This window comes from Uranotaenia lowii, chromosome 1, assembly GCF_029784155.1.
Source record: "Uranotaenia lowii strain MFRU-FL chromosome 1, ASM2978415v1, whole genome shotgun sequence".
NCBI lineage: Eukaryota > Metazoa > Arthropoda > Insecta > Diptera > Culicidae > Uranotaenia > Uranotaenia lowii.
Window position 1 is genome coordinate 57,449,478 of NC_073691.1, and position 65,739 is coordinate 57,515,216.

The following is a 65,739-nucleotide window of genomic DNA, read 5'->3' on the forward strand; positions in this document are numbered from 1 at the left end:
GAAAACTCTTGGCAAGGAGCTAAACTCTACTCAAGATGTTCAACATTTGAAATTTACTCAAAAATCAACAAACATGACCTCGGCAAGGAGCTTTACTCTACTCAAGGTTTGATTTCCTTTTTTTCAATATATCTGTAATATATTTCGAACTCCACTCAAGATATTTCTTTCCATTGTTTTTTCATTCACTATAACGCTCACGTTAGTTCTTAATTCATGTAAATTTACCTGGTGATTTTTTTCAGTGTCATGGAACTGGCAAAACATTCAATTTTTTGAAAATTGAATTAATATATAATTTCGCAACAATTGAAACGAACACACCGTTTTTTCGATACCACTTCTCCTGGCAGGATCGCCAATGTAACATCCGGCACTTCACAATATCACCATAAACTGTTTTCACAATAACTCCGTAAAATACATAGCTCACATTTTTGCTCTTCTTTTACACACTCGACTTGGAGTCCCCTGTTGCAGCTTAGAGGTTACTCAATCCGGGATACCACATTAGCCACATCCAGAACGGAGGCGTTCGGGTTTCGGTTGAAGGCCCCAACTAAGCGGTTGTGATTTTAGCGATGGAACGATGCGAGAGATCCTTGTTCTCGTGATGAATGCGCAAGATTTTATCACGCACGAGCTGTTCTTTTTTTTTGCGAGTTTTGATCACAGGACTTAAAAACTTACATGATGTAAACAATGCACTATGAACTAAATCCACCCAAATTTTCATTAAATTGTACCCAACGGTTTAAAAGTTAAAGTAATTTCATAGTGTGGCAATTTCATCAGAGACACCCTTTAAACATTTTCTGTTTCGATTAACTATTTTCCTTCAATAATAACCAACTTTTATATGATTTCCTCAAAAAGGACGGAACAAATTTGAATTCCTTCTTTTTTAGCCTAAGTTAAAACTTTGCGATGACAAGCAATGGTTCGAACCCATTTCAAAGTAATCATATACATTGGGCTAAATCAGACAAAAGCTTGTATGCAATTATATTGCATACAATCTATTTTTCACAAAACAAAAAAATCAATGGATGATGGATGGAAAGTAAAAAAATTTTCATAATAAATGGTGAATATCAACTCCAAATGCGAGTGATTTTTCCTCAATATTAAAAAATATTAAAAACAGTAATTTCAATATTTTGGGATAACTCAAAGTACCAAACACTAAATCAATAATGTACTTTTTATATTTGAGTTACAAGCTTAAATTGTGCCATGGAGTTGAAGTTCTTCTCCCATTCAGTTAGTTGTTCGGCTGCTAATGCATTTTCCTTCGCGGAAAAAGTGAGCATATAGGAAAGAAGAGCAGAGACAGAAAAAAAGACCAGCGAACGCACTTTCCGTGAATTGCTTCTCCATAGAGCAGCTACTCTTGCGAAAGATTTATGCGTGGATGCTACATAACAAATGGCACTTCTTTTGTTGAAAGTTAGGGGAGGAGCGGGCTATATGCGCCTATTAAGCAGAACACTGATTCAATCAAATATCACATCGGATATGTGTACAAAAACTATATACACGTGTGCAGGTATCTATTTTCTATACAATGGAGTTATTTTTATGTTAAAATTTTCTTCTGTTTCCAAGAAAAAGATTTTATTGTAAGTGTTGTCTAAAATGCCGAACCTCAAACCGTGCGGGCTATATGCGCCTATTTATATTTTGAACAAAATTTCTGTTTTTTGGGCAATATTTCCGTATAATTTTACTGAAACTGCTAGAAAGTAATAATTTCCGTATGACAAAGGTGAAGTTTTATAAAAATCTATGTATATTATAATTTTTTGGAATAAAACAAAAGTTAGGGTTGCCATACTATGGAGGCAGTTCATCCATGAGACAAACTTTATCAAATCTGTTTTTAAATCTTCAATTCTCTCTTAAGATGTTATTCAGAGCTTAGATTTGATGGTTCAGTGGTAAAAATCATTTATTTGTTCTATTTAACCTGTTATTTTAGGATAGAGGCATTTTACAAACATGATGGAGGCATACAAAAACACTCTATTATTCCGCTATATAATCATTATTAAACGTCCACAAAAGCTGAAATATGTTGAATTTCTTAAGTTCATTTGAGTTAGAAACAAAAACCATCCAAGTTTTTGTTTTAAACTTTTTTACATATAATTTTTAAAAGTCGAAATATTACATCAAAATGTACCAAAACCTTGTATGATTTTTTTTATTTTTTTGAGTATGTAAATTCATAAAATTCTTTCTTGCATTATGTTCTAAGCGTATCACCCTCAAAATGCATTGGTCAGATAAGCTGTCTAGTCAGCCATTTCATCAAACAGCCGTAGGGTCATTTAACCCGATAGGCCCATTTAGGAAACCTTTCCCCTACAGCAGAATCCATTAACTACCGGGGGTAAGATGAGATTGCGTTCGCCTTTTCTGCCAAATTTCTTGTGAGTCAGCTTTAGATGAGCCTGAATGTAGGCAAGATGGGCTTTAATTACGTAAAAGCTCTGCTATTGTCATTTGAGCTATTAAGTTGTGCTAGTTTTATTTGTTTCAATTTGTTTCCCATCAAATAGCCAATGCTCGTCTGTTAAAAGATTGAACGATACCTTGGGCCTTTTAAATCAGATTTCGAATTTTGTCTGTATTTTTTTGTTAAATCATGTTGCTATCATCTTGAAACACAAAAAAGTTCTATGAGCCGATAAACATCAGCCCTAGCCTGATTTCAATCATTCGGCATGCGGACCTTGAGGATGAGAGACCGAAACGCAAGCAAATTACATCTGATTCCCGTAGTCAGAGATCATCATTTCCTTCCTAATCTGGGAAATGGGGCTGCAAATTACGACGCACAACGTCGTCGTTTGATTGAAAATCGCAATTGCAATCGTCCCTGCCTTAGGGCGATAATATCTTGGTCATCGCCAATTGGCTTTTGCTTGGGTCCAAACCTGCTGTGTCCGTCATCATGTGAGCAATGTCATAAACATATTGCTGATCCACTCTTTTTTTCTATTTCTGCGATAGCTGATTTGGGCTCCCGTAGGGTACCACTGTAAAAAAAATTACAGTATTCAAGAAAAAAAAGAGCATTGTTCTACATAAGGATTATTTATCGACTGAAATTAAATCGGATGAACAAGCGGAAAACATTGAAAAATGAGTTGTCAAACAAACATGTATACCAAATATTATTATCGGATTATCTATTGTTTATAAAATAAAAAATTGTGTTTGACTTGAGCTTGGTCAATCAGCGGTCAAAATCACGGAAAAATCAATAATAATAAAAACCTGTTTGCGATGGGGTCAATCAGTAGTTCACCTGTAGTTGTTTAAATAAGTTTAGAGTTCGACGACACGGTAGCGATCATTCATTGAATGTTGGATTTCGTGCTATGTTTTGCAGTCGGAGTTATCCGTATAAAGTTTAACTGAAAAGCGGTTAGCGTGTAGAAAACCGTCAGATTTTATACTGATTTTACAGATCGCACAAATTTCGCAATGGATTAATTTAAGGGCCTTCTGAATTATTCTACCGATAGAGGGAAAAAGCAATGCCATCTGTCGCATTTTCAAGCAATCTCATTGCTGCTAACAGATGGCGGTACAATAAAAAGTCAGATTTTTGGGTTGGTCGTATTGGAATTATGTATATAGTTAGCAAAATATAAAAATCTTAAAATGAAAATTTTTGTCGTTATGGTCATTACGGGCTAGTTAATTAAATTATAAGCACTAAGATTCTATTATTCCAAATTAACAATTTATAACATAAACACATAAGATGGGCTATCTTTTTTTACCCTACATATCCTCACGGTAAAATGGCATATTATTAGTTTTTCGAGTAGGAACAAATGAAGTATGCATTTGCTAAATCGATAAAAAGCAACCGCTCATATGAGGAAATCCTCCAGATACAACTGAAATAAAAAACAAGATTTTGCAAAACCTTTCAAATATCAAAAACTTACTGAAAAAATGCACTACTTTTGATATTCAATGACCAATAATCGAATAATTAGTATAAGTTTTTAAAGAAATAGTGCTTGATTTTTTAATAGGTATTTCTAAAATGTTCAGAAATCTTAAATACGTTTTTCTCGATTAGACCCAACTGCTGGTTTCGCTCATATGAAATGTTACGCAGGTCGTTTTCTTTGACATGAGGTTTGACAGCTCTACACGCTGGTGGCGACATCTCTCTGTAAAATAGCTTCATCCATCGATCCATTATGAGTGCGCAGTCCAATTTTTTGCGATGCGAATGGTATTATTTCCTATAATAGATTGTTCACCGTACACAACTCCTTTTTTTAACTTCTCTTATACGATTTGTTACATTTTAACGACAACATAATTGAATTCGACCAGCATATAAAGTATCAAAGACGCATTTATCGCATCAAAAATCTTCGTCATGCCAAATTCGTTAATTCTCAGGCTATGGAAAAATATGTTTTCAATAATGTAGATTCCCAAGTAACCAAAAGTCACATAGCTACTTAATCTTGTACGTTTTAAGTTCACATTTCGCTGAGTAAAAGGTACTCGAGAGAAATAAAATCCGTTTTCCTTAAGTGCTTCATTTGGACTTCTGAACGAACATAAAAAGTCTAAACAAGTAGCATATAACATATTTGTGCGTTCTAAGTACCTTAAAAAGTCCGCATATCCACTCGGCTTATCGTGCTTCGTTACGAACTTCTTGCGAACTATTTGATTCCATGCGGAACTTCTTACGAACTTTTTGGTTCCTTGCGGAACTTCTTATGAACTTTTTGGTTCTATGCGGAACTTCAATGCGATTGAGTTGTGTCAAAATTTTCAAATGGTTTGTTTACATTCTCTTAAAAAAAATTTCGGAAGCATTCTCAATTTGTGAACAAAAATGGATTATTTACAAAAAATAAGAAAGAATGGTTTGTTTTATTACCGTCGCCGGCTATTGGAACAAAATGGAATGAGAAAAGAAAATAATATTATGAGAATATTTTACTAATTAAAAGTCAAATTTCAGCACCAGCTTTCCTTGAACCAGAGTTGTCAAACACAAACTCTTTAGTTTTGGAACATTCTTAATTGGTAACAGTTCGATCTATCATGCTCATAAGTTTTCCCAAAAAAGTTCCATTATCCCTACTTCGATGGTGAATTGGGCAAAAATGGGTGGAGGAAGAAACATAAATAAAGTAAAAAATAATCGGGAAATGCATATTTATCAGCGATTGTATATTATTAGGTTATAAATTTAAATTACATATGAATATTCACTATCAGACTACATTTCATAGTTTTTAAGATTTCGCATAAGTAGAAACATAGTAATTCCGATTCTTCTTGTTTCCCTTTTCAATGAAAGTAACTCTCACAGCAACATTAACGACACATCCAGCACCTAGTACATTCCAACAAACATCAAAGGCAGATTATTTCGACGGGAAGTTCATCGATGGACACTTAGGAAATGTGGGTCGATTGAGCTCATTATTATTCCAACGTTGAATGCGAGGATTTGCCGTAAAAATCGATAATATTCTTAAATTTTGTTTTCTTTGGTTTCAGCCAATCTAAAATGTACATGAAATGTGTTTTAATTTAGAAAAAATATTAAAAAACTAGAAACAAATTACAACTTCGTCATGTAGAATCTATTCCTGCAGTTTTTTAAAATAGGATTGTATTGTAACATAAATTGCAGCGGCTTGTTCACGGCCCACATATTTAGGTATATTCCTTTTCTGAACTGCAAATAAACATTATACAATGAGATACATATGTTACAAAAAAGAATTCAGTTCGTGCACTTACGTTCAAATTCAAATGTGGATACGACTTACACGGATATTATCAATTCATGGTGAGCAAAATTGAGGCAAGGATAATTTATTTCGTACGGCAGTCCTCGTTTCACAATTTCTGTTTATACTTTTTGAAGCTGATTGTTTACTATTTTTCATCCCGCCTACTTTTAAAAGGATAACCCGTAAATTATTTCAAATAGATGTTTTAAATACAATTGAATCAGAAAACAGCCATGGTTCAAAGGTAACGTGCTCAGCTTTCATTCCACAGGTTCAGGTTCAAATCTCCATGCAGGAAAATTTTTCAAGTAAGTTTAAAATTGTTGAAAATAGAAACAAATATAAATAGTAAAAAAGATTAAAGCAGATCCGAATTTAAAGTAAAAAAGTAACGCTTTATTTTTGCAAGATTTTTTTTTTCAAAGTTTCATTTGAAGCTGAGTAGCCTTCTACTCAGCTTTGTTTATGGAACTTGAAAGTATCAATAAGAACTTAAATTTTCAGCTGAGTAGAACGCTATAAAGCTTTCAATCAGGGCTGAGTAAGCTTCTAAGAGACCATTCTATGGAACTTTCGGTTACTTGGGATTGTTTTTTGTTTTGTCTGGGATTTTAACGCTCGTAATTAATTCAATCTCAATGAATACTAAGAATAATAATATTTCATTCCGATGACTTCATGTTTTGTCCTCTCTTGCAAAATAATGATTTGAAGATTGATTCAAGAATTTACTTCTTAACTTTTCAATGAAATTAGTGAGTAAGAGTGAATTTTTTAACTGTGTTTACTGCTCCGGCTAGCCTACCGCACGGAAGGCTACCGTCGCGCGATTAGAAATTTTCCCAGTAACCGCAATACATACTTTACCGTCTCACCTGTGCATTCTTAAAAAAAATAACCGTTTCGAATATAAGTTGAAAAAATCACAAACTAAAGTTGAGAAATTAAATAACTGGTTTCAGATACAGCATTCGAAAGAAAATGTAAGATTTGAACAAACCATGAAGAATTCGGATTCAGAATTCAGATTCAGAATTCAGAATTCAGATTCAGAATTCAGATTCAGCACTTAGATTCAGAATTCAGATTCAGAATTCAGATTCAGAATTCAGATTCAAAATTCAGATTCAGAATTCAGATTCAGAATTCAGACTCAGAATTCAGATTCAGAATTCAGATTCAGAATTCAGATTCAGAATTCAGATTCAGAATTCAGATTCAGAATTCAGATTCAGATTCAGAATTCAGATTCAGAATTCAGATTCAGAATTTAGATTCAGAATTCAGATTCAGAATTCAGAATTCAGATTCAGAATTCAGATTCAGAATTCAGATTCAGAATTCAGATTCAGAATTCAGATTCAGAATTCAGATTCAGAATTCATATTCAGAATTCAGATTCAGAATTCAGATTCAGAATTCAGATTCAGAATTCAGATTCAGAATTCAGATTCAGAATTCAGATTCAGAATTCAGATTCAGAATTCAGATTCAGATTCAGAATTCAGATTCAGAATTAAGATTCAGATTCAGAATTCAGATTCAGAATTCAGATTCAGAATTCAGATTCAGAATTCAGATTCAGAATTCAGATTCAGAATTCAGATTCAGAATTCAGATTCAGAATTCAGATTCAGAATTCAGATTCAGAATTCAGATTCAGAATTCAGATTCAGAATTCAGATTCAAAATTCAGATTCAGAACTCAGATTCAGAATTCAGATTCAGAATTCAGATTCAGAATTCAGATTCAGAATTCAGATTCAGAATTCAAATTCAGAATTAAGATTCAGAATTCAGATAAAGAAATCAGATTCAGAATTCAGATTCAGAATTCAGATACAGAATTCAGATTCAGAATTCAGATTCAGAATTCAGATTCAGAATTCAGATTCAGAATTCAGATTCAGAATTCAGATTCAGAATTCAGATTCAGAATTCAGATTCAGAATTCAGATTCAGAATTCAGATTCAGAATTCAGATTCAGAATTCAGATTCAGAATTCAGATTCAGAATTCAGATTCAGAATTCAGATTCAGAATTCAGATTCAGAATTCAGATTCAGAATTCAGATTCAGAATTCAGATTCAGAATTCAGATTCAGAATTCAGATTCAGAATTCAGATTCAGAATTCAGATTCAGAATTCAGATTCAGAATTCAGATTCAGAATTCAGATTCAGAATTCAGATTCAGAATTCAGATTCAGAATTCAGATTCAGAATTAAGATTCAGAATTCAGATTCAGAATTCATATTCAGAATTCAGATTCAGAATTCAGATTCAGAATTCAGATTCAGAATTCAGATTCAGAATTCAGATTCAGAATTCAGATTCAGAATTCAGATTCAGAATTCAGATTTAGAATTCAGATTCAGAATTCAGATTCAGAATTCAGATTCAGAATTCAGATTCAGAATTCAAATTCAGAATTCAGATTCAGAATTCAGATTCAGAATTCAGATTCAGAATTCAGATTCAGAATTCAGATTCAGAATTCAGATTCAGAATTCAGATTCAGAATTCAGATTCAGAAATCAGATTCAGAATTCAGATTCAGAATTCAGATTCTGAATTCAGATTCAGAATTCAGATTCAGAATTCGGATTCAGAATTCAGATTCAGAATTCAGATTCAGAATTCAGATTCAGAATTCAGATTCAGAATTCAGATTCAGAATTCAGATTCAGAATTCAGATTCAGAATTCAGATTCAGAACTCAGATTCAGAATTCAGATTCAGAATTCAGATTCAGAATTCAGATTCAGAATTCAGATTCAGAATTCAGATTCAGAATTCAGATTCAGAATTCAGAATTCAGATTCAGAATTCAGATTCAGCACTTAGATTCAGAATTCAGATTCAGAATTCAGATTCAAAATTCAGATTCAGAATTCAGATTCAGAATTCAGATTCAGAATTCAGATTCAGAATTCAGATTCAGAATTCAGATTCAGAATTCAGATTCAGAATTCAGATTCAGAATTCAGATTCAGAATTCAGATTCAGAATTCAGATTCAGAATTCAGATTCAGAATTCAGATTCAGAATTCAGATTCAGAATTCAGATTCAGAATTCAGATTCAGAATTCAGATTCAGAAATCAGATTCAGAATTCAGATTCAGAATTCAGATTCTGAATTCAGATTCAGAATTCAGATTCAGAATTCGGATTCAGAATTCAGATTCAGAATTCAGATTCAGAATTCAGATTCAGAATTCAGATTCAGAATTCAGATTCAGAATTCAGATTCAGAATTCAGATTCAGAATTCAGATTCAGAATTCAGATTCAGAACTCAGATTCAGAATTCAGATTCAGAATTCAGATTCAGAATTCAGATTCAGAATTCAGATTCAGAATTCAGATTCAGAATTCAGATTCAGAATTCAGATTCAGAATTCAGATTCAGAATTCAGATTCAGAATTCAGATTCAGAATTCAGATTCAGAATTCAGATTCAGAATTCAGAATTCAGATTCAGAATTCAGATTCAGCACTTAGATTCAGAATTCAGATTCAGAATTCAGATTCAAAATTCAGATTCAGAATTCAGATTCAGAATTCAGATTCAGAATTCAGATTAAGAATTCAGATTCAGAATTCAGATTCAGAATTCAGATTCAGAATTCAGATTCAGAATTCAGATTCAGAATTCAGATTCAGAATTCAGATTCAGAATTCAGATTCAGAATTCAGATTCAGAATTCAGATTCAGAATTCAGATTCAGAATTCAGATTCAGAATTCAGATTCAGAATTCAGATTCAGAATTCAGATTCAGAATTCAGATTCAGAATTCAGATTCAGAATTCAGATTCAGAATTCAGATTCAGAATTCAGATTCAGAATTCAGATTCAGAATTCAGATTCAGAATTCAGATTCAGAATTCAGATTCAGAATTCAGATTCAGAATTCAGATTCAGAATTCAGATTCAGAATTCAGATTCAGAATTCAGATTCAGAATTCAGATTCAGAATTCAGATTCAGAATTCAGATTCAGAATTCAGATTCAAAATTCAGATTCAGAACTCAGATTCAGAATTCAGATTCAGAATTCAGATTCAGAATTCAGATTCAGAATTCAAATTTAGAATTAAGATTCAGAATTCAGATAAAGAAATCAGATAAAGAAATCAGATTCAGAATTCAGATTCAGAATTCAGATACAGAATTCAGATTCAGAATTCAGATTCAGAATTCAGATTCAGAATTCAGATTCAGAATTCAGATTCAGAATTCAGATTCAGAATTCAGATTCAGAATTCAGATTCAGAATTCAGATTCAGAATTCAGATTCAGAATTCAGATTCAGAATTCAGATTCAGAATTCAGATTCAGAATTCAGATTCAGAATTCAGATTCAGAATTCAGATTCAGAATTCAGATTCAGAATTCAGATTCAGAATTCAGATTCAGAATTCAGATTCAGAATTCAGATTCAGAATTCAGATTCAGAATTCAGATTCTGAATTCAGATTCAGAATTCAGATTCAGAATTCGGATTCAGAATTCAGATTCAGAATTCAGATTCAGAATTCAGATTCAGAATTCAGATTCAGAATTCAGATTCAGAATTCAGATTCAGAATTCAGATTCAGAATTCAGATTCAGAATTCAGATTCAGAATTCAGATTCAGAATTCAGATTCAGAACTCAGATTCAGAATTCAGATTCAGAATTCAGATTCAGAATTCAGATTCAGAATTCAGATTCAGAATTCAGATTCAAAATTCAGAATTCAGATTCAGAATTCAGATTCAGCACTTAGATTCAGAATTCAGATTCAGAATTCAGATTCAAAATTCAGATTCAGAATTCAGATTCAGAATTCAGATTCAGAATTCAGATTCAGAATTCAGATTCAGAATTCAGATTCAGAATTCAGATTCAGAATTCAGATTCAGAATTCAGATTCAGAATTCAGATTCAGAATTCAGATTCAGAATTCAGATTCAGAATTCAGATTCAGAATTCAGATTCAAAATTCAGATTCAGAACTCAGATTCAGAATTCAGATTCAGAATTCAGATTCAGAATTCAGATTCAGAATTCAAATTCAGAATTAAGATTCAGAATTCAGATAAAGAAATCAGATTCAGAATTCAGATTCAGAATTCAGATACAGAATTCAGATTCAGAATTCAGATTCAGAATTCAGATTCAGAATTCAGATTCAGAATTCAGATTCAGAATTCAGATTCAGAATTCAGATTCAGAATTCAGATTCAGAATTCAGATTCAGAATTCAGATTCAGAATTCAGATTCAGAATTCAGATTCAGAATTCAGATTCAGAATTCAGATTCAGAATTCAGATTCAGAATTCAGATTCAGAATTCAGATTCAGAATTCAGATTCAGAATTCAGATTCAGAATTCAGATTCAGAATTCAGATTCAGAATTCAGATTCAGAATTCAGATTCAGAATTCAGATTCAGAATTCAGATTCAGAATTCAGATTCAGAATTCAGATTCTGAATTCAGATTCAGAATTCAGATTCAGAATTCGGATTCAGAATTCAGATTCAGAATTCAGATTCAGAATTCAGATTCAGAATTCAGATTCAGAATTCAGATTCAGAATTCAGATTCAGAATTCAGATTCAGAATTCAGATTCAGAACTTAGATTCAGAATTCAGATTCAGAATTCAGTTTCAGAATTCAGATTCAGAATTCAGATTCAGAATTCAGATTCAGAATTCAGAATTCAGATTCAGAATTCAGATTCAGCACTTAGATTCAGAATTCAGATTCAGAATTCAGATTCAAAATTCAGATTCAGAATTCAGATTCAGAATTCAGATTCAGAATTCAGATTCAGAATTCAGATTCAGAATTCAGATTCAGAATTCAGATTCAGAATTCAGATTCAGAATTCAGATTCAGAATTCAGATTCAGAATTCAGATTCAGAATTCAGATTCAGAATTCAGATTCAGAAATCAGATTCAGAATTCAGATTCAGAATTCAGATTCTGAATTCAGATTCAGAATTCAGATTCAGAATTCGGATTCAGAATTCAGATTCAGAATTCAGATTCAGAATTCAGATTCAGAATTCAGATTCAGAATTCAGATTCAGAATTCAGATTCAGAATTCAGATTCAGAATTCAGATTCAGAATTCAGATTCAGAACTCAGATTCAGAATTCAGATTCAGAATTCAGATTCAGAATTCAGATTCAGAATTCAGATTCAGAATTCAGATTCAGAATTCAGATTCAGAATTCAGATTCAGAATTTAGATTCAGAATTCAGAATTCAGATTCAGAATTCAGATTCAGCACTTAGATTCAGAATTCAGATTCAGAATTCAGATTCAAAATTCAGATTCAGAATTCAGATTCAGAATTCAGATTCAGAATTCAGATTCAGAATTCAGATTCAGAATTCAGATTCAGAATTCAGATTCAGAATTCAGATTCAGAATTCAGATTCAGAATTCAGATTCAGAATTCAGATTCAGAATTCAGATTCAGAATTCAGATTCAGAATTCAGATTCAGAATTCAGATTCAGAATTCAGATTCAGAATTCAGATTCAGAATTCAGATTCAGAATTCAGATTCAGAATTCAGATTCAGAATTCAGATTCAGAATTCAGATTCAGAATTCAGATTCAGAATTCAGATTCAGAATTCAGATTCAGAATTCAGATTCAGAATTCAGATTCAGAATTCAGATTCAGAATTCAGATTCAGAATTCAGATTCAGAATTCAGATTCAGAATTCAGATTCAGAATTCAGATTCAGAATTCAGATTCAGAATTCAGATTCAGAATTCAGATTCAGAATTCAGATTCAGAATTCAGATTCAGAATTCAGATTCAGAATTCAGATTCAGAATTCAGATTCAGAATTCAGATTCAGAATTCAGATTCAGAATTCAGATTCAGAATTCAGATTCAGAATTCAGATTCAGAATTCAGATTCAGAATTCAGATTCAGAATTCAGATTCAGAATTCAGATTCAGAATTCAGATTCAGAATTCAGATTCAGAATTCAGATTCAGAATTCAGATTCAGAATTCAGATTCAGAATTCAGATTCAGAATTCAGATTCAGAATTCAGATTCAGAATTCAGATTCAGAATTCAGATTCAGAATTCAGATTCAGAATTCAGATTCAGAATTCAGATTCAGAATTCAGATTCAGAATTCAGAATTCAGATTCAGAATTCAGATTCAGAATTCAGATTCAGAATTCAGATTCAGAATTCAGATTCAGAATTCAGATTCAGAATTCAGATTCAGAGTTCAGATTCAGAATTCAGATTCAGAATTCAGATTCAAAATTCAGATTCAGAATTCAGATTCAGAATTCAGATTCAGAATTCAGATTCAGAATTCAGATTCAGAATTCAGATTCAGAATTCAGATTCAGAATTCAGATTCAGAATTCGGATTCAGAATTCAGATTCAGAATTCAGATTCAGAATTCAGATTCAGAATTCAGATTCAGAATTCAGATTCAGAATTCAGATTCAGAATTCAGATTCAGAATTCAGATTCAGAATTCAGAATTCAGATTCAGAATTCAGATTCAGAATTCAGATTCAGAATTCAGATTCAGAATTCAGATTCAGAATTCAGATTCAGAATTCAGATTCAGAATTCAGATTCAGAATTCAGATTCAGAATTCAGATTCAGAATTCAGATTCAGAATTCAGATTCAGAATTCAGATTCAGAATTCAGATTCAGAATTCAGATTCAGAATTCAGATTCAGAATTCAGATTCAGAATTCAGATTCAGAATTCAGATTCAGAATTCAGATTCAGAATTCAGATTCAGAATTCAGATTCAGAATTCAGATTCAGAATTCAGATTCAGAATTCAGATTCAGAATTCAGATTCAGAATTCAGATTCAGAATTCAGATTCAGAATTCAGATTCAGAATTCAGATTCAGAATTCAGATTCAGAATTCAGATTCAGAATTCAGATTCAGAATTCAGATTCAGAATTCAGATTCAGAATTCAGATTCAGAATTCAGATTCAGAATTCAGATTCAGAATTCAGATTCAGAATTCAGATTCAGAATTCAGATTCAGAATTCAGATTCAGAATTCAGATTCAGAATTCAGATTCAGAATTCAGATTCAGAATTCAGATTCAGAATTCAGATTCAGAATTCAGATTCAGAATTCAGATTCAGAATTCAGATTCAGAATTCAGATTCAGAATTCAGATTCAGAATTCAGATTCAGAATTCAGATTCAGAATTCAGATTCAGAATTCAGATTCAGAATTCAGATTCAGAATTCAGATTCAGAATTCAGATTCAGAATTCAGATTCAGAATTCAGATTCAGAATTCAGATTCAGAATTCAGATTCAGAATTCAGATTCAGAATTCAGATTCAGAATTCAGATTCAGAATTCAGATTCAGAATTCAGATTCAGAATTCAGATTCAGAATTCAGATTCAGAATTCAGATTCAGAATTCAGATTCAGAATTCAGATTCAGAATTCAGATTCAGAATTCAGATTCAGAATTCAGATTCAGAATTCAGATTCAGAATTCAGATTCAGAATTCAGATTCAGAATTCAGATTCAGAATTCAGATTCAGAATTCAGATTCAGAATTCAGATTCAGAATTCAGATTCAGAATTCAGATTCAGAATTCAGATTCAGAATTCAGATTCAGAATTCAGATTCAGAATTCAGATTCAGAATTCAGATTCAGAATTCAGATTCAGAATTCAGATTCAGAATTCAGATTCAGAATTCAGATTCAGAATTCAGAGTCAGAATTCAGATTCAGAATTCAGATTCAGAATTCAGATTCAGAATTCAGATTCAGAATTCAGATTCAGAATTCAGATTCAGAATTCAGATTCAGAATTCAGATTCAGAATTCAGATTCAGAATTCAGATTCAGAATTCAGATTCAGAATTCAGATTCAGAATTCAGATTCAGAATTCAGATTCAGAATTCAGATTCAGAATTCAGATTCAGAATTCAGATTCAGAATTCAGATTCAGAATTCAGATTCAGAATTCAGATTCAGAATTCAGATTCAGAATTCAGATTCAGAATTCAGATTCAGTTCAGATTCAGTTCAGATTCAGTTCAGATTCAGAATTCAGATTCAGAATTCAGATTCAGAATTCAGATTCAGAATCCAGATTCAGAATTCAGATTCAGAATTCAGATTCAGAATTCAGATTCAGAATTCAGATTCAGATTCAGAATTCAGATTCAGAATTCAGATTCAGAATTCAGATTCAGAATTCAGATTCAGAATTCAGATTCAGAATTCAGATTCAGAATTCAGATTCAGAATTCAGATTCAGAATTCAGATTCAGAATTCAGATTCAGAATTCAGATTCAGAATTCAGATTCAGAATTCAGATTCAGAATTCAGATTCAGAATTCAGATTCAGAATTCAGATTCAGAATTCAGATTCAGAATTCAGATTCAGAATTCAGATTCAGAATTCAGATTCAGAATTCAGATTCAGAATTCAGATTCAGAATTCAGATTCAGAATTCTGATTTAGAATTTCTGATATTTGCTTTAAAATTTTCCGTTTAATTTGTTTAAAAGAATTCAGATTAAGAATTCAGATTAAGAATTCAGATTAAGAATTCAGATTCAGAATTCAGATTCAGAATTCAGATTCAGAATTCAGATTCTGAATTCAGATTCAGAATTCAGATTCAGAATTCAGATTCAGAATTCAGATTCAGAATTCAGATTCAGAATTCAGATTCAGAATTCAGATTCAGAATTCAGATTCAGAATTCAGATTCAGAATTCAGATTCAGAATTCAGATTCAGAATTCAGATTCAGAATTCAGATTCAGAATTCAGATTCAGAATTCAGATTCAGAATTCAGATTCAGAATTCAGATTCAGAATTCAGATTCAGAATTCAGATTCAGAATTCAGATTCAGAATTCAGATTCAGAATTCAGATTCAGAATTCAGATTCAGAATTCAGATTCAGAATTCAGATTCAGAATTCAGATTCTAAATTCAAATTCAGAATTCAGATCCATAATTCAGATTCATAGTTCAGATTCATAATTCAGATTCACAATTCAGATTCATAATGCAGATTCATAATGCAGATTAATAATTCTGATTCAGAATTTATGATTTTTGCTCCAAATTTTCCGTTTGATTTGTTCAAATGATAGCTTTCAAGGTCCAGTTTCAATAACATCGCTTTAAAGTCAGATGATTTAGTCAGAATCAATCCCACCCAACATGTTTATTTGTTTGCTTGCGTTGACTGACTGCGAGGCTGTAACGTGTTCCGAGCTAGGATATTGCGGTTACTGGGAAAATTTCTAATCGCGCGACGGTAGCCTTCCGTGCGGTAGGCTAGCCGGAGCAGTAAACACAGTTAAAAAATTCACTCTAACTCACTAATTTCATTGAAAAGTTAAGAAGTAAATTCTTGAATCATTCTTCAAATCATTATTTTGCAAGAGAGGACAAAACATGAAGTCATCGGAATGAAATATTATTATTCTTAGTATTCATTGAGATTGAATTAATTACGAGCGTTAAAATCCCAGACAAAACAAAAAACAATCCCAAGTAACCGAAAGTTCCATAGAATGGTCTCTTAGAAGCTTACTCAGCCCTGATTGAAAGCTTTATAGCGTTCTACTCAGCTGAAAATTTAAGTTCTTATTGATACTTTCAAGTTCCATAAACAAAGCTGAGTAGAAGGCTACTCAGCTTCAAATGAAACTTTGAAAAAAAAAATCTTGCAAAAATAAAGCGTTACTTTTTTACTTTAAATTCGGATCTGCTTTAATCTTTTTTACTATTTATATTTGTTTCTATTTTCAACAATTTTAAACTTACTTGAAAAATTTTCCTGCATGGAGATTTGAACCTGAACCTGTGGAATGAAAGCTGAGCACGTTACCTTTGAACCATGGCTGTTTTCTGATTCAATTGTATTTAAAACATCTATTTGAAATAATTTACGGGTTATCCTTTTAAAAGTAGGCGGGATGAAAAATAGTAAACAATCAGCTTCAAAAAGTATAAACAGAAATTGTGAAACGAGGACTGCCGTACGAAATAAATTATCCTTGCCTCAATTTTGCTCACCATGAATTGATAATATCCGTGTAAGTCGTATCCACATTTGAATTTGAACGTAAGTGCACGAACTGAATTCTTTTTTGTAACATATGTATCTCATTGTATAATGTTTATTTGCAGTTCAGAAAAGGAATATACCTAAATATGTGGGCCGTGAACAAGCCGCTGCAATTTATGTTACAATACAATCCTATTTTAAAAAACTGCAGGAATAGATTCTACATGACGAAGTTGTAATTTGTTTCTAGTTTTTTAATATTTTTTCTAAATTAAAACACATTTCATGTACATTTTAGATTGGCTGAAACCAAAGAAAACAAAATTTAAGAATATTATCGATTTTTACGGCAAATCCTCGCATTCAACGTTGGAATAATAATGAGCTCAATCGACCCACATTTCCTAAGTGTCCATCGATGAACTTCCCGTCGAAATAATCTGCCTTTGATGTTTGTTGGAATGTACTAGGTGCTGGATGTGTCGTTAATGTTGCTGTGAGAGTTACTTTCATTGAAAAGGGAAACAAGAAGAATCGGAATTACTATGTTTCTACTTATGCGAAATCTTAAAAACTATGAAATGTAGTCTGATAGTGAATATTCATATGTAATTTAAATTTATAACCTAATAATATACAATCGCTGATAAATATGCATTTCCCGATTATTTTTTACTTTATTTATGTTTCTTCCTCCACCCATTTTTGCCCAATTCACCATCGAAGTAGGGATAATGGAACTTTTTTGGGAAAACTTATGAGCATGATAGATCGAACTGTTACCAATTAAGAATGTTCCAAAACTAAAGAGTTTGTGTTTGACAACTCTGGTTCAAGGAAAGCTGGTGCTGAAATTTGACTTTTAATTAGTAAAATATTCTCATAATATTATTTTCTTTTCTCATTCCATTTTGTTCCAATAGCCGGCGACGGTAATAAAACAAACCATTCTTTCTTATTTTTTGTAAATAATCCATTTTTGTTCACAAATTGAGAATGCTTCCGAAATTTTTTTTAAGAGAATGTAAACAAACCATTTGAAAATTTTGACACAACTCAATCGCATTGAAGTTCCGCATAGAACCAAAAAGTTCATAAGAAGTTCCGCAAGGAACCAAAAAGTTCGTAAGAAGTTCCGCATGGAATCAAATAGTTCGCAAGAAGTTCGTAACGAAGCACGATAAGCCGAGTGGATATGCGGACTTTTTAAGGTACTTAGAACGCACAAATATGTTATATGCTACTTGTTTAGACTTTTTATGTTCGTTCAGAAGTCCAAATGAAGCACTTAAGGAAAACGGATTTTATTTCTCTCGAGTACCTTTTACTCAGCGAAATGTGAACTTAAAACCATTAAAACGTACAAGATTAAGTAGCTATGTGACTTTTGGTTACTTGGGAATCTACATTATTGAAAACATATTTTTCCATAGCCTGAGAATTAACGAATTTGGCATGACGAAGATTTTTGATGCGATAAATGCGTCTTTGATACTTTATATGCTGGTCGAATTCAATTATGTTGTCGTTAAAATGTAACAAATCGTATAAGAGAAGTTAAAAAAAGGAGTTGTGTACGGTGAACAATCTATTATAGGAAATAATACCATTCGCATCGCAAAAAATTGGACTGCGCACTCATAATGGATCGATGGATGAAGCTATTTTACAGAGAGATGTCGCCACCAGCGTGTAGAGCTGTCAAACCTCATGTCAAAGAAAACGACCTGCGTAACATTTCATATGAGCGAAACCAGCAGTTGGGTCTAATCGAGAAAAACGTATTTAAGATTTCTGAACATTTTAGAAATACCTATTAAAAAATCAAGCACTATTTCTTTAAAAACTTATACTAATTATTCGATTATTGGTCATTGAATATCAAAAGTAGTGCATTTTTTCAGTAAGTTTTTGATATTTGAAAGGTTTTGCAAAATCTTGTTTTTTATTTCAGTTGTATCTGGAGGATTTCCTCATATGAGCGGTTGCTTTTTATCGATTTAGCAAATGCATACTTCATTTGTTCCTACTCGAAAAACTAATAATATGCCATTTTACCGTGAGGATATGTAGGGTAAAAAAAGATAGCCCATCTTATGTGTTTATGTTATAAATTGTTAATTTGGAATAATAGAATCTTAGTGCTTATAATTTAATTAACTAGCCCGTAATGACCATAACGACAAAAATTTTCATTTTAAGATTTTTATATTTTGCTAACTATATACATAATTCCAATACGACCAACCCAAAAATCTGACTTTTTATTGTACCGCCATCTGTTAGCAGCAATGAGATTGCTTGAAAATGCGACAGATGGCATTGCTTTTTCCCTCTATCGGTAGAATAATTCAGAAGGCCCTTAAATTAATCCATTGCGAAATTTGTGCGATCTGTAAAATCAGTATAAAATCTGACGGTTTTCTACACGCTAACCGCTTTTCAGTTAAACTTTATACGGATAACTCCGACTGCAAAACATAGCACGAAATCTAATATTCAATGAATGATCGCTACCGTGTCGTTGAACTCTAAACTTATTTAAACAACTACAGGTTTTCATTTTTTTTTTTTTCATGAATTTGTCCGCTGGTTGACCCCATCGCAAACAGGTTTTTTTATTATTCATTTTTCCGTGATTTTGACCGCTGATTGACCAAGCTCAAGGCAAACACAATTTTTTGTTTTATAAACAATAGATAATCCGATAATAATATTTGGTATACATGTTTGTTTGACAACTTTTTATTAAATCATCTTTCAATGTTTTCCGCTTGTTCATCCGATTTAATTTCAGTCGATAAATAATCCTTATGTAGAACAGTGCTCATTTTTTTCTTGGATACTGTAATTTTTTTTACAGTGGTACCCTACGGGAGCCCAAATCAGCTATCGCAGAAATAGAAAAAAAGAGTGGATCAGCAATAAATAAAATAATTTTAAAGAATAAACTAAAAACATGTTGGCAATCATCAAAAAACGGAAACGACCATGGTGCACGTGGTCTCGAGTGTTCATCAAACGTGGCGCATGCGAGCTAACATCACTCACACGCGTGCCCCCCCCCTCAAATGCCCAGCAGTGGAAACGCTTATGCCTCGCCACTGACAGCTGTCGGCGCAAAAGTGCAAACGTCAAAACAAACAGAGTCCCGTTTCGGTCGTTCCGTCAAATCGCAAAAATTCTGCTGCAGCCGCGATCCGCGATAAGGAGAAAAAAACACACGAATCATCGTCATCGCGCGAGCTTTTTTCTTCGCTCTGGTCCAGGAAAATCCTCCGTCGGGGTCGTCTTCGTCCGTGTTATCCGCTATCATCCGGTAGGGAACTACGTTTGACTGGTGATTTAGTTCGGATTTCGGTTGTTCTTTCCAGCGGAAGGTTTTCGATTCGATCGAATTGTGAAATCAGTGTGTCTGGGTGGTTCTCGAGAAGAAATTGATTTTCTTGCGAGTTTTGTGCTAGTATTCCTGCGGAAAAACGGACTGAGGCGTTCCACCTGACCGGCTCTGTACGGATTAGCAGATTCGGACCAATTTCGGTGAGTCAGATCTTGTTAAATTATGTAATTTAGTCTGGCTCTAGAATGATTTTTTTTTTCATTCTTCTCTTCCCATTGACGTTAAGTTTTTGGGTGAGACAAGCCGAAGAAATTCCACTAAAAGAAGAAGGTGCCGGGGTGTAATGGGCCATTCTTTAAAGGTTAGGATTCAACCGAGTCGTAATGGGCCTTTCGGGATCTTTCCCATCGATTTGGGGGTGTTTGCAAAATGGGAAGGTTTAAGGGAAAAATTCCACTGCCTATCATGTTCCAAACGGCAGTCCGGAATGTTTCATCACCCAAAACGGACCAATAATAGCCACCAATACCGAATGTCTGAGATACACGCAAATTTGGGCGGTACCATTTCGATGCCTTTTGGTACTTTTTAACTCACTCGGTTAGTGGACTTTTATTTTGAAAAACGACTCTTTTCAACATGCCAGAATCAACATTTTCATTCATACCGAAAACATGTCTGAGGAGATTTCTCAGTCTTTGGGTGTATCATTTCGGATTCCCTCACCCTTGCTTTTGCATCCATTCCTTACCGACCAGCAATCGACAGTCCGCTTCTTGTCGATGTCCGGTTCCGAAAAATCAACCAGCTACCAACCATATACACGTCACGTCGTTAAAGTCTGTCGCCTTACATGGGAGGAAGTCAAATCGGAGGCGAGGCAATGTACCGTGCCGTGTCGTGTAGGCAATGTATTCTTTCGTCACCTACCTTCTTCGAGTTCCAAATAAGTATACTTACATCAACGGTATGAAACGAAGGCTTCTTTCGCCGAGCCAGCCAAAAAAAAGTTGCTATCGGTGCTGTCTGGAAGGAAATTTTCATATGTTCCATAGCATAGCATGAGATAATCAAGTAGGTATATATCCGGTCCGTTTTAATTGTGCTTATTTTGAGAAAAAGTTTTATTTAACTCCAAGCTACCCGTCAGACAAAAAAAGTATGTACAATATTCACCCACTATTTAAACCAATTTATTCAATCCAAAGCATTTGAATGTAACTATCAACAGACAATGTCATCCGGTTTTGATATATCTACCTGATACGTATTTACTGGAATCCCTGTCACGGGATTCATGCATCGTATCGAAATGTTACCTATGTTCTTCTAGGATTTCGTCGCGATATTTACAACTGTTTGATACTCAAGCCAGTAGAATCGTCACTTTATAACGGCATCATCATTTTGAATCAATTTTTTTTCGAATTCTACTAGCTGCTGCGTCCTTTTGTTTACACCCTTTTGTACAAGATAACATAAAAACCGTTTAGTTTGTGATTACATTTCAAAATGCGTGGTCTTACTCGGGAGAAGAGAAACAGTATCGTGCACAAGGGGTGTACCCTGAATGGAATCTCATTGAGAAAATTGGCCAAAGAAGACGATGCGAGCGTCGGAGCGGTACGAACAGCTGTTTACAAATATGGTGAACATTGTACATTGGATGATAAACCGAGGAGTGGTCAAAAATCTGGTCCTGCAAGTCCTGCTATCGACAAAAATGTCAGGGAAGCCTTTAAACAGAAACCATGTAGCATTCCCGATAGGAAATACACCCTACTATTCACCATACTTAGTCGGCTCGCGAAGGGTGCGTCGGCCGATTTTCGATCATACTAATCGGCCTATTGTTGCAACGTCGCTTATGGGAGTTTTTGCTGGGCATCAGCCGATTAATAAGCCGATTTCGTAGGCCTATCAAATAGGGTGATGAGTAGCATGATTGTGTAGGAACCGACTTAATCGCCTGATTAGTAGGGCGATAAAGTTGATGAGATTTTCGACGTTCAGCTATTTAATAGGGGTATCAAACGAGCTATTTAGTATTAACCGCCCGACTCAATCCGACTAAATAGCAGAATTAATTGGCCTCAAAATTCGATTGTTTTTCCTACCACCCTACCCAATCGTACTAAATAGCCGGATTGATTGACAGCAAAAATAGATTTTTCTTTGTACCACTCAACTCAATCCGACTTAATAGCAGAATTGATTGACCACAAAAATCGATTGTTTTTCTACCACCCTACTAAATCGTACTAAATAGCCGGATTGATTGACCGTTAAAATTGATTTTTCTCCCTACCACCCTACGCAATCCGACTAAATAGCTGAATTGATTGACCGCCAACATCGATTTTTTTCCTACCACCCTACCCAATCGTACTAAATAGCCGGATTGATTGACCTCAAAAATTGATTTTCCTTTCTACCACCCAACTCAATCCGACTAACTAGCCGGATTGATTGACCGCAAAAGTAGCATCCGACTAAATAGGGCGATTTATGTAAATGGTTCATTTTAGTATCTCGGAGCAAGTCCAGTAGAGGTAATTTTATTTTTCTGTAGTAAAAATGTCTCCAGGTGGTTGGCGAAGTAAATTTTTGGCAGGTAGCCTGATGGTGGAGGCACGAACCTTCAAACTGGCTCATTCGGCAATGAGAATCCCGGAAAACGACCTGTCCTGTGGAGAAGCTTGCCATCCAAGCACTGCAAAACTCCAACGATCTACCAAGGCTTCCGTAAACTTCTGACTCAACAGCAGCTCGCACCTGAAGGTAGAAATCCGTTCCAGCTCCTCCACCCAACCGGTACAAACGGATTTCGAGAGCTGAATGTTTTTCTATTGAAATAAGAGGAAAACAATCAAACTAATTTCCAAAATAAATTTTTTATTCCATCAACTCACCTCCGGCACCTCATCCAGAAACTGGCCCACGGTGAGGGCGTCGTCAGCGATGCCTCCATTGGAATCATGAACACTTTCGATTACGGCTTCAAACATGCCCGGCAAACGTCCGGGAACTTGGTCAGGTTGACGTCGTCATGACGGAACCGATACAAACCCGCTCACCACTCGAACAAACTGCTGATGAGCACTGACGAAGTCTTCTGTGCTATCGTGGGCCAAGCTTTCCCTTCGATGAACTCCATCACACAACACAACTTATTCAGTTATGACCTTTCCATACTAAATAGGCTTAAAGTTTGCCAACAAAATAGAGTCCTACGAAAACCTACTAAATTGACCGATCCTCCCCGATTACGTCGATCAACTTATTGTGCTACCAAATCATGCGTAATTGTGTGAGCCTACCCAACAAACCGTTAAGCAGTATTATAAGCTGCATCTGGGCTTCATATCAGCATTTCAGTGCCTATAAGCTGTTCAGAATATTTACTAATGCCAATAGGCTAGGTGACATTCAAACGTCAAACAAGCACTGTTTGAGCTAAGAGAGCAAATCTCAGTGCCAATAGCCGGCTTTGTGTATGACATTTTGGAAAAGAAAAGAAAAAACGAGTGATAGTTTCAATAAAAAGTAAACCAATCTCCAATCGTGCTGCCTTTTGAATCTGAGGATTCTATTCCGGCGATAAAAATTGCATTTGATTTCATACAGGGAGGACAAAGATGAAGCTGTTCCAGCAGAAGACCAGGCCGCTCAATCTTGGGCTAGCCTAAAGTGCCGGTGGAACACGCTCGAGCTGTTCAATATCCCGTTGGACCGAGAAGTCTGAAATGCCAAGAAAGTGAAAGGTTCTACGAAAACTTTTCAAGGAAATGGATAACGCATCGGATCTTCCGGGGAATATCACCTGAGTAATCCTGGAGGAGCAGAGAAAACCGAGCGGGTCATCAATCAAGTTTGCTTATGCTATGTATTTCTGCTAAAAAAACCGTGCTTATAAAAATTAAAGAAAAAAGTGAAAATTGAAATACTTAATATTTATTGTGTTATTTGACTGATGTATATATTCGAAAAAAAAATTGTGTTGTGCCATGAAAAAACTTAGAAATAAACCTAAAACTTTCCCGATAAACATGCTGGATGTTATTTTCTTCCTTTACCACTGCTATGTTGTAATTCTTCATGTTTTATTGTTGTGACGTTCAATTCCTTTTCGGGACAACGGTAGCGTATTTGGATTCAAATACTACAAATTTCTCAAAATTGGAACATGAACGAAATAGTTCAAGCGTCAAAGGCGCTGATAAATGCTTTGTACGGGTAGCACCTGGTAGGTTAAAAGTTCAATTCCTGTTTCTCCAGCAAAAAAATTACATACGACGCAAAAATTTACAGTCGGGAAAGGGGTAAAGGAGAAAGGAAAACAGATAGCTAGCGGAGGATGAAAGACAAAAAACATAAACAATTCTTTTTTTTCTTTTTCATCCAGTGGGTTGCACCCACTGAAAATTTTTTGACATTTCCGTTTAGGCAGTATATCGGCCGATTTGCAGTCCAAACCCGGCTTTTAATCAGCACTTGGGTAAATTATGAAGCTATCAAGACTTGTTGGGTATATTCTATATCTCACTATAATGCCAAAATAGGGCCATTATTACTGCTTATTGGTTACTTGGGTACTCATCAGCCGATTTAGTATGGCACCTATTTCATATTCAAGCGTAGCCCGATTAATCGGCATACTAAATAGGGTCATTGATTTAGTAGGGTGATTCGTAGCCAGACTAAATCGGCACCCAACTAAATATGTGAACGGCGAAATTTTTCAACTGTCAAATTTCCTATCGGGTTATAATTAAGTTTGTGTAGCTATTTTGTTTTGAGCATGTAGTCCTACAATGTGCACGCTCCTTTTTTTAAACTCAAAATTAAGTAGTTTTGGTTCAAAACAGCACTTCAGTAGCAGCCCTCAACTTTGAGTTTGACTGAACAATCCCAAAACTAAGTTCTGATAGGCATACTCAATACTAAGTTCGGCAGCCGAACTCGAATTTATTCTTTTTTTTTTCGAGGGTAGCTCATTTTCAGGGAATTAAAGGATGATTAAAATTTGTTGTACCCGGATGTTGCTGTTCCGGTACAAAAGTTTTGACACTCCCGGTCAAAGAAAACTTCCGGATGTTACTTCCCACGGGAAGTAAACAACATCCGGAAGTTTTCGGACATTCCAAGCCGCTCACCATATGATGACAATGACGGACAGAATTTTACGCTGACACGGTGAACATGCTTTCCATTATGAAGTTTCTTCATAGTCTTCCGGTAATTGTTCCGGAACGACAAAATTTTGCGACGTGTTCGTTGGTTGCTGTTCCGGTTCGAACTAAACTCGCTAAGTGTTTTCAGTCCAACAAAGAGAGTTCAATTTTTAGTTCATAAAGTCGAACTCAGCTTTGCTCCCTCGCCGAAGGGAAAAAAAGAATTAGTTTTGAGTTCGCAGTTCGAACTCCGTTTTGAACCATCGCAAGGAGGAAAAAGGGTACTTAACTTTAAGTTCATAGAATCGAACTATGTTTTGAACCTCGGTCATACTAAATTTTGAGTTAAAAAATGGAGCGTGTGAGTGAAAAACGTACCAAAGAATGAGTGTATAGAAATAAGAGTGTAGCTGTCAAACGCGCACGTAGAAAAAAAAACAACACAATCAAAAAGCAACGAACAACAACAATCATCAATCGTACTTAAACAATCAGAGCGGTTAAGCGGTAAGATTCGCCATCGCGCTTTAATTGGTGGATAGAAAGTTCCTGCAATCATTGGTGTACCGGAGCCGCAGCCATCGATCAAGGAGGATATCCCGGATTTGCTCGGTGAAAAGGTGAGACAGCACGACCACTTCAATCGGATCAGATAAACCAATTTAGATTCCTCCAGATAAATGATTGTGGGTGCATCGACCGAACTAGCACCGACAAGAGACAACCCGCGCGGAAGCTACGATGAAGCAGTAAGGATTCATTTTTTTTTTTTCTTATCCAAAAACTCACCTCTCATCGTAGGCTGATGTTAGCGTTATGTTCGGAAAAGAAAATTGAAGACGAAAGAACACTCGTAAGCAACGGAAACCAGGTAGTAGGGTGAGCTGAACAAACTAAAAATCTCCTTCCGGGAAAGAAGACATTACATCGATTTTACAGAGCAGAAGCCGCTGCCCTTGTGTCCATCCATCGGACAGTGGTAATTGGAAGTTAGAGAACGAAAACGACCCCCGAGCGCCAATACTAAGCCAGATAGTTAAGGAGTGCTCCGGGCAGCTGCGGTACGCCCGTCGAAGCAGTGCAGCCAGGCAGGGTTGCCAGTTAACCGTATACGAGTGTGATATTAAGAAAGGAAGCTGTGATACACCTGTGCCGCAAGGTTGCCGAAATCACAGAAAAATCTGTAACAAGTGCTCGGTTAGTAGTGTCAGTGGTAGTTGATCTCTTGTTCGCGATAGAGTTAAATGTGCCAAGAAGACGTTTTATTTGTGGAGAAGCCGCCCTGCGTCGAAGTTCGCCCCAGAACCCCTACGCACCAACCTGCACGTCAACGCTGAATAACAGGAGTTGGGAACTTCACTACCAGATGGCAGTGGAGTAATGCGGCGAAAAGGGCGAAGCGGATAAAGTATCGGGATGGGGCGAAAGAACGGTGATGTCAAACTTTACGCGGCTACGGGGTCAACGAACTGCCGAAAATCGGCCATTTCACTAGTAATAGCCAAACGGAGCACAACATAGAAAACGTGTCCAAAAGTAAAGAGCCATTAGTGAAAGTATTGGAATCCGCAAGTACCGAATTCCCCGGATATCCAGGACCCCGAGGTTTTACCGTGATCCGAGGTTCGGCTCGTTGTGGCAAGGTGTTGCCTAGAAACCGCCATCTCTGCAGGCCGCCATCACACCGCAGCGATAATTACTAAACCCAACTGCGCTTCACATGAGCCTTAGAAACGTTGGTTCACAACCTACCGTGTGTCGAGAGTGCCGGGACCCGCATTTGCAATCCACCGTGATAAGCCGTCAAGCCTGAAGCCACCGACCTACACCAACCAACAGCCAACGTTGTACGTGTTGGGAACAAACCGTCGGCCACCTGCATCAATCACGGAGCAGCATCGCTGTTGCGGAGCGGAGAGGCTGGTCCACCCAGGAAGGCGAGACACAAGGTGGTGCAATCACTACGTGTCACGAGGTAGGAGGTAGCATAAGGAGGTGGGACGTAGTCCCTAGTGCGCGCAAACCCAAGACCATTCAAATTAGCATCAATAAACGTGGGAGGTTATCAAAGCAGATAAAGTGTTTCCTTGGCTAGCCGAATCGTCTCTTAGCATAAGCCGACCCTGATGCATATATAGGGGAGTTTCAGCACCGCTGAACCCGCTAGCCGACACATTTGTTATAAATCCGTATTATCACAGAATTTTGAGCAAAATTTCATCACAGAATCTGTGTCACAAATCACAGAATTTAAATTTTTCACAGAATTCACAAATTTTCTAAATTTTATCATTTTCAAGTTTTTATTTCTGACTATAATTCATGAAAATATGAAAACAAGGAAATGTAAATTGATTATTATCAATTAAATCCGTAAGAAATTTCCAATTTGTTGATGTTTGACATGGTTTCCCTATGAACTTCATAGAAAAAGCGTCACAGAAAACCGTCACAGAATTTCAGGTTCCTAACCTAACACAGATTTTTTTCCAGCAACCTTGCTGTGCCGTCCAAGCTGTGATATGATTGTTGTGCGTTATTATGCGTTATGATTTTATGGTAGGTGTTGGGGCCGTACCTTGGTTCCTTCGAAGTGGTTCTTTATAATTCCGTGTTTCACCGACGGCTCTCCAACATCGAACCCATCCAAGAAAGACTATCAGAGTCTTGCCTTGTTTCCGTACAAGGTCTTGCGAGCAAACTTTCTCGGATTAAAATGTTCAACACGCGCACAATATTGTTTAAAAACTACGCACAATTTTATTCCGTATAACAAACACAATTTATTATCTAAGGTTACTAAGGTTTAATAAGCAAAACTAGATTTGAACTTAACTTAACATGTATTATAGCTTATCCTAACGAGTAACACAAATAAAATTTATAATCCGATCCGGAGTAGTTGGCAGGCTCAACTCGACTGGTTCGAGTGGTGAGTTTTGCCTTCTGCCTCCTCATTCTGCGATGTTTTGTTTTTCCCGGCTGCAATACTCTCGCTCGCGATCTTGCTGTAGTCGCTAGAAACAATACCGGCTGGTGATGATCATCTCAACCAATACTGCGTGATGATTGCCGGCCGGTGTCATCGATCAGCAACTCGGGTACCAAACATGGGATGAAAAAAACAATCCGTCTTCTGCCGTCTATTGTGTGGTAGAACGTAGGTAGCTGCTCGCTCAGACCGGTCCGTGTAGAAAACACCAGCTCGAGAGATCGTCGAAAACAATACAGGCTGGTTGTGATCGGTTGTGATGATTGCTGTTGGCTGGTGATCACGGGTAGAAAAAACCTGGTTGGTGCTGGCTATTTTTAGACCGTAGGTCATCGCTCGCTAGTCGTTTGGAAAACACCGGCTCGAACCAAGATCAGCTGGTTGTGGGTTTTTGGTTTGTTTCGTTGCCGGCTATCAGTGGTGTCACTAGGGTCTGTTGCGGTCGTAGACATCCTCACCCACCCAGAAATTGCAGGATTTCTGAAAGAATACAAAAAAACTCCTCTTCGACGTACGTGGGAACTTGAACAATTGGGGAGGATTCAGAGCTCAACTGTAGGTGCGTTTAAGGATTCATGGGTTCGATGGGAAGGATGCATATTTTTTCAACAGGGCGATCGATGTATCCTTGGGCGGTTTTGAGCTTCACGACTCGTACCACTCCGTCGCTGCCAGGATACGTCTGTTGAATACGGGCCATTTTCCAACGTAGGGGTGGGAGGTTTTCGTCCTTCAAAACAACTAGTGTGCCTTCGTGGATGCCAACTGGAGATTTCCACCGCTTAGTCCTTCCTTGAAGCTGACACAGATACTCTCTTCGCCATCGTTTCCAGAATTGTTGGAACCGTTTTTGGACCTGCTGACATTTCCCAAGTCTATTAAAGGGAACATCTGAAAGGTCTTCATCTGGTACTTCTTGGAGGGAGCTACCAGTGATGAAATGGGCAGGTGTTAGAGGCTCCAAGTCGTTTGGGTCATCCGAACAGGGAGTCAACGGCCGGGAGTTCAGGCACGCTTCAACCTGAATTAACAAAGTGTTGAAATCTTCTGGTGAAACTGGTTCTTCTCCTAGCACTTTGAGAAGATGGGTTTTCGCTGATCGAACCGCAGCTTCCCAGAGACCACCAAAATGGGGGGCGCTGGGTGGACTGAACTTCCATTGAATTCCGGTATTTACGCATTCCTTAGCCACTTGTTCACGGTGCAAAGGATCATTCAGCAGCTTGATTAGATCTTTCATTTTGTTACGGGCACCAACAAAATTAGTCCCGTTATCGGACAGGATTTCGGCACACTTTCCTCTACGACCGACGAATCTGCGCAACGCTTGTATGAATCGGTCAGTAGTCAAATCTGAGACCAGTTCCAGGTGAACTGCCTTCGTACACAGACAGACAAAAACGCAAACGTAGGCCTTCACTGCCGGGCGCCGTGGAGCTGGTCGGACATAAACAGGACCGAAATAATCCACACCGCTTCTTCGAAAGGCTGGAGCTATGGTCACTCTGGAAGCAGGTAAATCGCCCATGAACTGCTGAACTGGAGATGGCTTGGCCCTAAAACATTTCAAACAACGGTGAATTACATTTCTAACGGTTTCCCTTCCTCCAAAAATCCAATAACGCTGTCTCAAGACACTCAACAAAAGCTGTGGGCCTGCGTGTAGCAGCTTCTCGTGGTGATATCTAATGAGCAATGTCGAAAAGAGGTGCCTAGCAGGAAGTGCAATCGGATATTTTGCTTCATGGGGCTCATCAGAGTTCCGTAGTCTTCCGCCGAGTCGAATAACTCCTTCAGATGTTAGAAATGGGTTATACCAACGCATCGGCGAGCTCCTGGACACCGGTTTCTCTTCTGCCAACGCCTTCCATTCATCCGCAAATGCTACCTTCTGGATCTTACTAATAAGGTCGAATTCGGCTAGCTTCAACTCCAACACAGAGAGAAAACTTCGATTTGGTTCAGCTGATGAGTTTCTCAATTTGTTCCGAAGAAAGGTCTTCAGGCGCAGGAAATAAGCGGTTTTCCGAATAAGATCGATAAACGAAGAAGAATTGGAAATGTATGAAGTAACAAACTCCTCTACCTCAGAAGCGACAGCGACAACAGTAGTACGACGTAATTCCTCCTCTCCTTCTCCTTGGACACAAAACGCTGGCGCCTGAGGCCAACTTTCCGGTGATTCCTGCAACCAGGCTGGCCCTCTCCACCAAAACTGATTCTCCACGATGTTTGATGGCGAAACTCCTCTCGATATCAAGTCCGCCGGGTTCTCAATTCCTGGTACATGGCTCCACTTGCATCCCTGAGTGATAGTTTGAATCTTCGACACCCTATTTGCCACATACGTCGTCCACACAGTCGGAATCGCTTGCAACCACCGCAAAACACACGTCGAATCGGTCCAGAAAAACGCCTTAGTTGGAATTCTCAAGGAATCCTTCACCTTTTCAAATTGTTCTGCAATCAATAACGCTCCAGAGAGTTCGAGACGTGCTATCGATTGACATTTTAACGGGGCAACCTTAGATTTCGACGAAACCAGTCTAGTCCAAACCAAACCGTGGGAATCTCTGCTCCTAAGATAGATGCAACCTCCAAAAGCCTTCTCAGAAGCATCCGAGAAACAATGAAGTTCCAGCTCAATCGAGCTGGGAAGAATAACACAGCGATCAATTCTAATAGTGTTCAGCCAAGACAACTCCTCGTGAAACTTTCGCCAACGCTCACCCACCGTGGAAGGAAGTTGCTCGTCCCAATCAAGCCGTTTGCCATCCGAATTTTGAAGAGTCCACAACTGCTGCATATAAATCTTCGCCATGGTTATAGTGGCTCCAATCAGCCCTAGGGGGTCGAACAACATGGCGATAACAGAGAGTACGTTACGTTTCGTTAACTTGAGGTCTTCAAATTTAGGCAAATTGAATTGGAACATGAATGTATCCGAACCGGGCAACCAAGTCAGTCCTAACGTTTTGACAGAGGGGTCTGGATCCAAATCCACGAAACCTGGAATCGCTAAATTGTCTTGCGGAATACCCTGTAGAACCTCCGACCGATTACAGGCAAACTTGCGTAGTCGAAAACCTCCGCTTTCCGTTATCTGCTCCAACTGCTTCCTAAGCTCAATTGCTTCTTCGAGGATGTTCACTCCGGTAATGACGTCGTCCATGTAGGTGTCATCTGCCATCGCTTGCGCCGCCAAGGGAAAACGAGATGCCTCATCTGACGTCAGTTGTTGCAGAGTACGGGTAGCCAAAAACGGAGCAGGTTTCGTTCCGTAGGTCACCGTGTTCAGCTCGTAAACACCTACGTCCTCGCTAGGATCCTTGCGCCATAACACACACTGTAGAGGTCTGTCTTCGGGTTGAATCTCAATTTGGCGGAACATCTTCTCCACGTCTGCCACCAGCATAATCGCCTTCGTCCGACACCGCATGATGATGGACCTGAGGTCATCCTGTACAACCGGTCCTGTCATCAAAACGTCGTTGAGCGAAACTCCCGAAGATGTCTTGCACGAGGCATCGAAGACTACGCGCACCTTGGTAGTCGTACTCGCCTCTTTTATCACCGGATGATGTGGCAGAAAACACCTTCTGAAATTGCCAATATCCTCCGCCGGAACCTTCCGCATGTGCCCAAGTTGATGATACTCTTCCATAAATTCCATGTACTGGCGCTTCAGTTCTGTATCTCGAGCAAATCGACGTTCTGTACCCAAGAGCCGCCGATAAGCAATGTCTCTGGAGCCACCGAGCCTTGACACCGCAATCTTTTTCGTTGGCAGAGCAACACTGTATCGCCCGCTTGAACTCCGCTGAACCGTCTGCTCAAAAATCTCCTCACATAGACTCTCCTCCGGGGAATAGTTCCTCTTCGATCCAATCTCCTCGGATTCCCAAAACCGTGACACCAGCATATCAAGTGTCTCGTTCGCCGAGACGTTGCAGCTGACTCTTAAAGAGCTATCCGGTTGAGAAACACCTCCACATACGATCCATCCGAAGACTGATTCATTGAGTGCTGGCAAATTCGCTCCAAGCGATATTCTTCGACCAGTTTCGAAGAATTCGAAGAAGCACTCAATTCCCAAGACGAGGTCCACGCTATTGGACTGGAAAAAGGCAGGATCGGCTAGCGAAATTCCCTCAGGAATATTCCAACCACCAGTGTTGACATTTGCTGTCGGAAGAGTTGCCGTAACCTTGTGTAAAACCAAGAAACTAAGTTCACGAGCATATTCAGAGGTACGAGACTTCACCACAGCGCTGACCTTCTGCTTCACTTTCGTCGCAACTTGTCCAATGCCGAGAATCGAAACATCCACCTTGTTTCGAGAAACCTTTATCCGTTGACTAAGCCGTTGAGTCATAAAATTACTTTCAGAACCGGAATCCAACAGAGCCCTTGCCGGAAGCTGATTACCCATATCGTCTTCAATAATGACCACCGCTGTCGCTAGTAAAACACGAGATCGAAATTGCGAAGCTGAATTCACCGATGAACCGATTGGAGCTGCCATGTTCGCCACACGTGTCGATGATTCTGCTTCCTGATCGTCGGAGAAAGAATCATTCCTCGATGCGTTTACTGAAACCTGGCCGTTACTGTTGTTTTCAGAGCGAAAGCACACCAGCGAATGATGACGACCACTACACTGCTTGCAAGAGAATTTCGATGGACAATTCCGAGCCTGATGTCCCGTTCTTAGGCAATTTCGGCACAACCCATGTGTTCGAAGTAGATTCACCCTTTCCGAAACAGTGGAGCGCTTGAATTTTGGGCATTGATGAACACCATGCTGTTCCCGTTTGCAGACGATGCATGCCCCTGGTTTCTGCTGCTGTTGGTTCTGCTGCTGCTGATACTGTTGCTGCGGATACTGTTGCTGCTGATACTGCTGCTGCTGCTGCTGTGAAGCATTGTGGCTGACCCGAACGTATGGTTTCTGCTTCTGCCCGGCTGTCTGCTGATAACCACCCTTCAATTCCAATGCCTTGGATGGAAGCGCCTCTAGAACAGCAATCCGCCGCCGAATAAACTCCGTCAAATCTCCAAGAGTATCCGCCTCCTTGCTAGCTGATAATTCCTCCCACCCCCTACGCGTAACAGGATCCAACCGTGTTGAGAGAAGATGAACCAAGAGAAGCTCCTTGTAGTTCTCGGGCTGCACAACTTGATCGAGGATTTGAACGTTCTTTTCGAAACCTTCCAGCAGGGCGTGAAGATCAACTGTCGACTCCTTGTTCAGATGGGGAAGAGAAAATAAGGCTTGGATTTGTCGTTTCTTTAGCTGCTTGCTGTTGTTATAGCGTTTGAGCAATGTTTCCCATGCTACTGTGTAATTGGCCTGCGTAATTTGAAGTGAATCTATCAGGGTTTTTGGCTCCCCTTCAAGACAACCCTTCAAATAGTGAAATTTTTCAACTTCGCTAAGATCTGTCTTCCAATGGATTAACGAGGTAAACAGATCTCGGAATCCAAGCCAATCTTCGATGTCACCATTAAAAGATTGTAATTTTATCTGAGGCAACCGCACATGATCCATCCCACTATGGCCTGACGATTCGTTCATTCGAACAGTGTGATTGATTGAATCCGGCACCGCAAATTCTCTAGCCCGATCAACCAAAAATGCCTTGCAAAAGTAGTACTGGTTGCTCAAATCTTGCCTTTCCTTGTCGAATAAGTCATCAGTCTCCTTAAAGTCATCGTGCGCTTTGATCTGAATTAAAGTGTCGCAAAAGTTTTCCCACAGCTCATCAATTTTACCCAATCGAACCTCAATTTGACCCTGAGTTGAATCCTCCCTGTACCCGTCGACAAACATCCAAATGTCGGAAAAGCTGATTTGGATTTCCTTTAATTTCACCCGTAAAACCTTCAGCGACGGCGGCGCCTTCTCAGCAGCAGTTGATTTCGGCATTTTGATGACGTCAGAATCGGAAAGGATGAAATGTGGGTGTAGATTTCCAAAAAAGTGTCCAAAATTCGGCTGAACATATACTGTCCAGCAAATTACCTTAGAAACCCTTTCGTTGTACCAATGGTAATTTGTGGACCGTCACCCAGAAACCGAATTTGATCCCCAGCTCAAACGCTCGAAGAATTCATCAACAGGCAGGCGAAGAGGAGTAATATGGGATGTAGTATTCCAAAATTTTGCAACGGCTGAACATATACTGTTCACTTTACCTATGAACCCTGTAATGGCGCCGAATCCAGACCAAACGACCAGCGAAATCCAAAGAAGATGACTTGCTCTAACGAGCAGTTCCAAAATTGTTCTGATCACGAACAGTTGTTGCTCAAGGATGTGTAGCACGTTGAGTGAAGAGGATAATTTTTCATTTACAAAAGTGTATTATCTAACCTAGCTATCGTGGACATATACTGTTCAATTTATCTCACCCGAGAGAACTTTTTGTTGCGCTGCCTCTTCCTTCGTGCTTGCTGTGCGATGCTGTTGAAAATGGCGACCTTCGCCTGACACCTTGCGATGACCTTCGCCGGTATGAACGCAGCAGCGCCCTTGCTACTTCGGATCAAGTAGCACCCACACCGAGACCTCCTCAATGCGAGCCAGTACCACTTCCGGACCAAGATCGGTTGAACAGCTTTCCTGCGGTGAGTTGTAGCAGCGCAGCAACACCTCGTCACGATGACCACCTACGAGCAGCACCCACACCGAGACCTCCTCGACGCGGCCCAGTGCCACTTCCGGACCAGAACCAGATGAGCAGCTCGTCTGCGACGGATAGTTGAAGCGCAGCAGCTCCCTTGCCACTACGATACCGAGTCCGAGTCGCACCCACACCGAAACCTTCTCGATGCGGCCCTGAGCTTCGAACCAGAATGGTACGAGATGGTTTTCGAAGAAACGCAGCAGCTCCCTTGCCACAACGATAACCACCTAAGACCAGCACCTACCCCGAGACCTCGTCGATGCGGCCCAGTGCAACTTCCGGATCAGGACCGGATGAGCAGCTCGTCTGCAACAGTGAGTTGAGGCGCAGCAGCTCCCTTGCCACTACGATATTGATTCCGAGTCGCACCCACACCGAGAGCTCCGAAATGCGGCCCACTTCCACTTGTGAACCAGGTAGGGATCACCGTTTTCCCTGCGACGGTAGTTAGAGGCCACGCAGCAGCTCGCTTGCCACTTCGAAACCGAATCCAAGGAGCACCCACACCGAAAACCTCCCGATGTGGCCCTGTGCTGCCTTCCACCACAATGCGGTGAGCACCGTTGTCACCAACGATAGTTTCTGTCGAATTGGCCCTGGGAAAGCGATCCAATATCGCCTGAACCGACTCCAAGCGGTTACGTAGCTTGCCACGTCACTCCGGATTATGATGATCACAATAGGGATCGAAGAATGGTGTTAGAATCATGCATTTCCTAATAACGGCTGAACATATACTGCACTTATCATATTTACCTGAGAAAACAGGAAACTCCGCACGTGCAGTGATGTTGCTCCTACAACGGTAGACCGTGTATAAAATCCACCGATTGATCCTCAAAATTCGACCAACTGCTGCCAAAAGCATGCAATACCTTGGCAGGTGTTTCGCATGCAACACCCAAGCCAAGCCTTCCCGATGCAATGGCGCGCTGATGCTTGAGCTGTAGAACAATGCACCCTTTTTCGCGGGGTGTAACAATAGGGGATTGTTCACCGCTGATGATGGCGCTTCCCTTAGTTGAAATGGCGCCAACAAGCCCAATTGTGCGTGTAACCACTGTGCGTAACCAATGTGCGTTTCGGATTCCTGGTTATCCTCATCCGGCTCGAAGGACCACAATGTTGGGGCCGTACCTTGGTTCCTTCGAAGTGGTTCTTTATAATTCCGTGTTTCACCGACGGCTCTCCAACATCGAACCCATCCAAGAAAGACTATCAGAGTCTTGCCTTGTTTCCGTACAAGGTCTTGCGAGCAAACTTTCTCGGATTAAAATGTTCAACACGCGCACAATATTGTTTAAAAACTACGCACAATTTTATTCCGTATAACAAACACAATTTATTATCTAAGGTTACTAAGGTTTAATAAGCAAAACTAGATTTGAACTTAACTTAACATGTATTATAGCTTATCCTAACGAGTAACACAAATAAAATTTATAATCCGATCCGGAGTAGTTGGCAGGCTCAACTCGACTGGTTCGAGTGGTGAGTTTTGCCTTCTGCCTCCTCATTCTGCGATGTTTTTCCCGGCTGCAATACTCTCGCTCGCGATCTTGCTGTAGTCGCTAGAAACAATACCGGCTGGTGATGATCATCTCAACCAATACTGCGTGATGATTGCCGGCCGGTGTCATCGATCAGCAACTCGGGTACCAAACATGGGATGAAAAAACAATCCGTCTTCTGCCGTCTATTGTGTGGTAGAACGTAGGTAGCTGCTCGCTCAGACCGGTCCGTGTAGAAAACACCAGCTCGAGAGATCGTCGAAAACAATACAGGCTGGTTGTGATCGGTTGTGATGATTGCTGTTGGCTGGTGATCACGGGTAGAAAAAACCTGGTTGGTGCTGGCTATTTTTAGACCGTAGGTCATCGCTCGCTAGTCGTTTGGAAAACACCGGCTCGAACCAAGATCAGCTGGTTGTGGGTTTTTGGTTTGTTTCGTTGCCGGCTATCAGTGGTGTCACTAGGGTCTGTTGCGGTCGTAGACAGTAGGAAAAACGGACCCGTGAGTAGTTATTATGTAGCTAGCTTAAGTTTTTAAAATGACGTGTGTAAGTAAATAATTATAATTGCTACAAGTTTTTGGTTTGGCGTGTTTGTGTTTTGGGTAAAGTTAGCCGTTGCAACACACACTGAAAATCAGTGGTGCTCAACTTGTTTCAACTATTCACTTCCGTTCGGGATGTGGCGAGAAAAGTCGGGACCTCGACTTCTAACGTGATGCGTGCTAAAGAGCAACTTGGGCTCTATTCGTATCGGAAGCAGAAAAGAACCTAAAAGGAGCCCAAATCAAGCCGCTTCTGTCAATCCAAGAGCCCGGAAACTGTATGATTCAATATTTTGTAAAAGTTCTGGGTGCATTATCATGAACGATAAAACGTATATGACATTGTTCTATAAAACCCTTCCTGGGCCAATACTTCACTGTACATCCAGAATTTATATCACGGAATGCCTCCAGAAGCGTTTATTGTCGATGATCAAGCAGCGTGGTGAACCCGTCATATGTTGGCCCGATTTGGCATCATACCATTACGCCAAAGACTAGGGTGGCAAAAAAGCTAAAACATCTGTTTTGTGCCAAAAAACATGAATCCGCCAAATAGCCCCGAGGCATGGCCAATCGAGACTTTTTGGGCTTTGACCAAAGCAAAGCTACGAAAATACATAAAACCAGCTGATGACATCGGAAAATTTAAAAAGGATTGGCCAAAAGTGGTGAAAATGGTGGGTACTGCAGCTGTGCAGAAACTTATGAGTCATGTTCTAGAAAAAATGCGAAGTCTGGCTTATGGTCAAAGATTTTTATCGAATAAGAGTACAGTGCTGGGTAGGACACAAATAATGATACAGTGTGCCAAAAAAAATAAATAAAACAGTCGTTATTATGTTTGAACCAATAGATGAAATTCATATGACTTTGTTTATGCAGCAAATTGTATATTTGATCTTAATTCACCATTTCGCTACAGACATGGATATTAAAATTTAAAATGCTTTTGATAAATGGTCTTCACAAATTAAACCAGATATTCATGTTTTATCTATTTTTAAATCATTTGGACGTTGTTGGATGATATTCTGGGGGGCTTATCGTGGTCAACGCCACATAAATGAAAAGAATGGCTTCAAATGACTTAGGCTTTGATATTTAGATTTTGGCAACACACTCCCACATTTCCCCAATCAGCGACTGGGGTGCTAAGTGGTGCCTCCGCTTTTGTGCGTCGATTGCCCTACGTCTGTGGCGCCTCCTGGGGTCTAACAGGGGGCTGCGGTATTGTTTCTGACGATTTAGTGCAGGAGATGAGATTGTTAATCTCCGAAAAGGGGCCCTGAGGAAACGGATGCATTTTAAATATTTGCCCAAGCGTGATTCCGGAAGCTACTTACGCAAGTGTGTGGCCTTCTCGAGAGCTATTAGCGAACCTCTGCGAAACTGGCTCGTTCTTTTCCTACGGAATGGAAAAAAGTGTAAGTGCTGGGAGCGTTCGCTTTTAAAATCAGGAAATCCTACCTGTTGGATTGCCGAGCTGATGACCGCTTGGTCGGCCTATCGGAACGAACGACCACGAACGGCGATTTGAGCGGCTTGCTCGTTCCTGTGGGGTTCGGAATGGGTTAAAGATTTTGCGATTTTCGCTACGGGTTTGTCGTACCTGTGTCCGTGGACAATGCTGGTCGACGTCCCAACTCCACTCCAGAACGCAGCAGGTAAAAACCCGCGTTTCTGTCCGACACTTGAGGCCAATTTCCGGGCACTTCAATTTTTCGACCGCGTCACGCCAAAATTTGCAGCACAATGGCGTTTCTTTTCCGCGTGGCCAGTTTTGACAGCTTCATACACGCTCCGTTCGGTTTCCTCCGAATCGGGTGCCTTTAACCCGAACCTGCACGCTTGGCGCATTTTAACCTATCTTGGTTTCATATTTATAACACGCTGATTTTACTCAGCATGGGAATGTGTTTTATGTGTTTTTATTGCCATTCGCTTGTATCGTATTAACTTTTTAAAGACTTCTTAGGTAACTAAAATCTTAAGTGCAACAATGATAAAACATTTTTTGAAGGCCAAAAATCAAAACTTTGATCACTTTGAGGCACTCTTAAATCAAGTTCGAATGAGCTTAAAATTAGCAAAGGTCAGTGTTTCGGAATTAACAAAATATCTCCATTCATTTAGATTTCAATTATTGAACGAAATAAATGTTTTCTTTGAGATGCCTGAAGCTCCATTTAAGTTTTGAATCCCGATAAAAAAATAGAAAAGCAATAACTTTTTTATTTTGTTTTTTTTTAGATTTTAACTCTCTCGCTTTATTCATTCCTGAAAAAGCAATAGCAAAAATAGTGACCTGCATAATCGTTTTCGAAGGCTGCAGAAGCTCAAATTTACACTAATTTTCATCGGAATCCACTGTGTAGAGCCTTGTATGTTTAACGGTGAGCTCGAAAGCCACCTTTTTACGCGAAAAAAAACGAAAACAATTCAAGAATGTTGATCGACTAAAAAATATGCAAAAACAGCTGCCGAGAATGTAGAAATTTCCACCGTAAAGCCTTGCGGCCGGGTAGAATGAGGAGAGCAGTGGCAGAAATCGATGAGAATTTTCAAGCCCACGTCCCCACGTCCATCGCGGCATCATTCCGTGGAACGGATCAGGTCCCACGTCCAGTCGGAACGTGAATTCCTGCGAAAATCAAAGTCAATCCGTATCATCGCTGCCGTTTCGTTGCAGTTGTGTTGATGTTTCAAAACAGGTGCCAGCATGGGGACACAAACAGTTGAAGGTGATGCAATCGCATTTACTATAAACTTGTCCAGCTTGAGCCGAATCTTGCTGCAGTTTTTTGAGACATTCTAGGGCAGCAAACCAGTTATTTTATTAGCAGAAAGAGCAATAAAAGTTATTTTTATTGATCTTTGCTCCTGAGACACATGAGACATTTTTTGAATAATTGAGGGAAAAAATCCGAAACAAATCTGATTATCAAAAGTCACGTTTTTATCGACTGGATTCGATACTGGGAAAGGGGTTTAAGATTGGATTAGAGGGGTTTGGAGAACGGAACAACGACAGGAATTCAAACGAAGACAGACAGAGCAATAACAACAGGCTGAACCTAACTTATTCGAATTCCATCGAATGTGTTTTCGATATCGACAACAACAACTGTCCGGTGTTATTGCAGGTTTTGAGATAAATTTCAACGAAAACGACGAGGACGTCTGTTCCCATGAAAGATTATATTCTAAAAATTTTCATCGAAACCGATTCAGATAATTCTTTATTGATTGAAAATCGGTAAAAAAAAAGTGAAATTGTCTTTCTGCTAAATTTCACCGACACTTGGGGCGAAAATGAACCAGTTAGCACAGTTATTACTTTATGTTTCCTCCCCTCAATCGAATGATTTTTAAGCTGCAAAATCAGCAGAAGAGTTTCTCCATTTCCAGACCGAAGGAGGAAACATTAAACGGTTGCCGGACCAAGCATTTGGTAGGGAGAAGCTATTTTTATTTTTAGTATCGGCGATACCCCCGGGGCGATAGCATCATTTCGGGTGGGCCATTCATTTATTTGCCTACGTACGTGTGTATATAGTCAATTTGGCGTGCGTAATGGGGAGCGGCGATGGTTTAGTGGTTTAGGCAAATGATATAAAATTCAAACGTAAAATCAAACTGAAAAGACTACAGTACTCAAATGTAGCTGGCAAGATTATTTTACTAAACGTCAGGTCAACAAAAGCCTTTTTCTTAAAACAAAACATAATCAAAAATCAAATTCAAAGATTTCATGACAATAATTTGTACCCTGGGGGTTGTTCCTGTTCAGATACGGTCAAAATTTGGTAAATCGGTGAAATCGTTTATTTAAAAAATCAAATTAAATTTCTTTTTCAAGTTTAATTAGTATTAAATTCAGGAAAAATATTCAGTTAGGCTTCCGCTTTTCCAAATCCGAATTGCCGGGCCTTACGCTTAACCCCTGCCATCAGATTTTGTACAACCACCTTGTCCAACTTCTTCGCCGCAGAAAGCCAACTGCTGCTCGTCCTTAGCAGTTTTCTGGTCTTCTTTAGGTTCCGCTTGACAATAGCCCAATATTTCTCAATTGGGCGGAGCTCTGGCGTGTTGGGAGGGTTCTTGTCCTTGGAAACCACCTGCACGTTGTTGGCGGCGTACCACTCCATGGCTTTTTTACCGTAATGGCAAGATGCCAAATCCGACCAAAACAGTAGGGGAAAGGTTTCCTAAATGGGCCTATCGGGTTAAATGACCCTACGGCTGTTTGATGAAATGGCTGACTAGACAGCTTATCTGACCAATGCATTTTGAGGGTGATACGCTAAGAACATAAGGCAAGAAAGAATTTTATGAATTTACAAACTCAAAAAAATTCAAAAAATCATACAAGGTTTTGATACATTTTGATGTAATATTTTGACTTTTAAAAATTATACGTAAAGAAGCTTAAAACAAAAACTAGGATGGTTTTTGTTTCTTACTCTAATGAACTTAAGAAATTAAACATATTTCAGCTTTTGTGGAGGTTAAATAATGGTTTTATAGTGTAATAATAGAGTGTTTTTGTATGCCCCCATCATGTTTTTAAAATGCCTCCATCCTAAAATAACAGGTTAAATAGAACAAATAAATGATTTTTATTATTGAACCTTCAAATCTAAGCTCTGAATAACATCTTAAGAAAGAATTGAAGATCTAAAAACAGATTTGATAAAGTTTTTCTTATAGATGAACTGCCTCCATAGTATGGCAACCCTAACTTTTGTTTTATTCCATAAAATTATAATATACATATATTTTTATAAAACTTCAGCTTTGTCGTACGGAAATTATTACTTTCTACCAGTTTCAATGAAATTATATGGAAATATTGCTCAAAAAACAGAAATTTTGTACAAAACATAAATAGGTGCATTTAGCCCGCACGGTTTGAGGTTCGGCATTTTAGACAACACTTATAATAAAATCGTTCTCTTGGAAACAGAAGAAAATTTTAACATAAAAATTACTCCAATGTATAGAAAACAGATGCCTGCACACGTGTATATAGTTTTTGTAAACATATTCGCTGTGATATTTGATTAAATCAGTGTTCTGCTTAATAGGCGCATATAGCCCGCTCCTCCCCTACGGAACAACCGTGTTTCTTCAGGAAAGGCAGCAGATGTTTATTCAAACACTCACGTAAATTTCTTGGTTGACAGTCCCGGAAGCTATGAAAATGCTGCTTTTCAAGCCACAGGTACAGATGGCTTGCCAAACCAGATATTTCTTCGTGAACTTTGACAGTTTCATGTGCTTGAAAATATCTGCTACCTTTCCCCTTCCTTTTGCCATATAAAACTCCTGTCCCGGAAGCTGCTTGTAGTCGGCTTTGACGTAGGTTTCGTCGTCCATTACCACGCAGTCAAACTTCGTCAGCATCGTCGTGTACGGCCTCCGGGATCGCGCTTTGGCCGTCGTATTTTGTTTATAATCGCGAATTGAAGTCACTACCTTCTTGTAAGTCGATAGTCCGGCTCGTTTTTTGGCTCGATGCACGGTTGTAGACGATACACCCAGCTTATTTGCGGCATCTCGGAGAGAGAGGTTAGGGTTTCGCTTGAAACTACCGGCAACCCTCTTTGTCGTCTCAGCGGCTCGGTTTTCGATTTCCCCCCGATCCAGACTTCCTGGCTGCCGACAAACGTTCCCCAAACACTTTAATTACATTTGTAAAGGTTGATTTGGCAACTTTTAGCGATTTTGCCAGCTTTGCGTGCGAGTAGCTCGGATTTTCGCGATGCGCGAGCAAAATTTTAATACTCTGCTCTTTTTCCTTGGACGGCATTTTGACAACTGAAGAGCGAATTCCAAAATCAAAATAAGAGCAACATATTACACACACACACCTTCAAAATGAGGGGTGTTCAGGTTTTTTAAATGCATAATTGAAAGAAATACGTCAAGTTGATATTGATCAAATTTTGACCGTATCACCCTTTATGTTTTCTTCAGAATTTAAATTTTTCTTTTGAAGTATCTTGTGCAGAATTGAATCTCTCGCGTGATATGCTTTGCATCACAAGCTTAAATTGCCGAACGTTTTACGATGTTTGGTCGAAATTATCGAAACTTTTACAGTTTTCTGTAAAAATTGCCGGAACTTTTACAGTTTTCGGTAAATATTACCGGTACTTCGGTAATGATTACAGAGATTTCTGTAAAAACTACTTTTTTTCGGTAAAAGTTACCGATATTTCGGCAATTACTACAGGTATTTCGGAAAATTTCAGCGATTGTTTGTTAAATATAACTGAGTTTTTTTTTTTGGTGAAACTTACTGGTATTTTGGTAATATTTTCCGCTATTACGGTAATCTTTACCGGTACACCAAGATTTTTTACGCGGTTTTTCACACGGTTTTAGGGAATTAATACGTTTTTTTTAACACGGATTTCGCGAATTAACACGGGTTTTGACAGAACATAATCCTTTTGAACGGGAAACACTTAGAAGTTTTTGAAGCTGGGAAAATCTTAGCTCTGGGACTAAAAACGTGAGATATGAGACCTTGCGCCTGACACCTGAGATCTGACACATGAGACCTGAGATCTGAGACACAAGACATGAGACCTAAGACCTGAGACCTTAGACCTGACACCTGAGACAAGAAACATGAGACCTGAGGCATGAGACAAGAGCCATGAAACCTTATCTTAGACATGAGACTTTAGATCTGAGACATGAGACACTAAGACCTGAGACCAAAGACATGAGATCTGAGACCTTAGACCAGAGACCTGTCATATAAGACCAAAGATTTGAGACATAAGACAAGAGACAGGAGACTTGAGACCTGAAACAAGAAACCTGAGACCTGAGACATGATACATGAGACCCAGGACAAGAGACATGAGACCTAAGACCTGATACCAGAGACATGAGACACGAGACTTGAGACCCGAGACCTGAGACATGAAACATGAGACCTGAGACAAGAGACTTAATACCTGAGAACTGAGATCTGAGTCATGAGACATGAGACATTAGACATGAGACTTGAGAGTTTCAGGTCTCATGTCTCAGGTTTGATGTCTCCTGTCTCAGGTCTCATGTCTCAGGTATCATGTTTCAGGTCTAAAGTCTCATGTCTGTTGTCTCAGGTCTCATGTTTTAAGTCTCAGGTCTCTATTCTCGGGTCTCAGGTCTATTGTCCCATGCCATGTCTTAGGTCTCATGTCTCAGGTCTTAGGTCTCAAGTCCCACGTCTCAGGTATCAGTTCTCAGGTCTCATGTCTCAATTGTCAGATCTCAAGTCTCAGGTACCAGTTCGCAGGTCTCAGGTTTCATGTTTCAAGTCTCAGGTCTAAGGTGTCAGGTCTCTAGTCTCAGGTCTAATATCCCATGTCTTAGGTCTCATGGCTCTGGTCTCAGGTGTCATGTCTTAAGTCTCAAGTCTCAGGTGTCATGTCGAAAGTCTCAGGTCTTAGGTCTCAAGTCCCACGTCTCAGGTATCAGTTCTCAGGTCTCATGTCTAGATTGTCAGGTCTGAAGTCTCAGGTAACATTCGCAGGTCTTAGATCTCAGGTATCATGTCTCATGTCTCACTTCTCAAGTCTCAGGCCTCAAGTTTCAGAGCTGCAGAATTTGAATGGTCCTTTTTACACGGTTTTCTGCAATTAGCACGGTTTTCTGCAATAAGCAGGGTTTTTTCCGCGGTACGTATATCAGTGTAAACTAGTCTTACTGTATTTCGGTAATATTTACCGACATTTTTGAGAATATTTACCGACATTTCGGTAGTTACTATAGATATTTTGGTAAATTTTGCCGGCCGTTTGGTAAATAAACTTTTACAGCTTTCCAGTAAAAATTTTTCGGTAATAGTTTTAGGTAGTTGGGTAATAATTTCAGGTTTTTCGGTAATTATAATAGGTATTTCGGTAAACTCTACCGGTTGTTCGGTATATTTAACCGAGCTTTCATAGTTTTTCTGTTTAACATTACTGGCTCTTCGGTAATAATTGCAGGCATTCCGGTTCTACAACACTGGTTTTGTAATGCATATTGAAATGAGGTTTACTACAGATCCAGAAATTGCTGTACACTCAAAGAAGAAGTTGCAGAATCTAAATGCCGATTGGTGCTAAATAATTCTATGCTTGAGCTCTCGAACGAAATAATGCATACAATATTCTACCGAAATAAAAAATCTACAGGATTACTAGCACAAAGCGCTCTTGTGTTGGGATAGGGAGAAACTATAAAAAATTGTTTATTGTTTCTTTCAGGCACAGGCAATGCGTATGTCTTGGAAGGGCAACCCCAAGTAACATTTAAAGTTTTATAGCAGGATACAAGATAAAGTTTTGGTTTTATAAGAAATCTAATAAAACTATCGGTGTTACTTGGGACGTCATTTGGCGCAAAGCTTCCGCCAATAATGTGCGAATCCTGTGCCAATGATGTGTAATCATCTGCATGTCATGATTTGAGTCAATCTTGATCTGTGGGTGTAGGTAAATGCATTTAAATGCAATCAGAAAAAAAAACTGATTCATAGATAGACGGTTTTATTCCTTCATTCCGTTTTCCCAAGAAAAACTTACCTATACTTTTCACAGATTCCAAGGAACCCACATAACTCCAAACGCTTATCAAAAGGAAGGCAAAGATACCAGTGCCCTAGTTACCGGGAATTCGAAAAGGGGAAATACTAAATTTAAGTCACTCTTATCGAGAAAAACAGCACCATACGTTTGCTCAGCATTGGGAAGGTGAACCCCGGTACGTACTTTCCGGGAGAATCCGAAATTTCGTCGCCATTCCTGATAACAAGCTGCTGCACCTGTTAATTATGCACCAACCAATAATGTAAGGGTGTCAATGGAATCGATTGTGTTGAAGTTCAATTCGTTAAAACAGTTAAGAGTTGATACTTTTTTCGTTTGTGGCAAAGAGAAACATTTCGAAGTATTACCACTGATCATACTGACATGACACTTAGAACAAAAATTCAACCATTTTCTGTCTTATTTCTTTTGTCAGATTTTGTAGGTTCGCAATACCGACGGCAGGTGGCGAACCTGAAAAATGTGACAAAAAATGCCCTGTAGGAAAAATGTACCTGTTTAACCTGATTATATCGTAGAAATTGCCTGTTTTTTCTTTAAAGTTGGGTGGCATTTCCTGACTGAGATAGCATTTCTTCAAACCGATCGATGCGCACTCTGGAATCGATATTGCGCACTGTTGGAAAAATTATCCAGAAAACGAAATCGAGTGTCCAGTCAGTATGGTCAGTGGTATTACTAACTAAGAGTGTTGTATAGCGTCAATATTCAAATTTCAATAAACCTGATTTTACTGTTGTTGATTGACGGTTATTTTGAATTCTTAGCTACAAACACAAGCGATCCATAAGGATTAGTTATGATTTCTGATTCCAATAAAATTTTATATAATACGAATTTAAATTATAGGTTCAACTAATGTCTTTAAAAAAAAACTTCTCTATCGCGTCAGAAAGCCATTTCAAACACACATAGTTTGCTTTTGATGTTTTGGATATATATGTCAAAAACAACCACCTCTTACTAAGAGCCATCTATTGACGAACATTTACAACTCAGTAACACACCTAATGTTCGAAAGATTACGCCACTGACCATACTGACTGGACAGTGGACACTCGATTTCGTTTTCTGGATAATTTTTCCAACAGTGCGCAATATCGATTCCAGAGTGCGCATCGATCGATTTGAAGAAATGCTATCCCAGTCAGGAAATGCCACCCAACTTTAAAGAAAAAACAGGCAATTTCTACGATAACATAGGGCTAAACAAGTATATTTTTCCTACAGTGTAAAATTTTTTAAGTTCGCCACCTGCCGTCGGTATTGCGAACCTACAAAAAAAAATAGACAGAAAATGGTTGAATTTTTGTTCTGAGTCTCATGTCAGTGTGATCAGTGATTACGCTATCAAATTTGTTTTTAAAAAACATTGATACTGAAATATTCGAAAATAACACATTTTTGTCGGTGCCACACCCTTGGTAGTTAGCAAGGCAACAAAACGAAAGAAAAAAATCCGCTAATGGGCAATGCAATAAACACTGTTCGGTGCAGAAAAATACTCCGTCCAAGGTAAACCACACACGAAACCAAAAGCTGGACCGCGCTGTTTATCTTATCACTTTCCTAGTCCACGCCGTCGGTCTCGGTAAGTTTGTTGTTGGATGATGCTGTTTGGTTTTCGTTTTTACTTATGGGTACTAGACTGGCCCAAATTCGTACGGGGTGATTTTAACAACATTGTTTTCAACGCGGCACCCCCTAGATTGGTGCCTTTAGGTGAAAAAATGACTTTCTGAAAGTTTCAGGTCATTTGGCAGAAGCACGAGCTGGCGCAAAGGACTTGAAATTTGTATGGAGATTTTCAGCAAAATGTATGGAAAAACGACATACCTTCACTCATTGTTTTCTAAAATATGTTTCCAGTATGCTAGAAAGCTCAGAATTTCAGGAATTGTAGTTCAAATAGTGGCAAACAAGTTTGTAGAAGATTATGACGCGATGCGAGTTGATTGTGATGAGTTATTTGCAATTGAATGTGTGATTTTTTTCGCATTTTATCGATATATCGTGAACGGTATATAGGTGAATTATTAGTACTAACTTGATCGCATTGTCACACAATGAGATAACAGATAGAAAATTTGTGTCCTCGGCATAGTTGCAACTATTTTTTATGAAATAGGCTACAACTTTGCCGGGACAGAAATTTTGTATATTTTATTCTCATTGTGTGACGATGCGATCAAATAAGTGCGATTATTAGCCTATACACCGTTCACGTTATATCAAAGAAATGCGACAATCACACATTCAATTGCAAATAACTCATCACAATCAACTCGTATCGCGTCACAATCTTCTACAAACTTGTTTGTCATTATTTGAAGTACAATTCCTGAAATTCTGAGCTTTCTAGCAAACTGGGGACATATTTCAGAACACAAAGTGTGAAGGTATGGCGATTTTTCATACATTTTTCCGAAAATCTTCATACAAATTTCAAGTCCTTTGCGCCAGATCGTGCTTTTGCCAAATGACCTGAAACTTTCAGAAAGTCATTTTTTCACCTAAAGGCACCAACCTAGGGGGTGGAATTTAAGGATTTTTTTTGTTATGGGCCAGTCTAATGGGTACTCTTCGTCCACCCTCGCCTCTCCTATACGATATGCATTGTACCCACGAAAGTACATATCTACATACGTGTGTTAAATACCTTTTAGCCATCGTTTGGTAGCGTGTCGTGTCGTGATAGTAACACAATTGGTATGGAACCAACAAACGAGAGTAAACGCCATCCTAATCGGTAAGGCACTCGAAAGCAAATAGATGACGTTTGTATTGAAGGAACTCGTACCTGCTGATAGTGAACAGCGTTTTATTTTCATCCAGTTCATGAAAAAAAATTGCCAAACGTTGTTTTTATCAAGTCTAATGAATTAAAAAAAAAAAGATTACAATATTGTCGTTCATCGGAAGGTTTCTTGCTTAAAATAGAACATCATCACTGGTTTCTCGAAGATGAAAATTAGTTCGGCTTCTAATTTTTATTCTGAGAATGCATCGTTAACTTAAATTAGAGCTTGCTCGGGAACACCTTTGTTTTAGCGCCGCAACTAATTAAAGTAAGCTTAATCTACATGAAATTTGTTATAATGGAATTCTTAAAACAAATTAAAAAAAAAAACAATGCCAAAAGAACTGCAAAGTTTGGCTAACACACCTAGAAGTTTCTCTATGTTAATCTTTTTTTCTTCAATATCTCAATCATTTTTTTTTTTAACATGGTGTTCCCGATTGTCAAATCATCTGTCACTTAGTTCTATCAAGTATTTTCTGGGACAGATGTTGGTCCGCTTTTTTGTTGTTTTTTTGTTTTGAAAAGCACAACATCACAGTTGATTTTTATTTTGAACGTTGAGGATTAGATTTGTTCAATGATTTAAGAAAGAACAATCTTTTTTAGTTCAAATTAAATATTTGTTTCCTATAAAAATTTCATTTTTTTATCAGTTTCAAATACGATGAATCTAAAAAAATCATATGCAAAAAATGAAAAAAATGTTATTGTGGCACATATCGTTTGACTTCCATTTGATTTTAGCGTCAAACACATTTAGATACTGCACGTTAATTGAACATGCTTAATGTTGTTGTTATTCAACGAACCACGATGTGTCAAAAATCTTGTAAACAATGCGAAATTAGCTGTTCGTTTGACAAGCTAGGAAATAGCTGATTATGCCTACAACCACTGTTCCAATAAAACGGTTTTTCAACCTGGCTTTATTTCTAGTTTTTAAATAGCATTGAGTGCTTTATTCAAGCAGGTATGAAAGCCTTTATAAAAATACGAAAGGTTGTGTGTTTTATTTAACCCCCATCCGTGTCTAAAATTTATACCCGTTACAGTTCCTGCAGTGTTAATTTGACACTCCTGACTAAAACCAATATATCCCTCTTGTTTCCCAACCGATTTTTACATAAATGCATAGTTTCAGAAATCTCGTAATGTAACTCAAATATGTTTCTCAGACAATATTTAGCTACAACACTTCAGTTTTCGAAAAAACATTCTTCTAAAAAAATACTGTAGATAAATTACGGAATACTCAAACAAAATTTCACTTATTTGAAAGAAAGCCTGAAGTTAAAAGCTACACGTAGCACATAAGGATATACTTTAAAAAAAATAAGATCATGACCATAAAAAATGTAAAAAAATTGTGTAGACACCATACTTTTAAAACAATCGTCAAAATTGTTTAAGTCGCACCAGATAAGTTCTAAAATTGTATTGGAAAGTTGACGTAATTTGGCATATTTTTGCATTTTTTAGTTTTCAAAATTCGAAACACAGATTTTTTATGGTTTTTATTTGGATGCACCCGAATAAAGTTACAAGCCGCCAAACTTCCAAGAGTGTCATATTGACACTCAAGAACGGATTAGGTTTAAGCTGTACCAAGGACTATAAAAATCGCTCACTCATCGAAACGCACATGAGAATGCTTCGCCGCCGGCTCGCTATTCGTTTGTGCTCAATACAATCACGAATAGCAACACAAACGATTCTACGATGGCAGTTTCTTTGTTGCTCGTTTTACAAAATATTCATGAGCGAGTCTGAGCAACGGGATCACGAGAGATTCGTATTTGCTTCGTGAAAATTTAGATACCAAGCTTGCTGTTTGTTTAGAGGAGTAAGTACGTCAGTTCAAAGAAAAAGAAAAAGGAATCTTTACCATCCGTACCATCCGGGCACCGATCGTTTAAAGATTGGCTTGTCCTACACAAGTGTACACTGTTGCTGTTGATGTTATTGATGTTCCCTCAAGCTTGTAGCTTAAAAAAGTGACGCACATTCTTCCGTAGGAAGCAATAATAACACCACTAGCATGAAGGAAATATATTCTTTTGGCTCGGCATATTTGCCTGAAAAGAATAATAACATCACTAACATGGATTGGCTGTACCGGCCGTATGCACACTGTTCTTCTTTTTTTTGCAATTCCTGTTGGCCAACGCTGTTGAAAGCCAACACGGCTTGGCGTCAGTATTGTTGCTGTTAGTGTTTTTTAAGCTCAAGCTTCGCAAAGGGACGAAGATTTTTCCACGGGAAGAAATAATATCATTACTAACACGGCTCATGAGCGGGTTGGTAAAAATTTTCACGAACCAGCTCGCTGCAACGCAATCGTCGGGTTGATGCTCAACTTTGTGTGCGAAGAGGGAAGCAAAATAAAAAGGAATCAGGAACCTTGTTCGTGTTTTCGTTTTGGTCGGGATTGATTCGTGAGAACAGGAGATTCTCGCTCACACCTCATTCGCGTTCCACGAAATTCTTATGAGCAAAAATCGGAGCGATGCAGGTTCCGTCGCTCGTATGAATGAGTTTTTCAATCCTTGAGCTGTACCAAATTTTTTAAATCTTTATTAAAACTAGTAAGCGCTTTATTTAAGTTTTAACAGAACACTCAGAACTCTTTTAAAACCCACAATAAATGAAACATTTCATAGATTTCAATACAAAAGGTTTAAGACTATGATGCATTGTATAAGTCACAGTAGAACGATAATAAAATTCAAGAAAGACAGTTAGCTCATTCTGTGCTACTTGGGGTAAGACCTGAGACATGAAACCATCAGACAACAGAAATGAGAATTGGCACGTGAGCTATGGAACATGGAAAAGACAGATGTGAGAAGTGAGGCGTAACACGTTGAAAAGGTGGGAGAATAAAAAAGAAAAGTGAGCCGTAAGACGTGAAAAGTAAGGAATGAGATGTAAGAAACTAGAAATAAGGAGCGAGAAGTGAGAAATGGGACATGAAGAGATAAGTTATGCGTGAGAAGCAAGACGTAAACGTGAAAAATGAAAAGGGAGACATGAAAAAGTATTGCAACGCGAGGTACTAGAAGTTAGACATGAGAAGTGAGGCGTAGCACGTTAGAAGAGAGACGTGAAACGTGTTAAATGAAAATTGAGCCCTAAGTCATGAACAATGAACCGTTAGAAGTGAGACGTTAGCAATGAGAAATTAAACATGAGACACGAAGAGAGAGAAACGAACGTGGGACACAAGAAGTGAAACGTGAACAATGAAAACTGAGATTTGAAGAGAGTAGTGCGATCACTCGACACAGGCACTCGAAGACAGTCGTGAGAAGTGAGGTGTAACACGTGAGAACTGAGACGTAGGAAGTGAAGAGTGAGAAGTGAAAAATGAGACTTAAAATGAGACATGAAGAGGGCAGTGAAACACGCGAAACAATGTGTGAGACGTCCGATGTGATTTGTGAGTAGTGAATCGTGAGATGTGAGATTTCGGAAGTTAAATGTGAGAAGTGAGACATGGGACCAGAGACACTTTTCAGGTCTCACTTCTGACGTCTCTTAACTCATGTCTCACTTCTCAAGTCTCATTTCTTACTTTTGACGACTCACGCCTCACCACTCACTTTTCGTTTCTCAGGATTAATGTTTCGAGTCTTTGTTCTCATGTCCAAGGTCTAAAGTCCCATTTTTCATGTCTCAGGTTCCAAGGTCTTATATATCAAATCTCAGGGCTCAAGCCTCATGTCTCACGTCTCAAGTTTATGTTCTCAGGTTTCAAATCTAAAGTTTTATGTCTTAGTTTCCATATTTCAGTTCTCAGGTCACACCTTTTAATCGGATCTAAGATTCCTCATACTTCAAAAATGTGTATGTGTTTTCCATTGAAAAGAAAAGTCCTTTTCTCTTAAGGAGTGCATTCGAAAAAAGCAACACATTGTAATGAGAATAACTTATGAATGCATAGATTGAAATTAATGCCGCCTAGTAATGTAATGCTCACACGTGCAAATTTTTGTGACGTTGTGCTTAGTAGTTTTTGGGATAGCGCCCATTGAAGAAGTTTTCGTGCGACATCGATAATGCATGAAAAACCCTTTTTCTGCTTCAGGAAACAGAGAATGTAATAAAAAAATTACATTCAATTTTTCCTAAAGCTCAACCTTCAACATTACTCAAAACTTTTAATCTGGTCGACACGTTATGAAAAATTTAGCAGATTGTCCTCCTTCCACACAAAAACAACTTCTTTAACTTTTTTATCACTGCACCACAATTTTTGCGTCATGGCACAACTGCAGATCCAATCAAAACAGAGTACAAGAATTGTGGGACTTATTGAAGTGCTATACAGGGAAAACGCTAGCATTTGCAAGATTACCTCTTCTCCATATATTTAGCCATTCAATCGTCATGAAACACTAACTGATTTGCAACTTCCACAGATCGTCAGCTTCCTCAAATAAAAGACGTCAAATATTTCATTTTTTTCTCCTTTTTCATCATTCATCATGTTCCGGAACATTCAGGCAAACCTACCAGGTTCCTGCTAAAGAGTTCGTTTTGCTGTCCGTTACGAAATTTTCTAAAATATATCCCCACTAGCGGTCCCGATATTTTGCGCACAATTTGACCACCGTATTTTGTTTATTTTACCGGGGGCAGTCTTTCAACCTCGTAGCAATGAAGTCAGGCCTGTTAATCAGCTAGACGAAACAGTCAGGAAAATTTATCGTTTTTATCACTTCCCCTATTGACATTTCTGGATTGCCCTTAATAAAACCTCTAACATTCCTAAACTTCATCAAATCAACCATCTTCAATTTTATTCATATTTAAGCTCCTCCAGGACTTCTTTGTCAATAAGCATTTGAATTTTGGTCGAATTGTTTATTTCCAGCTGTTTTTGGATCTCCCACTGGAACTTTTCTGGATTTTTCTCGATCCTGCCCATAACATTATATCAATGAGCTTCTGTACCTAACGCTATCTCAAAAACCACTTAGCACAACGTCACAAAAATTTACACATGTAAACGTTAAATTACTAGACAGCTCCACTAAAAATTTCATCAATTTCCATCCATGCATTCATTCAAAAGTTATTCACTAAAAAAAGTGTTGCATTTTTTTTCGAATACACTCCAAAAGTTCTAACAGCTTTTTATCATAAAACATAGAGTAGCGTTCACTTAGGGAAAATACAGGAATAATAATCTTAAGGAGGACACTTATCTAACCATAGAAACCAGATTTATCTTATGTTAGTAACACTACCATTTCGTGTTCAGACACTAAAGTAGTCTATCTGGCTTAAACTTAAAAAAAATAGGTAAAAACATTTAAAAATGCATTTGATTAGTGGAAAATCGATCACCATAGGGGCATAATGAAAAGGCCCTGAGGCATTATAAGCACCATAAATCGGAGAACGATAAACATTTTTTGCCGTAGAATCTAGCAGCTAGCTCAACTCGATGTAGTCAACTTAATTATAGAGCTACAGCTTGACAGATTTCATCTGACGAGTTGGCCTAGTGATACGGTGTCGGAGAGGTAACCCTGAGGACTCGAGTTCGATTCCTGGTCGAGGGGATTTGTTTTTCATTTCACTCTTGCATTTTTGGTGCTTTGTTTGGCGGATGATGCGACTAGCCGACTAGCAAGAATTTAAAAAAATCAATCATGAATAGTAAATGGAAAAATAATTCCCCTCTACCAAGACTCGAACTCGATCCCTCTGGGTTACCTCTCCTACACCTTATCACTAGGCCAACTCCTCAGATGGAATCTGTCAAGCTGTAGCTCTTTAATCTAATTGACTTCATCGAGTTGAATTCGCTGTTAGATTCTACGGCAGAAAATGCTCATCGTGCCCCGATCAATGGTACTCTGTTCGCCCCAAGTTGAAAAGTTGAAGTAAAAACGCCTTTTAAAATTGATTATAGTTAAAAAAAAAATCAAAAATTTAATAATGGTAAAAATAGAGGAACAATGTGTACATCATGTTACAGTGCGTACATTCTTGATCAAGATGATTTAACGATCATAAGAGCTTATTTTCCGGTGCCCAAAAATTATAATATTTTCGTCTCTTAATTTTTTTAAAAATATTTCTGTAAAGGTGATAAGGAGATTTATTTTTTGCTGAAAAATTAATAATATAGAAACTACAAAACTGATCCTCGTGAAAATTTATTTGAGAAAATAAGTATTTCCTTAAAAAAGAGGGGTGCCCAGTTCGCCCCGGGTGCTCGTTATGCCCTTATCTAATACGTTTGTAGTTGGGACTGGAATCTGCTCTGAAACTTGAGACAGTTACACATGAAACCTGCGACGCGATCCCTGAGACCTGCACCCACAAATCAGACTCTACTCCAATAATGAACTTCCTTTTAGGTGGAATTATCAGTATAAGATTTTATGCCGGACCGGCATTAACAAGCTTTCTAATAACTTGCATTGTCCTCCCAGCGCATCCGCATTGCATATGTCTGCTAGAAACCAAATAAAACATATCTCATAGCTTATCACAAGACAAAGCAGGATGAAAACAATCTACCAGTAGGGATATTGTCGAATGATGTAACGAGTGCTGTGTGTGTATGTACAAAACCGGCATTAGAAAAAAAACAGTCTTTGTTTTCAACCCACGGGAAAAAACCACCAGCCAAGATAAGCTGTGCGTGTGTATGTGAACTTGCCGGCAATGGAAAACAATTTCTCGTTTACCATTACCACCCCATTCCCTTCCAAATCTTATCCCTTTCCCATCGAAGACAAAGGAGGATGAAAAAATACACCAACCAAACGGCAGACGGCCAATGTAGGGCGTTTTTTTTTTGGTAATCGGCGATGGCAGAAGAACTTTGACAAAAAACTTTCGTTTGCTAACCGACTCAAATGGGGCCCTGGGTAAAATATCGGACTGGAAAGCCGAGATGAGATGTTGCAGTGAGTTCGATTCTCGCTATATTTTTTTTTCTTGATGAATTATGCAATAAGAGGAAAATCCCATAAATTTTTTTTCTTGTTTCGCTTGAATGTAGTTGCTATTTTGCTTGGGAGATCGAGTCTTATGTCAGTACCCAGTAAACCATTAATCCCTGTTATAAGCCGCATAAGGGACGTACAACAGCACTTCAGTGCTTGTGAGCCCTAAATAGTATTTTGATATGCCTACAGGCACTGTGGGATGAAAAAGCGAAATAAGCCGTATATTGGTTCTCTAAGCAGTGCTTTAGGGCTTTCAAGCCCTGCAGAAGTCAGGTGACATAAAAGTCAATGCTTATTTGCGGCTTTGTACTACATAACATCTGGGACCTGAAGAAAAAATATGAAACGAAAAGAAGAACTGTAAACAGACGTTCAGTGAAGTTTTGCGATCGAAATGGGAATTCTTATTTTGTTTAAGACATCTTGGTATCGTTTCTGATGAAAAATTCTATCGAAAATCAGGAATTTCATGGGTATCGGATGAAGTCAATCACTATCCCAACGGAGCAATGAGACGTATCTCACATCTCTCGTTTAACTTCTGACGCCTCATATCTCTTTTAACACGCCTCACTTCTCAAGTCTCTTTCCTACTTCTGACTGCTCACGTCTGATTACTCACGTCTCATCACTCACGTGTTAATTCTCACGACTCACTTCTCAGGTCTCAGGTTGAATGTCTCAAGTCTTAGTTCTCATGTCAAAGGTCTCAAGTTTCATTTTTCGTGTCTCATGTCTATGGTCTCATGTATTATATGTCAAATCTCAGGTCTTGAACCTCATGTCACACCTCTTATCTATATGTTCTCAGGTTTTAAATCTCAAGTTTTACACATGTTTTAGTTTCCATATCTCAGATCTTACCTTCCAATCAGAGATCAGATTCTTCCAACTTCAGAAATTTGAGCGTGATTTGAAAATTCAAGCATTCTTGTAACAGTTGATCCGAAAGAATTTAACAAATAACAAGTGGAACGAAACAAAATTCAAGTTTTTAGTTCAATGGCAGTTGGCTTTTCTCAAGATCTTGAAAAATCTCTGTTGACCAATAAGTCTTCTTTATTTCTAGGTGTGCCTTGAACAGCAATTCCGCTCTAACCATATTTAGTGTATATTTCCCCAAGTTACACTTTTTCATATTTTTTTCTATTATCACGTGCTTATTTCGTCTTCTCAGGCTACCCTGTATGAATAACAAAAAGTTTCTAAATTTATTGACATATTGTATTTCCAATATGAATGCCTTCATCTTTAGAAAGAAGGCTGACGAAACCTTGCGGTAAATCCCATCTTCGAGGCGCAATCGAAACTGAACTCTGACGCATCCACCTCAGTTCATATTTCCAGTTGTGATGGATGGATTGATGGTTTGATTATGCTAATCTGCCAGTCATGATCACAAATCAAGCGCAATGATTCCTACCCGATATGTTACTAAATTTAGCATTCCGATTGGCATCTTAGTGAAAGACCGCTAGCACCAATCACTGAAGTGAGACATCGTTTTTCAGGTGCATTTTTTTATTTACTTTTCTCTGTAAGGTACGGTTCAGTCATGAGCTTTTATTTTCTTATTGTTGTTGTTGGGGAACGCTGCCGAGTCGTGATAACCGTGGCGTTGCACTTATCAGTTGGTTCGATTAGCTGGAACTCATTGAGTCGACAACACTCGGTATTGACTGCCTGACTGAGCAATGACGCGATCCGCATGACACATGACGGCGATAGTTTACTACTGAACATCGAGGTGGTGGTTCAAGAAATTCAATCATTCATTCATGGCAACTTGGTTTTGGTTGGTGGTTCTTCATTGAAAAAAAACAGATTTCACACTCTATCGAACCTTAACCTACTCTCACTACCTAGTAGTTTTCTGGCTGTTGTTGTCGTGTGGAATCAATCTGAAATAAAACACTCGATAGTAACAAAAAAAAAGTGTCAGAGAGCGGAGCGAGTGTTAGCGAAATCGAGAGAGAAAAAGGAGCGAAGAAGGATGATCAAATCGTTCAGAAGCGCGTCGTCGTGATGCGTAAATGACTCGATCTCGAACTAGACGAGCTTGTTGTTTTTGTTGTCATTCCACATGCCATAAAAGCATTGCGTAGTTTTTCAGTTCATTGGTACAAAGTCCACCTACAACGCACAATTCGACCGGAACGATCCGGTTCGATCCGAATCTGTCTACAACTTACACCTGCGCGGCAGCTTGTTATCCTAACGGTTTTTCTTAAACTTGGCTTATTTTAATGTTAAATGAGTTTAAAATAAACCCGCTCGCTCCCACAAAGCTCCTCCTTTTGCTTGTGCGGTCCATTTAATTGCAAGGATCTCTCTGGAATGTTGTTAGCACTCATTCAACACTTAATAAATTGAGATTGCGCGCCGCGTATTAATTTACTATAGGCGCGCGCGCGCGCACGCCTCGGCTCGGAACGACGACGTGTGATATGTAAACAGACTGAGACACGGCCGGGAAAGTTGCACTGCTGGCTGCCGGTAGTTAAAACATGGACTCGGTTGCTCTCCTAGCTTCCTTACCTCGGGGATCGAACCGAGAAGCTTTAACTGCAACATTGTTTTTGCGTTGCGCTCAGCTCGACTCTTTGATAGCGCCTCAACCCCAAACCAATCGGTATCATTTAAGCCGGAGCAGCGCCCGCATATTAATTAAGAGAACCACTAAATAAACATTAGCGAGGATGAAAGCGTGTTTTCGTTTTTGTTATCAACCACCACTTTTTTTTCGTTTGCCTAAGCAACAACAACAACAGATTCTGATGATGTTCTTTCTTCTCTTTTCTCTTTCTCGGTATCGCTCACACGAACGCCATCTCTCCGCGCGATTCTGCATCTCTTCCGGCCTGGCTGCCCCATTGGAAACCCCCTTTGGCTGGCTAGCTAGCTAGTAACCCATCGTGTTGTCGTCAGCGCATCAGCGACCAGACACAGACGGACAGACAGAAAGGGGGTTCCGCGCGAGAGTCTAGAGCTAGGCGCAGCAGCAGACGACCAACTGACTTAGGCAGCTGAGCAGAAGCCACTCAGTCGGATCTCGATTGCGCACGGAATAGGACTTGTTCGTAACTAACGTTCGGTTGAAACGACGGCCACAACCCGTCCGTCGTCTCGGAGTGATCTTCTACCACAAAAGCACGTTATAAGGAGAAGCGCCTTCCTCCTGTCTCTGTGATCGTCGTCGTTGTCGTCGTCGTCAGGTGGCAAATCATCATCATGGCAGCCGCCAGTGGCAATAGCGGAACGGTTTCGGTGTCGGCGTCATCGGCCAGTCTGGCGCCGTCAGCGTCGGTTGCTCCGCCGGCAAGTACCGTCACTCCGTGGCCCAACAGCAAGGACGACTACGAGCTGCGGGATGTGATCGGTGTCGGTGCCACGGCTGTGGTCCACGGGGCCTACTGCATCCCCCGGAACGAGAAGTGTGCCATCAAGCGGATCAATCTGGAAAAGTGGAACACCTCCATGGACGAACTGCTAAAGGAGATCCAGGCGATGAGCAGCTGCAACCACGAGAATGTGGTAACATATCATACGAGTTTCGTGGTCAAGGAAGAACTGTGGCTGGTCCTCAGGCTGCTGGAGGGCGGTAGTTTACTGGACATCATCAAACATCGAATGAAAACGGTGAACTGTAAACATGGTGTATTCGACGAACCTACGATAGCCACAGTCCTCAAGGAAGTGTTGCGGGGCCTCGAATACTTCCACAGCAATGGGCAGATCCATCGTGATATCAAGGCGGGTAATATTCTGCTCGGTGATGAAGGGACAGTTCAAATCGCGGATTTCGGTGTCAGTGCGTGGTTAGCGACAGGCCGTGACCTGTCTCGGGCAAAAGTGCGACATACTTTCGTCGGAACACCCTGCTGGATGGCTCCCGAAGTTATGGAGCAAGACCACGGTTACGATTTCAAGGCGGACATCTGGTCATTCGGCATTACTGCCATCGAGATGGCCACCGGTACCGCCCCTTACCACAAGTATCCTCCGATGAAAGTGTTGATGTTAACCCTGCAAAATGATCCTCCTACAATCGACACCGGTGCCGACGAAAAGGACCAATACAAGGCGTACGGCAAAACGTTCCGCAAGATGATTGTCGAGTGCCTCCAGAAGGAACCCTCGAAACGTCCCACTGCTAGCGAACTACTCAAACACCCCTTCTTCAAAAAAGCGAAAGACCGCAAATATCTAACCTCGACGCTTCTCGCCACCGGCCCATCCATGGCCACTCGGGTTCACAAAGCTGCCAAACGACAACCGGGCGCCTCCGGTCGACTACACCGGACGGTCACCGGCGAATGGGTTTGGTCCTCTGAAGAGGAAGACAACGCTAAACATTCGTCCGACTCGGAAACCGAGGAGCGGCCGATGAACCGACTCGAACAGATGGACTCATCAGCATCGGAAGCCGAGGACGCTTCCGAGCACTCCGAAATCACCATGACTGCTCGAACGAGCAGTTCGGACCATACCACTACTGCGGACGTCACAAATGCCGTTGGAGGCCTCTCGCTAGATGACCTCCCCCCCATAAACCTGGTCCTGCGGATGCGGAACTCCAACCGGGAACTCAACGACATCCGGTTTGAGTTCGCCGTCGGAAAAGATTCGGCCGAGGGCATCGCCTCGGAACTGGTCGGCGCAGGCCTGGTCGACGGCCGGGACATCGTCGTCATGGCGGCCAATCTGCAGAAGCTGATCGACAACCGAGCCAGCGGCATCAAAACGGTCACCTTCCAGCTGAACTCCGGCTACGGTTCCAGCGAACAGCCGGACGAGAAGTCTCTCATCGGCTTCGCACAGATTTCCATCACCGACTAACTTAAGCAAATCAAGAACGAGATCGAGAAGAAGAAGAAGACGAAGAAGCAAATCAAGCAAACCAAGCGTGCTGCTGCTGCTGTTGTGCGAGTGCGTGTGGCTGTGTGTGTGTCCGTTGTGTTTAACTGTGTATGTTCGAGTGCCTGCTGCTGCTGCTGATGATGATGTTGTTGATAGCGAGTGAAAAAAAAACAAACAAACATTTAAAACACACCCCGCGAAAGATTTGATCCCCAAGCAAAGCTAAAGTACATTCTATATATTGCAAGTTTTCTTGTGTTTCGATTTCTTACATAGTTTTAAACAAAACGAAGAAATTTAACAATAAATAGCAAGTTATCTACAAATAGATTTTAGCGAATATCATATATATTACTTGAGTGCAAATCAACTAGAAGTGCTTCGTTGTTTCGTCTCTCTCTCTGGGATAGAGTGGAAAGAAACCCCTTCTTCGAAAAGCGAAAAGTTTCCAAATCGGTTGTCCTGAGCATTTGGGAAGGCGGTGTGAAATTGGACTTTGCTTTTAGTGAATCGGCAACTTTTATAAAAACAAGAACAGTAAAATTCAATCCTAGAAGCATGAGTTTCAAAAAATTACATGAAGTTATAACTGAATTCTAAAAGTGAATTTGTTTCAGTGTGTATTTGTGTCCACTCAAAAATTTGTGCTCGTTTATTTTATCTTCAAAACAATTTCAAATATTCCTATTGTTACGCTTTAGAATCTGTGCTGAAAAAAATCATGCAACTGCATTATTGAAGCATCTTAAATAATGGCAAATTTTGCTATCACGTCGTGGAACCAAATTTGCTCTCATTTTGCTTGACATAGCAAAAACTTTCATAGCTTACCAACGCGCTTGATGAATTTAGCTTATTTTGAGACCCAGAGGATACCTCGTTTTGACCACGTTATAAGGCGTCGCTGTAGCATTCTTTTCTGTGATAGCAAAATTTGGCATCAATATGCTTTTGAAACTTTAGTTTAGCTAGGTATCGTTAGAGTAAGCTTGCCAGATTGCCCGGTTTTATCCGGGTTTGCCCGGATATTTAATACAAAATTTGGGAAAAATTCGGTCCGGCCCGGTTACCCAGATTTCATTCAAAAAAGTTTGAGCTTTGCCCAGTTTTACTCACTTTATTTACCAAATCAAACAAACAAAAAACTAATTGTATTGTAATTTTTTTTTACTTTTGCGTTCAAAACGATTTTTTTTTTGAGCAAGTTTCATAAAAATAATTACGAAAGGTTTTATGGGAGCCTAGAATGCGATTTAAAATATGCTGAAAATTGTTGATGAAAAAAACATTTTTCGATTTTTGTTGAGTAATTCCTTGGTTTGACGAAACTTGCCCGGATATTTTCCGGATTTTTGTTAGGAAATTTTGAAATCAAATGTCCGGATATTGACAGTTTTTTAGATAGAATAACCCGGATTTGTACGGCCTTGATACGTGCTTAAAAAAAATCTGGTAATCTTACATTACACGTTTTCGCATCATCGCTGCAACGAACATGAAAAATTATATATTTGCGAAGGAATTTTCTTGCAATTTCATGTAAATCTCATTGTCGGAAAAATTTGTTCGTCATTTTGTACCCGCAGTGCAGCTTATTTGCTACTTATAGAAAAAAAAGTCAAAACGTATTACTAAAAATACCAAAAACTATTTAATCGAGCATCGATTATGATCATCATTAGTATTCACGAGTGCCAATAAGCGTGGCTACGCCTTTTAATTTAGGTTTTTGGACAATGTACATGGAATACACTAACAGGTCATATTAACATTTTTTTTCTTACTTACTTACTTAATGATCCCGCGCCGATCCTCCGGTGCATAGGGCCGTGGTAAAAGACCTCCACTGTTGACGATCCGGAGCCAGCGTCTTCACCTGGTCCCAGTCAAGATTCTCGTCGACAGTTCGGATTTCAGCGGCTAGGCTTCGCCGCCACGAGTTTCTGGGCCTGCCTCTTCTTCGATGACCTTCTGGATTCCAATCAAGCGCCTCTCTGCAAATCTCGTTTTCATCTTTTCGCAGCGTGTGCCCAATCCATCTCCACTTACGTTCCCGAATCTCGATTTCTAGCGCCCTTTGATGACACCGGCGATGTAGTTCCTCATTCGAGATCCAGTTGCCAGGCCACCAAGCGCGGATGATGTTCCGCAGGCAGCGGTTTACAAATACTTGCAGTTTTCGCGTCGTCACCGCATATGTGCACCAAGTTTCGCACCCGTACAGCAATACGGATTTGACGTTTGAGTTGAAGATTCGGATTTTAGTTCGTAGAGAGATCTGGCGTGACCGCCAGATGTTTCGGAGACTCGCAAACGCAAATCGGGCCTTTCTGATCCGGGTTTCGATGTCTTTCCTGGTACCACCATCAGGCGTTATCTGGCTACCAAGATACTGGAAGCACTCCACTTTCTCAACTTGTTGCCCAGCTACCATAAAACTGGAGGGATTTCCTGTGTTGATCTCCATCGACTTGGTCTTTCCGACATTGACTTTGAGACCTGCTGCCTTGGAGCTTTCGGTGAGGTCGTCGAGTTTGCTCTGCATGTCTTGTTGTGTTTGGGCGAGCAAAACAATATCGTCAGCCAGGTCAAGGTCGTTCAGTTGCTCCATTGTTAAAGGATTCCACGGTAATCCTCGGTTTGGTGCACAGTCGATCGATCCAGTCAGAATCTCATCCATTACGATGAGGAAAAGTAGCGGTGATAAGATACATCCTTGTCTCACTCCAGCAGTTACCGGGATTGGTTCGGACAAGACACCATCGTGCAAGACCTTGCACGAAAATGCCTCGTATTGTGCTTCGATGAGATGGACTAGTTTCTCAGGGACCCCTCGTCGCCTTAGAGCCGCCCAGATGTTTTCATGGTTAAGTCGGTCGAATGCTTTTTCGAAATCAACGAACACCAGCAGAAGAGAGTCCTGGAATTCGTTGATTTGTTCCAGTATGATTCGTAGCGTTGTGATGTGGTCCACACATGATCGTCCGGATCGGAATCCAGCTTGTTGCCGTCGGAGTGTAGCGTCGATTTTCTCCTGGATCCTGTTCAGGATCACTTTGCAGAGTACTTTGAGGGTTGTACAGATCAACGTTATGCCTCGCCAGTTACCGCACTCTGTCAGGTCTCCTTTCTTCGGGACCTTTACGAGGATACCCTGCATCCAGTCGGCCGGGAATGTTGCAGTATCCCAGATGTCAGCGAAAAGACGGTGCAACATTTGTGCTGACAGGGCAGGGTCGGCTTTCAGCATTTCAGCAGGGATGCAATCGATCCCAGGTGCTTTGTTGGATTTCATGTTTTTGATTGCCGCTTCTATTTCAGCCAGCGAGGGCGCTTCCGAGTTGACGCCATTTATGCGACTTACTGTTGGCGCTTCAAGCTGCGGGTTCTGTTGGCCATCGCTATTCGTGACTCGGAAGAGTTGTTCGAAGTGCTCAGTCCATCGTTTGAGCTGATCTGTTCGATCGGTCAATAACTGACCTGCTCGGTCTTTCAGCGGCATTCTTGCATTAGTCCTTGCACCACTGAGGCGGCGAGAAATGTCATAAAGTAATCGGATATCTCCATTGGCGGCGGCTCTTTCCCCCTCTTCGGCTAGGGAGTTTGTCCAGGCTCTCTTGTCTCGTCTACAAGCTCGTTTAACTGCCTTTTCCAGCTCCGCATATCGTAAGCGGGCGGCTGCTTTGGCTGACCCGGTACATGCCTGCTCAATTCCGACTTTCGCCTTTCTCCGATCATCGACCATCCTCCAAGTTTCATCCGACATCCATTCACTTCTTCTTCCACAAACTTTACCGAGAGTACCATGGCTCGTCGTGATAAAGGCATTCTTGATTCCACACCACTGTTCTTCGACTGTTCCGTCTGTCGGCAGCTCCGAGGCTCGGGATTCTAGCTGTTCAACGTATGCCCTTTTCACCTCTGGATTCTCCAACCGGCGGACGTCGTATCGACACCCGACTTTCTCCTCGCGCCGTTGGACACGCGCAACTCTCAGTCGTATCTCGCCAAGGACGAGGTGATGGTCAGATGCAATGTCTGCGCTTCGCTTGTTGCGGACATCAAGAAGGCTCCTTCTCCATTTTCGGCTGATGCAGATGTGGTCAATTTGGTTTTCTGTTCGGCCATCTCGGGATACCCAAGTGACCTTATGTGCTGGTCGATGGGGGAAGAGCGATCCACCGATCACCATGTTGTTGTTGCCACAAAATTCTACAAACAGCTCTCCGTTTTCGCTCATCTGTCCTAGGCCATGGCGCCCCATGATGCGCTCAAGGTCCTGATTGTCGGAGCCAATCTTTGCGTTGAAGTCGCCCAAATGGATTTGAATGTCACCCTTCGGAATTCTCTCAACCACGCTGTTCAGTTGACTGTAAAACTGCTCTTTCTCCTGCAAGTCGGCAACGTCAGTTGGCGCATAACACTGGACCATTGTAAGGTTTCTAACCCGTGTTCTAAATCTGGCTACGATTATTCTTTCGTTTATCGGTTCCCATCTAATGAGGGCCGCGTAGGCCTGCGGGCTTAACAGGAAACCAACTCCTCGTTCCCGAGTAGCATGTTCTCCTCGTATGCCAGAGTAAAGCAGGACTTGCCCGGATTGTGTCTTGTGTTCTCCAGTATTAGGCCAACGGACTTCGCTCAGTCCCAGAATTTCAAGCTTGAGGCGGCTAGCCTCTCTAGCTAGTTGTTCCAGTTTGCCTTGTTGGGCAAGGGTTAAAACATTCCAAGTTCCAATTCGTGTCCGTGTTTTCATGCTAAAAGTCGTCGCCAAAGTTCCAGGTCGGTCATTTCTTTCGGATTCCGTAACAAGTTATGAATCGGGAGCAGTAGGTTGTTAGCCTAAAGTCCCTATCCCGCGATGGGGCTGCCATCTTGGACTTAGCTGGCGGGAGCCGCATTTCATAAATTCAGCCGCTTGCTGCAAGACAGACGCTGTTTGAGCCGCCCCTGACCTGGAGAACAGACGCTCGGTTGTTGTTGCACGCCGCCCCTGACCTGGGGAACAGACGCGTGCGGCCACCTTCTCAGTCTGCATGCGACCAAAGCATCCACCGGGGTTGGGTACCCGATCTCCGCTTAGGTTACTCGCACCCCAGCCGGCACCGCGGGGAGGTAGAGATAGGAGTTGTGAATAAGAGGTGATATGACCACTATGGGGTCTCGTGTTGCACATTATCCACCGTTTACCAGCCACATTTTTTTTCTAGCTCCATATTATTCCTTTGAATTCTTGTATTTGGATTGTCGTTCAACAGCCTTAGAAATGATCCATGGAGTTGAAATATGACGATCTGGACGTATTTTGAGCAGGGAATCCAAAAATCGTTTTCCTCCGATAGAATTTGTCGATCAAAACCCGTGAGAGAAATTTTCATC

General features: G+C 39.5%; 2 protein-coding genes across 3 annotated transcripts; one reads left to right on the forward strand and one right to left on the reverse strand.

The window, feature by feature from the left end:
* The first annotated feature begins 20,016 nt into the window (after positions 1 to 20,016).
* Positions 20,017 to 60,736, forward strand: LOC129740376 (serine/threonine-protein kinase OSR1). 2 transcript variants are annotated; one of them, XM_055732033.1, is made up of 2 exons: positions 20,017 to 20,416; positions 58,399 to 60,736. In XM_055732033.1, the coding sequence occupies exon 2, from the start codon at positions 58,732 to 58,734 to the stop codon at positions 60,337 to 60,339; it is 1,608 nt and encodes a 535-aa protein (XP_055588008.1). In that variant the 5' UTR covers positions 20,017 to 20,416; positions 58,399 to 58,731; the 3' UTR covers positions 60,340 to 60,736. The 2 variants fall into 2 exon arrangements, with proteins under 2 accessions (XP_055588008.1, XP_055588009.1); XM_055732034.1 differs by having other exon boundaries at positions 58,403 to 60,736.
* LOC129760346 (uncharacterized) lies at positions 28,948 to 34,311 on the reverse strand. The gene has a single exon (XM_055757992.1). The coding sequence runs from the start codon at positions 34,309 to 34,311 to the stop codon at positions 28,948 to 28,950; it is 5,364 nt and encodes a 1,787-aa protein (XP_055613967.1).
* Positions 60,737 to 65,739: the final 5,003 nt, after the last annotated feature.

Bases quoted from the DNA above. Each gene is read 5' to 3' on its own strand.
- LOC129760346 (XM_055757992.1), bottom strand. From the start codon at position 34,311: ATGCCGAAATCAACTGCTGCTGAGAAGGCGCCGCCGTCGCTGAAGGTT.
- LOC129740376 (XM_055732033.1), top strand. From the start codon at position 58,732: ATGGCAGCCGCCAGTGGCAATAGCGGAACGGTTTCGGTGTCGGCGTCA.